General features: G+C 43.1%; 2 long non-coding RNA genes across 4 annotated transcripts; one reads left to right on the top strand and one right to left on the bottom strand.

The window, feature by feature from the left end:
- Positions 1-346: 346 nt before the first annotated feature.
- On the bottom strand, positions 347-1,838 carry LOC132665842 (uncharacterized). The gene is made up of 2 exons (XR_009604314.3): positions 1,280-1,838; positions 347-478 (listed from the first exon to the last, which is right to left on the bottom strand). It is a non-coding gene; the product is annotated as an uncharacterized LOC132665842 (long non-coding RNA).
- A 76-nt stretch (positions 1,839-1,914) lies between these two features.
- LOC132665841 (uncharacterized) lies at positions 1,915-58,756 on the top strand. Of its 3 annotated transcripts, XR_009604312.3 has the most exons (4): positions 1,915-2,120; positions 2,248-2,395; positions 5,224-5,381; positions 58,174-58,756. It is a non-coding gene; the product is annotated as an uncharacterized LOC132665841 (long non-coding RNA). The 3 variants fall into 3 exon arrangements; XR_009604313.3 differs by lacking the exon at positions 5,224-5,381 and having other exon boundaries at positions 1,926-2,120; XR_013551263.2 differs by lacking the exon at positions 5,224-5,381 and having other exon boundaries at positions 1,926-2,120; positions 58,367-58,756.
- Positions 58,757-72,089: the final 13,333 nt, after the last annotated feature.

Raw genomic sequence — 72,089 nt, forward strand, 5'->3', positions numbered from 1 at the left:
CAGGGGCCTTCTAATTTTTCTTTAAATAGCTTATTTATTGGTATGTTATTCACATTTATTTATGGGATTATTTGTTACTACCTGAGGATTTTGTTCACTGTTATATCCCCAGCATCACGTATGGATTATAACAACTCCCTACAGATTCATGAATGACAAATGAGCCCTCCAAGCCCCACATGGTCTGACCCCTGTTTCCTCTCTGACCTCATTTCTACCACTTTCCCTCTCTCTCACTCTGAGCCCCACTGATCATGTTGCTTTTCCACAAACTTAGTAGGTATGCTCCTGTGTGCAGGCCTGTCTTAATCGGCTTGGGCTGCATAACAAAATAGCAAAGCATGGATTCAACAACAGAAATTAAGTTTCTTTATTCCAGAGGCTGAAAGGGAAGATCAAGTTCCCAGCAGGATTTGGTTTTTGGTGACGCTTTCCTTCTTGGCTTGCAGATGGTAGCTTTGGCCTTACATGGCCTTTCCTTTGAGCATGGGGAGAAGGAGGGGAAGAAGTGGGGAAGGGGAGGACGAAACAGAAGGAGAGAGCACGCTGGCATTTCTTCTTATAAGGACACTAATCCTATCAGATGAAGACCTCACCCTTATGAACTCCTTTAACCTCAATTACCACCTAAAGGCCCATCTCCACATTTGGCTACGCTGAGGGTTAGGGCTTCAACATGAATTTGAGGAGAACACAGTTCAGGCCATGGCATTCCACCCCTGCCCCCCCTCCCAAATTCATGCCCTTATTATATGCAAAATACATTCTTTCCATCCCAACAACCCCCTAATTTTTAACTCATCCCAACGTCACCTATAAACCCCAAAGTCTCTATCAGGTAAATATCATGTCAATCAGGTATGGGTGTGACTGGAGATACAATTCATCCTGAGGCCAAATTCCTCTCCAGCTGTGCACCTGCAAAACCAGACAAGTTAAGTGCTTCCAAAATACAGTGGTGGGGCAGCACAGGATAGGTATTCCCTTTCCAAAAGGGAGGGATTTGAAAGAAAGAGGTGACAGATCCCAAGGAAGACCAAAACCCAGCAAGGCAAATTCCATTAGATTTTGAGACACAAAAATCCTCCTCTTTGGCTCATCACTGTGCCTTCCAGCCCATCCTGTGGCCCTAGAGAGGGGTCCCTGCTTGTGTCGCACTGCTGGGTGGGGGTCCCATCCCCATGGCTCTGGCTGGTGGCTGCTCAGCCTGTTGAAACCACGTTGGTGGCCCCACCCTTTGAAACTGAGATGGAGGTGGCCCTAATGATCTCTGAATCACCTTTGGGATCCTTGTTCCCTTTTCTTTAAGAATAGTGAGCATTTGCAGCCAAACAGCAGTTTTGTCCAGTTCTGTGGAATCCAAGAAGTCTGACAGTCTTCCTTCATTTATCTTTCATTTCTTTCCCTTGTCCTGGCAGTATTTCTGCTGGTATAATCCCATCTCTTTCTGTCTTCTTCCAAGGTGGCTGATTAAATTCATGGTTCACACCCATATTGATCTCCTTATCAAATGATGTTTCAACCACACCCTTGTGTTCTCTTCAGAACACTTTCTTCTCATTTTTTTTTTTTTTTTTTTTTTTTTTTTTGCAGTACGGATAGGCAGAGAATTTTCCAAATCTTCAAGTTCTGGTTCTTTTTTGCTTAAAAAAAAAAATTCCTTCAATTTATTTCTCTGTTCTCATTTTCTTTCAGTGGTAAGAGAAAACCACACCATACCTTCAGCACTTTGCTTAGAAATATCCTCAGCTAAATACCCAACTTCATTGTTGGCAAGTTCTACGTTCTATAGAATGCTAAATCACAATTCAGCCTGGCTCTTTCTCACCATATGGCAAAGATCTATTTTCCAATGACCTGTGCTTCACTTCTGCCTGAGACCTCACCAGAAAGGCTTGTGATGTCATTTCTACCAACATTCTGTTCCTGTATTCTCTAAGAAGATGGAGACTCTCTCTACAGCTCCCCTCTGTTCTTTCTGAGACCTCACCAGAACTGCCTTTAACATCCACATTTCCAACAACAGTCCTTTGGTGGCAATTTAGGCTTTCTCTGGCAAGCACCATCAAACTCTAACCTCTACCCATTACCCAGTTCCAAAGCTGCTTCTGCATTTTTAGGTATTCGTTAGAGTAGTATCCCCCTCCTTGAAGTCCAACTCCAGTCTGCTTGGGCTGTCATAACAAAATGCCACAAACTAGGTGCCTTAAGCAATAGAATTTTTTTTTTTTTTTTTTACAATTCTAGACTCTGGGATGTCCAAGCTGAGGGTTCCAGCAGGGTACGGTTGCTGGTGAAGGTTCTCTCCCACTTCTCTGTTTCATCTCCTCGGGAACACTGAGCACCGTCCAAAATTCCACAGGCTTCACTTGCTTGTTGTCTTTCTCCATGAGAGGTAAGTGCCAGGAGAGCAGCCATATATCCCTGGAGTTCATTGACGGATCCTCAACACTTAGAACATGGCCCGTGCCAACTAGATATTTGCTAAACGAGGGAACGAATCGCCTCCCATTGTGTATGTGTTCACAAGAGTGTGTGTAAAACAGGATAAAGAATATTATTTACTGTTTACTTTGTTCTCACTGATGAGGAAAGAAAGCCTTGTCACACCTACTTTAAACCTAAGGTTATATTCTTCTTCACGATTTTAAAAAATTCTTATTCATTTTTACCTCTTGAAGCCCAACAGGCATTTCCTCCGCATATGTGTTTGGTTTTATGTTCCTGAGATGTTCCTCTTGAGAAAAACACATATTCCTGTTTCTCTCATTAAATATCTTCAAGTGGTAACAACTGTGTCCCAGCACAGATAACGTTCAAATCCTAGAAAAGTTCCCCATTGCAGGTGGCAGATAGCATTCCTGCGGTGGGGATCCTTGTAGCTGTAAACATTTAGTTAAACAAAATACTAAATAAAGGTGGGGGGATGGGAACTTTTGTAGTCAGAACCAGCGCTGTGTTTGGGGCTCGTTTCTAACTGCCAGTGAAGCCGCTCTCAGTCCCAGCTTGTGAACAGAGTCTCACCCCCAGGCCTGCCTGCGACCTCCCCCCACCCCTCCCACTCTCCAGAGATGGCAACAGCCGCACACACTCCGGGCTTTGGCAGGTCCAGGTGGGAGAGTCTGTTTTCACAGGTGCCTCCCACAGCCCAGAGTTGAAATTTGGCTCATAATGTGTCCCTGCATAGAGAAGCTCCATTTTTATTCTGCCGTGAATGAAGATTCTTCCCCTGCAACACTGAAACAGGTCGCAGAGCCTTTGACATTTTTCGACCCAAGGATGTTCCTGCCTTTCATTGTCACAGGGAAAGTTTCTTTCTGCTCCAGATGCAGACTGACAATTATAATAATTTCTGAAATCTATTATGTAGCTTGAAATATTTGGGGATTGAGAAAAAAGACTCTTTTTCTCCCCTCCCCCGTCCAACTTATTTTTAGGAGAGTTCCCCAAACTACAGGCATTCTTTTGCCTTTTGATAGATAGGAAGGCTCTGAATAAATGACCTAAGCTCTATTGACAGGTCAGCCTCTACCATTGTTTTATTTACATTAAAAAAAAGTTTTTTTTAAGTTTATTTATTTATTTTGAGAGAGAGAGAGAGAGAGCATGAGCAGGGGAGGGACAGAGAGAGAGGGAGAGAGAGAGAGGATTCCTGTCAGCTCAGAGCCTGACCTGGGGCTTGATCTCACGAACTATGAGATCATGACCTGAGCTGAAATCAAGAGTTGACGCTTATTGGACTGAGCCACCCAGGTACCCCTATTTACATTAAAAATTTTTAAAAAATGTTTATTTATCTTTGAGAGAGAGAGTGAGAGAGCAGGGGAGGGGCAGAGAGATCAGGACAGAGGATCCAAAGCGGGCTCTAAGCTGACAGCAGCAAGCCCGATGTGGGGCTCGAACTCACAAACCGTGAGATTATGACTTGAGCCGAAGTTGGACGCTTAACCAACTGAGCCACTCAGGGGCCCCGCCCCTATTTACATTTTTAAAAAAACGTTTAAAAATCTGCATCACTCACTGTATTGTTAGTCCCCGGGGCTTAGAATAGTCGGTTCGTGAATAGATTTCTGATGCTAGGGCTTTATGCAGCAGTATGTGGTGGTTAGATGAAAATCCTTCTGGAGTCAGGATAGCAGTCTAACTTTTACATTTATGTTAAAACACATGTACTTTTAATGTGTCAGCCCTTTAAAAAAGGTTTAAAATGTTAACATTGACTCATTTTGTCCCTGTAACAATTCTACACACTAGATATTAACATTGACCTCTTTCTGCAGAGGCAGGACAGTTTGGGTGTCCTGCCCAAGGCCCGCTGTTAGCAAGTGGCAGAATTAGAATCCAAACCCAGGCAGCCCGAGCTTCGAGTTGGTTCTTAACCACTTCCAGCCTGTGGTTGGCGGTCTTGGGTCACACACGTTCTTCCCCCTTTGTGCGAGGCTGAGGTTGGACACTGCACCCTTACTTCTGGCACAGTGGCAAAAGGGCTTTGCCACTTTTCCCTCCCTTGATGGCACCTGTCATATGCTTCAGGGCAAAGGAGCTGCTCTCCTTGCCTGGGAATGAATCTCTGTCCTCCACCCTTTCAAGCCACTTGGGAGCCCTATGAGTTTCAGGGTTTCGGTCCCTTCTCCCACACAGCAAACCTGTCAACCTGGAATGTCTGTTCTCTTGATTGAATGTTTTCAAATCTCCTTCACTTGGGATCTAAGGGGAAACTCCTACCTTTCACCTGGTTGGTATTCCTGGCCTCAACTTATGCAGGAACCACTTAGTGAAGTAGGCATTGGGAGTCGGTCCTCTGAAGGCCAGAGAAGCATCCTTTTGCGATGGAAACAGATAACATGACATATTCCCCTGGCATTCGAAACAGAACAGGCTGTACTTTTTAGAAATAGCACCCACCTCTTAATCAGTTATTTTAGGGCCTGTGCATCCTGAGCTGTCACCAGGAACCTCCTGAACTTCGGGGGTGACGGAAGGTGTCCAGCGAGGCAGCGTCATCCTGTGCTCGGGACACACAGGGTCAGGGGGTGGGGAGGCTCTCAGAGGCCTGGGCGGCCTGTAGGGGGCTCTGAATAGCGCAGCCAGGTTCCCACTCTCTTCCCTGAATGTGCTTTGGCATTTCTAATGCATCCTCGAAAGAGGATAAAACATCTCCACAGAGGTGAACTCTAGGCCATTCTAGATACAAGCCCTTGGGAATGTTTATGATTCGTCCAGATGATTCAACAGGAGAATCCAGAGAGATGCCCTTCTGGCCACTGGTGCTTGTCCTGAGTGTCTGGAAACAGCCCTTCTGTCTCTAGCTCTAGACAGACCATCCTGCTGGCTTTCTGTGTGGACGTCAAGGAGGTGTGGTCTGCAGTGGCTTCCTGCAGGTAATGGTGCCCCACGTCCCTCAGGGGATGAAATATATGAGATTAGAATAATGTGGGTCTTGTTTGTTTTATTTTTTTTTTAAGTTTATTTATTTATTTATTTATTTAGAGAGCTTTAGTGGGGGAGGGGGACAGAGGGGGCGAGAGAGAATCCCAAGCGGGCTCCACGTTGTCAGTGTGGAGCCCAATGTGAGGCTCGAACTCACGAACGGTGAGATCGTGACCTGAGCTGAATTCAAGAGTTGGACACTTAACCAACTGAGCTACCGAGGTGCCCCAGAATCATGTGGGTCTTGAAACTGACGTGGGAGCTGGCATGACTGAAGGAGAGCGGTGGGTGTGGGGAGAGAAGATCTGGGATCCTGGCGGGCTTGGCTCCTTTCTGCTGCGTGACTTAGGGCAGGGCTCAGCATCCTCCACTGCAGGCAGGAGCAGCCTTGGTTTCCCAGAGGTCTGCTGCGGAGCGGGCACTGACCTCACTTCATTTTCATAGCCTCCTTTCCTGCCGGCCTCATGTCGTTACATGAGATGATCTTGTGAAAGACGAGGGAAGCCATATGCTCATGGAAGGTGCTGCTGAGGCCTCTTATTTAATATTAGTTCGGTTTAGGATTATTGTCTTCCTACCTTGCCACTGCCTTCCTGGCTTGTTGCCAAAACTCTTCTTTTCCTTACTTGAAAATACATGCAACCATACACACCCTACCTTACTTAGAAGGTTATCCACTGTAAAACCTAAAACTACTCTAAACAAGTGAAGTCTACTCAAAAGAGAATATCCCTTTGTTTTTTTTTTTTTAATGTTTATTTATTTTGAGAGAGAAAAAGAGAGAAAGAGAGAGGAGGAGGGGAAGGCAGGGAGAGAGAGAGAGGGAGAGAGAGAATCCCAAGCAGGCTCTATGCTGTCAGTGCAGAGCCCAATATGGGGGCTCAAAGCCAAGAGCCATGAGATCATGACCTGAACCGAAATCAAGTGTCAGACACTTAACTGACTGAGCCACCCAGGCACCCCACAGGCAGCTTTCCTTTTCCAAGGCCACCTTTGTGGAGCCGCACTGCCCACTACCAGCTTGTGAACTTCTGGAGGATGTTACTCTTATGGCCCAATAGGCTAGTGGCGCATAGAGAAAAGGTGCAAGCAGGGTTTGTGGAGTGAGTGGTGGTGCCATGACTTTAATGCTTGGGACGTGTGCTCTGCAGTTTGCTGAGATCCCCTGTGGCCTGCATTCTTAGTGGCTTTACTCCTCCGTTGCCCTGGGGCAAGTGACGCTGAGGCTATAGATCTCTGTAATACTCTTCCCAAAGTCCCAACTCAGGCAATTGTGTTTGAATTATTTGTGCCAAGATTCGATGCTGTGAGCGAATCCCATTAGTACCTGGGCTTAGCACAGGTAGGAGACCCTCAATAAATATTTGTTGGAGTGAAATGAAAGCTTGAATAAATGTGAAGAGTAAGGTAAGTCCTTGGCTGACCTCAGCAGGTAAAAGCCCTTAGATGAACTATAGGAAAGAGAATCTGAAATTCTAGATTTCATGAGGCTCTTGAAACCACCCATCCTCCTCCTTTGCTTTCATTTTACTTCAGATTGATTCTACATCAAGGAAAAGATGGGATTTGAATAGGAAGAGTGTACAATTCAGAAATGACTTTTCCGGGGCACCTCGGTGGCTCAGTCGTTTAGGTGTCTGACTCTTGATTTTGGTTCAGGTCATGATCTGACGGTAGGTGGGATCGAGCCCTGCGAGGGGCTCTGCACTGGCAGCGGGAGCCGGCTTGGGATTTTCTCCTTCTCTCTCTTTCCCTCCCCCCCGCCCCACCCCTGCTCTCAAAATAAAGAAATAAACTTAAAATAATGACCTTTCCCCCAAATAATATTTATTTTGTAACTATTGTGACTGCCTCTAAGAAAATAAATTGAATCTGGCCAAGATTGTGACAAGGAAGAAAGCTGATAGAAAAAGGAAGCATTTGTGGACTAAACTGAGAGGAGCTAGTGGCTGGAGGGACAGGGAGCCAGGGGAGAGGGTTTTGGAGGTGGGGGGCTCCTGTCTTTGCCCGGGGCACTCTATCTCTGCCCGAAAGGCCCGGCTGTGGGGGCATTTCCCTGCAGCCCTTCCTGTCTTCATGTAACACCTGGCAGAGCTTCCTGGCTGATAAAAATCTGGTACTCCTTGGTTAGGAGCAGAAAAAGTCACTGTTTGGAAAGAAAAAACCCTCTTCTTAGGGATCAGAAGAGACTTCTCTAGTTACCTGTTAGTCCTCTGAGGATCTGAGTTGACCAGATCAGAACTTGAAATGGCAGTAAGGGGCCGTTCAGAGAGTCCTAGCCTAAAATCTCATCTTTGCTCTTTCCTTTCCATAGTCCTGCCCTGATTTTTTTTCTTTTTCTTTGTTTCCACCCCGATCTTTGGGTGTTGTCATGATTCTTTGGTGCCAACTGCATAGGTTTTCTATTGCTGCCGTCACAATTTAACACAAACGTAATGGCTTAAAACAAAACCTATTTATTATGCCAAAGTCCTGTAGGTCAGGAGTGTAAGTGGGCTCCTTATAACTGGGCTTTGCTCATTGGCTCAGGTCGAGATGTCAGCTGGCTGGGCTCCTGCCTGCAGGCTCTGCAGAAGATTCTGCTTCTTTATTTCTTTAATGTTACTTTTATGTTTCTTTAATGTTCTTTAATGTTTACTTTTATTTTTGAGAGAGAGAAAGAGAGAGAGACAGACTGTGAGCAGGGGAGGGAGCAGAGAGAGAGGGAGACACAGAATCCGAAGTAGGCTTCGGGCTTTGAGCTGTCAGCTGAGAGCCTGACGTAGGGCTCCAACTCACAAACCAGGAGATCATAACCCGAGTCAAAGTCGCATGCTTAACCGACTAAGCCACCCAGGCACCCCAGAAGATTCTGCTTCTAAGCCCTTTCAGTTTGTTGGCAGGATCCAGTTCCCTATGGTTGTAGAACTGAGGTCCTGTTTCCTTGCTGACTGTCAGCCCAGCCACTCTCTGCAACTAGGGTCTCCCACTTTCCTTCTCATATGGTCTCCGGCATCTTCAAGCCAGCGACGGTGTATCGAGTCCCTCTTGGGCATCAGTCCCTCTGTGTCCTTTTACCTTCCCCTTTGCCTCTAGCTACAGAACATTCTCTGAGTTTATGGGCCCATGTGACCATGCTGACTAACTTGGATAATCTCCCCTTTTTAAGGTCAACTGTGCCACATAACATAACATGATACGATATTTCGTCATGTTTGCACGTTCTGGCATCAGGGGGAAGAATCTCAGGAGCCATTCTTAGAAATCCTGCCTACCACACCAGCTGTTGGTGTGATAGCCAATGCTGCCTGAGGGTGTGTCCATTTTATCGACAGCCATTGAGAAGGAAAACTGAGAATCACGCATCCATTTGGTGGCAGAGTGGAAGCCATCTGCCTTGTCACAAGACCTCTTTCAAGTGCTCGCTCAGTTTAGCAAGTTCAAGAAAACTTTGTCGTTCTCTTTCGAACTTTAAAAAAGGTGAATGACCTACGGTAGATTTTTCTTCTTTTTGGATCATTTATTTATTTGTTTGTTTTATGCGAAGCTCTCGGCTCTCATTTTAACCTTGCTGTTGCTAAACGAGAGCTCAGTGAAAGGCATATTGTGGAAAGTAAATTATTTTTAGTCAAACAATATGGAGCCAGGCAATAAAATTCAGGAAAGGGGCCTGTTTGGAAACTTGTGGCCTTGTGTAAATCACTGAGTGTCGATAAATTGCTTCCAAAGCAGGTGGGACTCCCCTCGCCTGGCTGTGGATTGAGCCAGTCTGGTGAACTTCGGGGGATGGAAGATATCTGGGCTCCACAGTCACATTCTATTAATGCTTCATTAGACCTAGTGATTCAAGCCCTGTCTTTACATGTTATGTGCTGGGTGATGGGAGAGACAGATGCCAGTTTCCCAAGAGGGAAAAAAAGCAACTGGAAAAAAGGAAATGGCAGATTGTCAGTGAGATAGCTTTTGTTTCAATTTTCCCTCCTTTGTTTTCTTTTTAAGCTCTCTGTGAATTACCGTACTTTCCCTTTTGGTATTTTGGGCCATAGATCTCTGCATTAACCCGAACTCTTTTTTTTTTTTTTTTCTTTTCTCCCTTTCCCCTAATATTCATCTAGAAAATACCCCTACACCTGACTGCCTGGTGTTAGTGAGATCCGCTGTCCACTTCCAGATTGTTTTATTGAGGGAGAGTGGCATGGTCCCCCTGGCAGGAGTCCCAGACTGGAAGCCAGGAAAGCTGGGCCCCTTTCCCAGGTCGGTGCACCACGCCTCTGTGCTGCCTCGAGGCCTCCCTTACCCTGCACTGGGCCTGGGGTGTGCTCATGTGATACCTGGAGATAAGCAAAGAGCTGCCTTTGTTGGGTCATAGTTCCCAGCTATGCCATGAACCAGCCGTGTGACCTTGGGCTCAATCAGTATTCCTGTCTCTGAGCCTCAGTTTGTTCTTTGGTCAACTGGGGAAAAAGATATTTGCTTCCTCATGTGAGAAGCTGGGCAGGAGCAGGAAGTGGCCAAGCTATGGTGTTGAGGATGAGCCATCCTCGAATTGGGGCAATACAACCTGCAGCCCTGTGGCCCCTGACACCAGTGGGTCTGTCGAGGACAGTGGCTGCCAGAGCAGAAAAAGGCAAAGGCCACAGCATCAGGCAGGGTGGGCAGGCTCAGTGAAGCAGATGGAAACAGCCATTTATAGGGTTGCTACTTGGGGTCTTTGAGTCTGTCTCGCTCTAGCACCCTGTCCTAGTACTTTCCCAAATTTTCTCTGGGAAGCTTTGCTTCTGGCACTGGTGGCTGTGGTAACAAAAATATCTAGATCTAGGGGCACCTTGGTGGCCTGGTTAAGTGTCCAACTTCGGCTCAGGTCATGAACTTGCAGTTGGTGAATTCAAGCCCCACGTCGGGCTCTGTGCTGACGGCTTAGAGGCTGGAGCCTGCTTCGGATTCTGTGTCTCCCTCTCTCTCTGCCCCTCTCCTGTTCATTCTCTGTCTTTCTTTCCATCAAAAATAAGTAAACATTTAAAAAATTTAACAAAATATCTGTATCTATATCTATATCTCTATATCCATCTATCTATCATCTATCTACTTATATATTTATTGATCGATAGATAAGTAGATAGATAAAGGAAAAAACACACTGGACTTGGGGTCAGACCAACTAGATCTTGGATTTGAGTTTTGATTTCACTAGTTCCATGACCCTGGCTAATTGACTTAACTCCTGTGCCTCAGTTTCCTCATCCGGAGTAATACCAGCTCTGTTGACCTCTCTGGTTTGCTATGAATCACAGTCCACGGGTGTATGTTGTAGGCCTTATATTGTGTGTTATCATAATGAGTCTTTTATTTTCCTGTAGGGCATTTTAAGGACAAGCTAAATGAAAGTGGCAGTTGGGTTTGGACATGGCCTACTCTGGCTGAGAACGAAGTGGGCATTATGAGGGGCCCACTCCTCTCTTGACTTCTCATACTAATAGACATCTATGTTTCCACTCAGAATTCCTACTCGTTTGTCAGGTACAAGCCAAGCTACCAAAATAGCACTTGTGTACGGCTGAAACTATTACTGCTCAATTGCTTCTGGGCTTTACTTCTTTCGCTCAACCCCACCTCGCCCAGAGTATCTGCAGACGTGTCAAGGATGTGGTGCAGGCCCGGTGACGGTGGTCAGGAATGGTCCAAACATTACACATGGAGGCAAGAATTTTGAGATGTTCCAGGGGACAGGCTCGGGCCCCGAGGCCCCCCAGCAAGCTGATCACCCAATGCCAGCAACAGTGGGGGGCTGAAATGTGCCCCACATGCTGCAGAGTCCTGGCTTATGCAGGTAAAGGAGGCCAACGTGACGGATGTTCAACTTTCAGGGAAGAATTTAAAATACGTTTCTGGACAGGGCAATGGATGTTGTAGGTTGGCATTTCGGAGCTCATCACTTACACCAACCAGCAAATTCCTTTTCATAAACACACAAGCGTTTTCTAACAGACAGAGCCGTTGAGTTTCACGTGTTTGATAGCAACTGCATCTAAATAATGTTGGAAACACTGGAGATGTCACTTTGAGAAGGTACAGTGACCCTGTAAGACAGGCACAGACCTTTGCGCCGACCCTCTTTTCTGTCATTTTGGGCCTTCAGCAAACCCAATAAGCCTCCCTTTGGTTTCTTCTTCTTCAAAGTGGGGGAAATTATGTTGAACTTGGGGCTTGTTGTGAGGAGGTAAGATAATGTGTGAAAAGAGCTGAACCCAGGTCCAACGCTGGTAGGAATTCAAAACCTATAATCTTTTGTTGTTAAAAAAATAAAACAGGGGGCACCTGGGTGGGTCAGTCAGTTGAGCATCTGACTTTGGCTCAGGTCATGATCTTGGGGTTCGTGAGTTCAAGTCTCACATCAGGCTCTCTGCTGTCAGCATAGAGTCTGCTTCGGATCCTCTGCCCTGCTCTCTCTGCCCCTCCCCTGTTTGCACTCTCTCAAAAATAAACATTAAAAAAAAAAAAGAAAGTAAAACAGTACCCATGGTGTTTGTGATGTACCATTTTAAAGTCCTGTCTGATTTTTCCCCCCTTCTTAAATGGAGTATGATGGACAGATTTAGTAGAACTTCTGTATTTTGTTTATGATCTTAGCTGATTTCCCTGTGGTGGGTTACTTTAGAAATTAAGTATAAAATCACAGCAATAAAATGAAACCAGTAAAACTTGTATCATGTGCCAGGTAGTGGGGCTGTCATTCTACATGTAGAAACAATACTCAAAAGACCTTAGGCAGTGGGTACCATTGCTGTCCCCACTTTGCAGCGGAGAGAGCAGCTGAGCTGAAGTTGGACGCTCAACTGACTGAGGCACCCAGGCGCCCCATGACTTCAGTTATTTTAAGGTCAAGCCCAAGAGTCTCAGTAAGGTGCCGACAGTGACCTTCCCTTCCCTCCTCATCTTTTATCTTCCCTCAGTCACTCTCAACCACGCCCCCCTGGGTGCCCTTCATGGACACAGCCCATCCCACCTCCTGCCTTCTCTAGGCGGCACCAGGCCAGCTCTGGGCTCTAGCCCCTAGACAGGCAAGTACCTAAGATGCAGCCCAGAGGCAGCACTGCACAATGGAAAAGCCAAACCCTTGTATTCACTCTTGTATTCATTCATCCATTCAGCCATTTTTTGTTAAACACCAGCTGTTAGAACACAACAGATAGATATTCAGGCACAAGACTTCCCTTACAGCTCAGTGGAGGGGACAGACTCAGAAACAAAGAATGATGGCTCAGTAGATAAGTCTGCGTGGTAACATCAACTAGACCCCATGAGTGTATAGAAGAGAATCGAGGAGGCTGAGATGGAACAAGGGGGTTTCAGGTGGAGGAAAAAGAATATGTAAAGATATAGGGGCGCCTGGGTGACTCAGGCTTAGGTTAAGCATCTGATTTCGGCTCAGGTCATGATCTCATGGTTCTGTTCGTGCGTTCAAGCCCCACATTGGGCTCTGAGCTGACAGTGCAAAGTCTGCTTGGGATTCTTTCTTTCTCTCTCTTGCCCCTCCCCACACTGTACTTTCCCTCTCTCTCTCGAAATAAATAAATAAACTTAAAAAAAAAAAAAGAATGTATAAAGATCCAGAGGTGAGGAGGAGCTGGGGATTTCACAGAAATACACAGAAATCAATGTGACTGGAACATACTGTGTGTGGAGAAATGCCAAGAACCCCAACTCATTCTGCTAGACTAGTTAGCCACCTTCCCAGCTCTCACTCAAATGGAGTAACTGAGGAGATTGCAGGGGCAGTACCCACATAGATATGGGAGTGTTCGAAGGAACCAGTGAGGAGTGGGGCACACCCTGGGGCCAGTAGAAGAAGAAAGGAGGAACTGTTACCACTCCTAGCACTGAAGCAGCAAGTGGAGGGACCAGTGATTAAAATCCCAAGAAAGCTACAGCTATGAGCATAGAAGAAGGCTGTCGGATAAGAGCGGGGGACTTTGGTAAAAGACATAGCCACTGCCAGTCCACAGCCTGGCAGAAAGATGCTGAATGGGCGCCTAGGTGGCTCAGTCTGTTAAGTGTCCGACTGCAGCTCAGGTCACGATGTCGTGGTTCACGAGTTCGAGCCCCGTGTCGGGCTCTGTGCTGATAGGTCAGGGCCTGGAGCCTGCTTTGGATTCTGTGTCTCCCTCTCTCTCTGTCCCCACTCTGCTTGCACTCTGTCTCTCTCTCTCTCTTAAAAATAAACATTAAAAAAAAAAAAAAGAGCAGGGTGAAGGGTGAGGAGTCTACCTGGAGGGAAGCAGAAAATAGCCAGCATGGCAGACATCAATCATGTCTCTTAGTTCTACCCCAGCTCCTATTTATTGCCTGTATCACAGACAACAAATCTCATTCAAAGCGCTGGGCCAGTGCACAGCAAAAACACACCACAAAGGAAGAAATATATATTTAAAAGTAGAATCCAGACCACAGAAAACGCAAATTCAAGGTCAAGTATGGGGAAAGAGAGAAAGCTGGATAACAAAACAAATGTGTGGCGATCGTTTGGATTTCCAGAGTTGCCATTGTGGAGACTGCCATAGGACTCTGAGTTTCCTGGTGGCCAAATTTTAAAGGATGATGAGATCAGTTATGTGGTTTTACTTGTGGAAGAAAGTGAAAACATGCTTATTTGTATCAGAACCTAGACTCTTTCTAGACCGTAGCATGGATAGGAGTTTCCTCCATTGGGGCAGCATGATTTTGAACAGACTGTGATTCTCTGAAATTTCCTCTAGCAAATTGAGGTCAGTACTGCACCCCCGGCTTCTGTGCTGTTCACGAGTGGTGCTGAGTTCAAGAATAGTGTTCACCAGTGGTGTTCAAGCTCTGCCTCTCTCACATGATTGAGTTCATGTTCCTTGAGATCAGGGACCATTCTTTGTATGCCTTTTCTACTTCCCATGTCACATTCGTTGGAAATTGAATCTAGTGAAAGTATTTTGAGTATTAAATTTTTCCTGTGATTGCAGAAATAATTTCTTACATACTCTCAAGAATAATTAGACCAAGCACAGCTGGCTGCACAAGCAGGTGCTCCAGGGGTTCAGGGTACAGTGGAGAGTTTCCATTGTTGGAGGTATTGGAGAAGACCACGCACCACCCTTGTGGACCTGTGCACCGAGATGGAAGGGACCATAACAATTCCTCCAGCTCTCAGTTTAATGGAATGCAGTTGAGACCAGTGATGCTTAGCATTTGGGGGTCAAATACCCCTTTGAAAAGAAAATGAAAACTACGGACTCTTTACCCAGAAAAAGAACAAAGACCTACAATTTTGGTTCAAGTTCCAGGAAGCTCACAAACTTCTTGTCCATCCCTGGATTCATTAAGGGTCTATGGACCCTAGTTTGGAATTCCTAGTCTAACATGGTCTCATAACATATTGGATGGGGGATTTTTTTCTGGATGTTCTGTGGCCCCATTAGTGATAGACACAAAGTGATATTCCTGGGATCAAGTTCATCATTCCCATGGCGGGTGAGAGGAGCAGGCAAATTACTAAGCAGGCTCTTACACCCCTTCCTCCACACAAATATTCTGCAATATGACACGTGGACTATTAACTAGCCATAAAAAGGAAGGAAATTCCAACACAGGCTACAACATGGATCAACCTTGAGGACATTATGCTAAGTGAAATAAGCCAGTCACGAAAGGACAGACACTATCTGGTTCTACTTCTAGGAGGTACCTAGAGAAGTCAGATCCATAGCATAGAAAGTAGAATGGTGGTTGCTGGGGGCTGCGGGGAGAGAATGGGGAATGAGCGTTTATGGTCATGGTTTCAGTTTTGCAACTTGAGAGCTCTGCAACTGCAGACAGATGGTGGTGATGGCTGCACAACGCTGTGAACGTAGTGAACACTATTGAACTCCACACTAAAAAAGGCTAGGATAGTAAATGTGATGTAAATGCATATTACCAAAATTAAAGCAAACAAATAAACAGGAGTTTAAAACTGTGGAGGCTGAAGAATGCAGCATGCAGCTGGAGGGTACGTGGGATGGGAGGTCGAGGCTTATCTGCTAGCTTTGGTGCCCTGTGGCCTGACGAAATGAGCCTCTGGGAGCCAGTTCTTTCTGCCACTGGGTAGGCTCCCTGAGCTGTGCTGAGCCATGGCATTGAAAACCAGCACCAGGAGCACCTCGATTTGCGCTGGGATGGCTCTGCTAGGAACTTTGGACTCGTTGCTGTTACTGGCATTCATTTTTCCTTCTTCTATTTCCTAGGGCTCTACACATAATTTTGTAAGGAATACTGTAGCTGCGTATATGATTCACCATGCAGGAACTCTTCACTTTATAGGACCCATTTTTTTTTTTTTTATAACAGGAAGTAAATATGTGTTGCTAAGCTACTATGTCTACCTCCCCCAAAATATCATAGAGTAGATTACATTGTAGTCTTTGTGTTCTGTGAGAGTTGATGATTCCTTTATGCTAATTCACCCCTTTTGTTTTTGACCTCCTTTAACTTTAGTTAGAGTTTGGCCATAGTTTATTGGGTGTAAACAGAAAAAAAAAAAAGGCTTGAATCATAATTTCCTATGAGAAAACAGAAGTCTTCCTTAAAATTTCTCAAAGGAATTTAAAAAGCATTTATTGGCCCATACTTTCAGTTCTGCCTCTATCTATCTACCACCTATCTATCTGTCTACTTATCTATCATCTATGGTTCAAGGAAACTGTAAACATCTGATCTGATTTAATCTGATTGCAAAGGAAAGAAATACAGACTGCACGAGTAAATTTTAGGAGTTGCAGGTACCTTTTTTGATCCTCTGGGGATGAGGTTTCAGTTCTCCACCTCTGAGAAGAATAAGGCAAGTAGAGACCATTTTAAGATGCATGCTTAAGAGATTTAGGCCAGAGGAAAGGAAAAACTGCAGGTCAGTTAGACTGAGATCTCAAAATAAAAGTGGATATCATTGGGGCACCTGGGTGGCTCAGCTGGTTAAGCATTTGACCTCGGCTCAGGTCATGATCTCATGGTTCATGAGTTCGAGCCCCACATTAGGCTCTGCAATGCCCCTCCCCCAGTTGTGCTCTCTGTCAAAATAGATAAATAAACTTCAAAAAGATGGATATCATTGCCCATATCAGATGCTCTGACCCTCAGGGTAATGGGAGGTTCCAGATGTAATGGAATCATTCCATCTGTGTATTTAATTTACATGAACTCAAATATGCACACATTTAAATAGAGCTGACAGTTTGGTCTATCATTCAACCCAAGGTCCCACAGGAAGACAGTATGGGGTTACAGGAATTTATACCTCACAACTGGATTTTCTTCCTTGCCGTCAGTGAAAACAACTCATCTTGCTGAGTGTGATTCTAGTGGTTTTTATTCCCATACAGCATGGCTTCCACACACAAGTCATTATCCTCATTGAATGCCTGGTGGTTGTTAGTTTCAACTCTAGGGCAAGAGCTGGCTATACTGAGCTTCCTGGGAGATGGGCTGTCCATCTCCAACATGGTTCACAATTATGGCCTTGCTCAGTATAGCAGGGATCATGAAGATTTGAGGGAGAAAAAAATCATCAAGCCGTGGCATCAAGTACTACAATGATCATCCAGGAGACAAGTCAAATATGTATAAGATTTTAGTGAAGACTGACCTGGCACCTGACTTGTTCCTGGAGGAACTGGATTATGAGCGTGTGCCTATGAATTTTAACACATGCTTGACCTTCCTGCCAAAGAGGTATAGACTTCTAATGAAAAGGAATTTCCAGGAATAATTTCAACTCTACATGTTTTTCACCAATATATGGTCTTCTGACCCTAGCTCCTGTAGAAATTACAGTAGTGGAGAGCATGAACTTTGGGGTCAGATTCCAAATCCCAGTTCTTCCAATATCAACCAGCTAACATGTTAATTTTACTAAGCCTCAATTTCCTCAGATGTAACAGTAGTTCTTACCTTATAAGATAGTTCTGCAGATTAAAGGCAAAGCATTCAGCACCTGCATTTAACAAGTAATGCAATAGATGTTTACTCTGATTATTCAGGAAGCAAAAGCAATCCAATGCATTGGCCGAATGCCACTGATTTGTGGGAAGAACAAAGGACTGGTTCTGTGCTCTGGATCCAAAGCAATGCAAAAGCTTCAAAAACATATTTGTTTTTATTCTTTCATATGTTATGTTTTATATACCTAACTTCTAAAGTATTTAAATATACCTGTTAGCTATGCACCTATCCATCCAATGTATCCAGTCAATATTTGTTGAGTACCTGCTATGTGCCAAGCTAGGTGTTGGTGATGCAGAGGCAAGACAGTCCCTGAAGAGTGGGAAGCCACAGCCACATAAACTGGTAGTTATAAGCTAGCATAGAGAAGGGAGTTCCTGGGGTACCTGAAAGGACTTAGGTACAAACAGCAGAGAATGGGTCAAGGAGGACTTCTGATGTGAGAAAGGTGTGGAGATGAGAAACAGAAGGGGCACAGGGGCAACTACAAAGAAAGTACAAATCTGGGAAGGTAGGCAAAGAGCCTGGAGAGAGGGGCTTTTCTGGAGCCCTTCCATGCTCCACTAGGGCCTTTGACCTTCATCCTTAAGGCTGTCCGAGCTGTTGATTGAATATATATTCTCATTTGAGATAGATGATTCTGTGCAGAAGACAGATTGGAGGGGGAGACCACAGGCAAGGGTTAGGGTACCAGACTATAGCAGCCATTGGGTGAAGACTGGTGAGGGGGATGTGGGTGGGTCCTCTAAAGAAGGAGGGGAGGCAGGGACACCCAGAAATGAACAGCAAGTGAATGTAACAGGACTTGTAATGGCTGGGGTGGAAGGGGGGGGGAAGGGACAAGTTAAGGGTGATTCCCAGTTGTCTAGTTTAGGCAACTGAGGGCCTGGTGCTACCAATGGAGACATTTTTAGAATAAAAGAGGAAGAACATGTTTGGAGGGTAGAAGATGATTTTGCTCCTTTTGAAAGAAGTTTTAGTCGTATAGATCTCACAGTCTAGGAACATAATGGTTCAAATGTGCTTTTCTTTCATTACATCTGGAATTCAGCAATCAAAGAAATTATCTGCAATAACAAATTCTCACAAAGCATGTCTAACCGGGATGTTGCATAGTCCATTATTCTCATCCAGGACCAAGCAACATCTGAGCCCAAATGACCTTCATGGTTTAAGATAGGCAGGAGGAAAACTTAAAGAAAGATGGGGAAAGAGAGAGGCTGGATAAAGGACAACCACATATAATATAATACTAATTAAAAAAAGTAAAAATCCTGACTTCAGATATTTTCTACCTTCTCCCTGACATTTAATTAATTGCATTTCAATCTGCCATTCCCCCCCCCCCCAATTATCCTCTAATGGATATTCTAGAATAAGTGGTGAAGAGCAAAAAATGAAAACAAGAGAAGGAGAGAGAGATGGGGCTTGGATAATCCACAACCTGATACTTGAACTGCTTAAATCAGGTAGAGGTCAGAATACCAAGCAGGCAAGCCTGGGAGAAGTTAAGAATGAATGTGGGGTTGTGTTCCCAAGGTTAGCCAGAGTGTGGACTCAAAATTCTTTTCTTTTTGATTTAGTCATCTTATTTTGGAGGGTTCTGGATAGTAGCGAGAAGCAGCATTTGGTTTCACCCCCAAAGTTGGTTAAATAAGAAGCTAGGAGTGGGAAGAAGAAGATGCATACATTTTTATTTGCTGAAAATGGATCAGCAGTGCCATAGCAGTATACAAAGGGCTTCTTAGAGTTATCATTTGACAAAGTGCCCTGGGAGAGGGCTGATGTCAGTGGGGAGAGGGCCGTGGGTGGGTGTCCCCAGGATGACTTCCTCTCTCCTCTCCCTGCCAGAGCTCCCTTGTCCAAACCTGTAATCCCTGCCTGAGCAATTCCAGGTCTGGGTGTTTCTTAAGCAAATAGAATAGAGCAAATCATGCCAGTATTAGGGGTTGTCACCTTTTATAGATTGTATTCCAGGGCAACTATTCATGACTGTTTTTCATGACTCAGTGTCACTGCCTCATCTGTGACTCTGATTTCTCCCTCCCCCAACTCCTCACTGCATTCACATCTGTATGTGTAGTTAACACCAATAACATGCTGTCATGTTTCCTAATCTACTTTGTGAAGTCGAGCACTTCCTCATTTATGTGCTGTCACATTCTCCAGTAGTTTCTCAGGCTTATATCTTCCTGCCCCAATACATGGGAAGCTTTCTGCAACTGGGAAGAAATGTGTCAGCTGCTTCCTGCATAAGCATCTTCCCCACCTTCCTCCTCCTGCCCCAACCTGATTCTAGTACACAGCAGGCAGGTGTTCAGCAAATGCCTGTGGATTGTGAAGCAGTGCCACCAAAATGTTATCTCCAAGTGAAGTTGTGTATCAGAGTGCTGAACATAAGGTTTCTACACAAAATAAAAACAAGTACCTGCCCCTCAGAGGAGGTCCTCTTAGTATTCATGTAAAGGATAAAAATAGTAACTCTTGTTACGCACTTGCTATGTGTCAGGCGCTGTTCTAGGGCAATTTACATGTATCACTGTATTTGATCTTCACACGAGTCTTCTGCCTATTGCTATCCTCATTTTAAAAATGAGGAAACCAAGGCACGGAAAGGCTAAAAGTTTGCCCAAGAGTCAAAACTATGCAATGGGAAAAGGATAGTTTCTTGAACAAATGGTACTGGGAAAATTGGACAGCTACATGCAAAAGAATGAAACCGGACTTTCTTATACCTTACACTCAAATAAACTCAAAGTGGATTAAAGACATAAATGTGAGGCCTGAAACCATAAAACTCCTACAAGAAAACATAGGCAGTAATTTTTTTGACATCAGCTGTAGAAACATTTTTCTAGATGTCTCCTTTGGCAAGAGAAACAAAGCCAAAATTAAACTATTGGGACTACAACAAAATAAAAAGGTTTTGTACAGCAAAGGAAGCCATCCACTAAAAGGAAAGATAGCCCACAAATGGGAGAAGACATTTGCAAATGGTATATCTGATAAGGGTTAATATCCAAAACATATAATGAACTTCTACAACTCAACACCAAAAAACCAATTCAATTAAAAATGGGCAAAAGACATGAACAGACATTTCGCCAAGGAAGACATACAGATGATCAACAGACACATGAAAAGATGCTCAACATAACTAATCATCAGAGAAATGCAAATCAAAACCACAATGAGATATCACCTCACACCTGTCAGAATGGCTAAAATCAACAACACAAGAAACAACAGGTGTTGGCAAGGATGTGGAGAAAGGGGAATCCTTATGCACTGTTGATGGAAATGCAAACTGGAACAGCTACTGTGGAAAACAGTATGGAAAAAAAATTAAAAATAGAATTACCATATGACCCAGTAATTCCACTACTGGGTAGTTGCCCCCTCAAAATGAAAACACTAAGTAAAAAAGATATATGCACCCCTATGTTTATTGCAGCATTATTTACAATAGCCAAGATATGGAAGCAGCCCAAGCATCCATCCATAGATGAATGAATAAAGAAAATGTGGTATGTATGTGTATATGTATGTGTGTGTTTTATATATATATATATATATATATATATATATATATATATATAGAGAGAGAGAGAGAGAGAGAGAGAGAGAGAGAGAGACTATATATATAGACATATATATATATAGACATATATATATAGACATATATATATGTCTACATACACACACACACACACACACATAACGAAATATTACTCAGCCGTAAAAAGAATGAAATTTTGCCATTTGCAACAGCATGGGTAGATCTAGAGGGTATAATGCTAAATGAAATATGTCAATCAGAGAAAGACAAATACCATATGATTTCATTCATGTGGAACTTAAGAAACAAAATAAGTGAACAAAGAAAATAAAGAGACAAAGCAAAAAATAGACTCTTAACTATAGAGAACAAGCTGGTGGTTACCAGAGGGGAGGTGGGTGGGGGGATGGAGAAAATAGGTGAAAGGGATTAAGAGTACACTTATCATGATGAGCACTGAATAATATATAGAATTGTTGGATCACTATATTGTATACCTGAAACTAATATAATGCTGTATGTTAATTATACTGGAATTAAAAAATAAATAAACAAAAAACTTGTCCAAGGGTAGAATCAGATTTCAAACTTAAGCGGTTTGAGTCTGGAATATACACTCTTACCTCTAGACTACATTGCTCTTTGTGTCCCATTTAAGCTTGTTTCTACCTACAAGGTTATTCTCCCATGCTTTCTTCTAGAAGCCCTACTGTTTTATTGTACATTTAAATCTACAACTACTAGGAATAGCATTTTGTGTCTGGTATGGGGTCAAAATTGATTTTCACCTTTTGGGTTCCCAATTGAAAGTACATCATTTATGGAAAAAGACCACTCTTTTTCTAGTATGTGGTAGTATCACCTTTGTCATAAGTCTGGTCACCTTACAGATGTGAGTAGGTTTGGGAGTCTCTATGCTCTTCTATTGCTCTATTTATCTTTGTGCCAAAATGACATTGTCTTAATTTCTATAGCCTGATATGTCATGATCTAGAAAGGCAAGTCTTTTAACTTTTTCCTTCAGTTTTTAACATTGCCTTGACTGTTCTTGGCCCTTTGTATTTCCATAAAAATTTTAGAATCATTTTGCCAACACACACACACACACACACACACACACACACACACACACACACACATTCATGCTAGGATTTTTATTGAGATATCATTGAGTCTATAGATGGATTTGGGAAGAATTAACATCTATGTCGGGTCCATGTACATGGTATATACCTCAGTTTACTTAGGTTTTTGTTAATTTCTCTCAATAATGTTATATAGTTTTCTGTGTACAGGTCTCATTCACATTTTGTTAAATTTATTTTTAGGTATTCAGTTTTTTAAATCATATTATAAATGCTATCACCTAAAAACTTTCATTTGCTAATTGTTTGTGGTGGTATATAGGATTTTTGTATATTCATCTTGTAAGTAGAGACCTTGCGGTTCACTTAGTAATTTCAATTATAGAATGTTTCTAGATTTCCTATGCATATTATCATGTTATCTAAAATAATGACAAGTTTATCTCTCTTTTCTAATTTCTAAAACTTTTATTTCCTTTTCTTGATTTATAGGCATTCCAGAATAATGTTGACTTGAAGTAGTGATAGTGAACATTCTTATTTTATTCTCAATCTTAGGGGGAGGCTTTCAATATTTGCTAGGTATTACATTTGTTGTAGTTTTAGATAATTAAGATATTTAGTTAAGTACCCTTTCATCCCTTGTAAGCTAAAACTTTTTAAAAAATCACAAATGGGTGTTGAATTTTATCAAGTGGTTTTTCTTCATCTATTGAAATGATTATGAATTCTCTTCTTTATTCTGTAAATATAGTGAATTATTTTGATTGAATTTTTTTGTATAACTTTTAAAAAACTGCAGTATCATATGTCTCACATGAAGCTAATCATTTAAACAATTTTTAGGTATACATTCTGTGACATTAAGTATAGTCCCTATCTTGTGCAACCATTAGCATTATTCAATTCCAGATCATTTTTATTATGTCAAACAGAAATTTCTGTAGCCATTAAATAATAAATTATCTTTCCCGTCTCCCCTCAGCCCCTGGTAACCTCTATTCCATTGTCTTTTATGAATTTGACTATTGTAGGTATCTCATGTAAATGAAATAATCCAATATTTGTCCTTTTGTATTGTGCTTATTTCACTTAGCATAATGTCCTCAAAGTTATCTACGTTGTAGTGTATCCCAGAATTTCATTCCTTCTTCAGGTTGAATAATATTCCTTTGTATGTATATATTACATTTCGTTTATCCACTCATCTGTTGATGGACACTGGGGTTGTTTACATGTTTTGACTATTGTGAATAATGCTGCTATGAACATGGGTTTACAAGAACCTGTTTGAGTCCCCACTTTCAATTCTTTGGGGTATGTACCTAGAAATAGAATTGCTGAATCATATGGTAATTCTATATTCAACTTTCCAAAGAACCTCCAAATAGTTTTGTATGGTGGCTGCACCATTTTACATTCCCATCAGCAACGTACAAGAGTCTCAATTTCGCCACATCCTGTCAACACTTGTTCTTTTATTTTTTTTTAAATATTTATTTTTGAGAGAGAGAGAGAGAGAGAGAGAGAGAGAGAATGAGTGGGGAAGGGGCAGAGAGAGAGGGAGAGAGAGAATCCCAACCAGGCTCTGCATAGTCAGCACAGAGCCCAATGTGGGGTTCGAACTCACAAGCTGTGAGATCATGATGTGAGCTGAAACCAAGAGTCAGATGCTTAACTGACTGAGACACCCAGGCACCCCAACACTTGTTATCATCTGTTTCTTTTTTATAATAGTTATCTTAATAAGTATGAAGTTGATATCTCATGGGTTTGATCAACATTAGTGATGTTGAGCATCTTTTATGTGCCTATCGACTGCTTGTACATTTTTTTTTTTTTTTGAGAAATGTCTATTCAAGCCCTTTGCCCATTTTTGAATTTGGTTATTTGTTTTCTTGTTGAATTGTAGGCATTCTTTATGCATTCTGGATATTAACCCATTGTCAGAAATATGATTTGCAAATATTTTCTCTCATTCTGTGGATTGTTTTCTCATTCTCTTGATAGTGTCTTTTAAAGCACAGAACTTTTAAACTTTGATGAAGTACAAATGATCTATTTTGTCTTTTGTTGCCTGTTCTTTTGGTGTCATATCTAGGAAGTCATTACCAAATCCAGTGTCATGTAGCTTTTCCCTCTGTTTTCTTCTAAGAGTTTTATAGTTTTAACTATTATGTGTAGGTCTTTGATTGATTTGGGGTTCATTTTTGTATATGGTTTATGTAAGAGTTCAACTTTATTCTTTTGTATGTGGATATCCAATTTTCCAAGCATCATTTGTTTAAAAGTCTGTCCTTTGAATCATCTTGGCATCCTCTATTATCATTATTATTATTATTATTATTAAGCTTAAACAATGTAACAAGTTTTTGTGTTTTTGTTTTTTTTTTCTTTTCCATAGTTCTGGTGGCTGAAAGTCCAAGATCAAAGTGTGGACAAATTTGGTTTCTCCTCCTGAGGCTTCTCTCTTTGGCTTGAAGAATTGCATCCTGTTCTGCTTCTTGTCAGGGTTGTTACTCTGCAAGCATACATTCCTGTGTTTCTTCCTCTTCTTATAAGGACATCATTTATATAGAATTAGAGCTCACTTTAAAGGCTTCATTTTAACTTCATCACCTCTTCAAATACCTTACTTCTAAATACAGTTACATTTTGGGGTACATGTACTTCTACATACAAATTTTAGGAGGACACAATTCAGGCCATTAAACCCACCCCAGTTGATGGAGCTCTCATCCTTTCAGCTGCTGGGATCAAAATCTCTGAGGTCATTTCTGACTCCTCCCTTCATCTCTGTCTCCTACATCCAAAAATCTGCTGTCTTTTCTTTAAAAAATGGAGTCAGAATCCAAGCACTTCTCTTAGTTCCAAGGCCATTCTGGTCCAACATTCACTTGGACTATTCCAGTAGCCTCTTCCTGGACTCCAGGCCTCTTCTCTTCCCCCCACGGTCTATTCCCAGCCCTGCAGCCAGATGGAGCTTGTTTGTACTTGAGCAAGGCTTCCTCCTTCCTCTGATCCAAACCTCCCATTATCTCTATAATAGATGCCCAACTTCTCAGGCAGCTATTACAGCCCTCACTCTTGCCATATTCTCTTTATTGAAAGAAAGGGGACCTACGGTTTCCTGAGCAGACCTAGCTCAGGTTTACCTCTCAGAATGTGCACATCTGGCTACCAGTTCCTGGGATAAACATCCACACCTCTTAGCACTGGTTGCCAAAAATGGGAAGCCTTCCCCTGGACTCAGGACCCTGGACTTGGGCTCTCTCTGGAGTCTCCAGACCCAAGGCTTGGGAAAAGAGCAGGTGGAGAGTCTCAGGACACCATAATCTCAGAGACCGTATGAATGCGGTTGGGATCAGGGAAGGACTGGGAAACCCTCTGTTTCCCTGTGCACATTCCACAAGTGCTTCCTCAGCCATCTGAACTTGGGGGAAGTGGCAGGTGACCATGGCTGGGCTCCATGGGCTCGAGCCTCCCTTGTACCCCTGCCCAACCTGGAGCCAGATGACCTCAAGCTATCTGACTGACCTAGGTGCTTCAGTCCTCAGTGCCACCCCTTACCAGCTCTGTGACCTCTCACAAGCGATCAACCTTCCTGTGCCTCAGTGTCTCCACCATTCCCATTCTAGCTGTTCTTCCTCTGCGCAGCTTTTGGAAAACTCTTACAACTCTAACTCATTGAATCCCCTTTCTGTTCACAACCTGCCAGGGCCCTGAGAATGAAGTACAACTCCCCAGCCCACCATTCTCAATGTGACTGTGCCTTGTTCCCTGCAGACACAGGAAGGCCCCCAGCTTTCCTGAATCTTTCTGGCTCAGTCTCACCTCTAAGGCTTTTTACACATGGTGGTCCCTCCGCCTGTAACATTCCCATACCCCATCACACACAGACATAGGGAACCCACCCAGGAGCATCTCACTGGCCTGGACATAGGGGCCCAGGCTGCAGGGACGTGAACAAGTGTCCCTCAGTGGGGACTTTAGGATGTGGGGCGAGCGAAGGCCTGGAGAAGGAGATTCCTGAGCTGGTCTGTTAACAAGGCCACCGAGTCTGTGGGCAAAGGGGGGCCAGCTGGCAGTCCTTACCCAGGCCCTGGTGATGGTGAGTGCGCCCTGCAGACCTGCCTCTATGCTGCAGGGACAGTGACGTCTTTCGCACCTGTCACCGTGGGCCCCACCCAGCCACCTGGAGCCTCTGATCGGATCCCTTAAATCCAAGGATCTGCCATGATGTTTCTTTTACATTCCATTTGGATTTGGACAATATTTGCATTCTTTTTTCTTGATTAGTCTTGCTAGGTGTTTATAAATATTATCTTTTTAAGGAACCAACTTTATTGATTTTCTCTCTCGTACGTTTGTTTTCTATTTCCTTCATTCATGTTATTTTTTATTTTTCTTACTTATTTGTATTTAATTTGCCACTTTTTGCACTAACTTCTTGTTTGATTTTCAGCTCTTTCTTTTGGCTAGCATATGCACTTAATACTACATATTTTCCTTAACCAGAATTTTAGCCACATTCCACAGGTCGAGGTCATATTTTCATTATAGTATATAGTTCAACATGTTTTCTTTTTTTTTTTTTTATTTTTTTAATGTTTATTCATTTTTGAAAGAGAGAGACAGAGCACAAGCAGGGGTGGGACAGAGAGAGAGAGGGGGACACAGAATCTGAAGTAGGCTCCAGGCTCTGAGCTGTCAGCACAGAGCCCGATGCGGGGCTCGAACCCACGAACCGTGAAATCATGACCTGAGTCGAAGTCGGACGCTCAACCAACTGAGCCACCCAGGCGCCCCAGTTCAACATGTTTTCCAGTTTTTATTGTGACTTACTCTTTGACTCAGGGTGAGTTTTTTTAAATATTAATTTATTTTTAAAGGTGAGTTGCTTAATTTCCAAACATTTGGGCATTTCACTGTGGTCAGCAAATACACTCTGAAAGATTTTTAAAACTTGAAATTTGTTAAGAATTTATTTATCGACAGCATAAGGCCACTTTTGTAGATGTTCCATGTGTACTTGGAATGATTGAGGACTTTTTACTGTTGGGTGGAGTATTCTGCATTTGTCAAATGAATCAGATTTGTTGATTTTGTCATTCATATCTCCTGTGTTCTTACCAATTTATTGATTTATTTTTGCCTGTTTTTACCTCATCTGCTACAAGAGGCTTGTTAAAGTCTCCTTCTCTCACAGTGCATTTCTTCCTTCAGTTCTTCAATTTTTGAAGCTATGTTATTTAGAATTAGATGGATTTACATTTTTATCATTATGAATGTCTTTTATCTTTAGTAATGTTTCTTGCCTTGAAGTTTTCTTTGCTTGGTATTAATGTAGTTATAGTACTTTTTTGTTAACATTCTCATGGCTAATCTTTTTCCCTGTTTTACTTTCAATCTCTCCGTGATTGAGGACTTGGAGTCACGCCCTCATATTTAGGATGTGTATCTTCTAAGCTGCAGAGTTGTCTGGGTTCTGCTGTTGTTTTTGTGGTTGTTACACAGACTGACTATGAACTTTTCAGTTGGAGCTTTTATTCTGCTTACATTTAATGTAATTACTGAGATAATTGGTGTATATCTATCTTATGTTTGCTTTCTTTATGTTCACGCGTTTTATGATTCCTTTTTTCTCCTTTTCTGCCTTATTTTCTTTTAATCAAGTTTTTTTTTTATTATTCCACATTTCCTTTTATGAGCTTGTTATGTATGCTTTTAGTTATTGGTGTAGAGATTAAAATATCATTCCTTGATTTATTTGCATATCAGATAATCTGTAGTCTCACCATTGCCTGTTAAACAATGCTTCTTGAGTAATAATTTAACTAATTTCCCCTTCTTGCCTCTTTTTGTTATTGTTGGCACACATTTTAATTCTACATACATTGCAGACTCTACAAGACATTTTGACTGCTCCTTGATGCAATCAAGATTAAATGTTACAAATTCACCTTTTTTATTCCTGCACTTCTATGTTTCTATCTGGTATTGTCTTCCTTATATAAGAATTTTCATCAGTATTTTCTCCCCTCCGCCACTTTTTTTCCTGAGATGTAATTGACATATAACCTTATATTAGTCTCAGGTGTACAACATAATGATTTGGTATTTGTATAAATTATGCAGTGATCAGCACAATAAGCCTTGTTAACATCCACCACCACGTAATATTTCCTTTAACGGAAGTCTGCTGACAAGGAATTATCTGATTGTTTTTTATATGCCTGAAAATTTGTTTCTAATTTATCTTCATTTTTGAAGGCTCTTTTCAGTTGGTGATACAGAATTTTAGGTGGGCATTTATTTTCTTGCACTTTAAAGATGGCATTTCTTTGTTTCTTTGTTCGTTTGGGGTCTTATTCTGTCTCCTCTGAAAGTAATGTGTCTGTTTTCCCTGGCTGTTTTTAAGACTTTTGTCTTTGTCTCTGTTTTTAGGCAGTTTTAGGAAGCTGTACCAGGTGTGGTTTTCTTTGTTTATCCTCCTTAGGTTCTAGAACAGTTTAGATTTTTCCTTGATGACTTTTGTGAGTTTTTGAAACATCTAAGATGTTATTTCTTCATATACTGCTTCTGCCCTATTTTGTGTCCTCTTTCTTCCCTTTTGGTGTTAATTTCCACCTTGCTATCTATTTTTCTGAACATGCAAATTCCAGTCTCTGATAATGCCAACGTCTGGGTTACTTGTCTGTTTCTATGGCCGATTTTTTTAGTCTTGTTTCTTCTCATGACTGGTAACTATTGATTAAAGGCCAGACATTTTGTATAAAAAAATGTAAGAAACTCTGGATGAAATGATCTTCTTCCAGAAAGGATTCACACTCTCTTCTAATTGGCAGTTAAAGCAGGGCTGTCTTGAGACTGAGCTGTGGCCTCTGTGAGGATTGTCTGTCTTTGGTTTGTTCTTCATCTCTGTGGCGGACACTTGCAGATGTCCCGACTAAGACCTGCAGCATTTACAACGGCAGTTCCTTCCTGGCGGGCCTTAAACTTCAGTTTTTGTTTTGTTTTTTCTTTAATTTTCAGCACAGTGAAACTACTGTCTCTTTCTCTGTGTAGCTTAAGAATTTGGAAAGTGCCTCAAAATGTCATTGTCAAATGTTGGGCTCATTTTTCTGTGCCTCCATTCTCTCAGGGACACTGTTGTTTCCGTCCTAGCTGCCTGAGAACCATACCTCCCCAATTTTATTGTATTTTAAAATATTTATTTACTTATTAAAAACAATTAGTGTTTATTTATTTTTGAGAGAGAGAGAGAGAGAAAGAGAGAATGTGAACAGGGGAAGGGCAGCGAGGGAGACACAGAATCCAGAGTAGGCTCCAGGCTCTGAGCTGTCAGCGCAGAGACAGACATGGGGCTTGAACTCACGAATCGTGAGATCATGACCTAAACTGAAGTCGGAGGCTTAACTAACTGAGCCACCCAGGCACCCCATATTTTAAAATTTTTATTATTTTTTTAATGTGTCCCCTCCCTCCCCCACCTCCCATGCCAAATTCATATGAAGCCTAATGTGCTGGTGTTTGGAGGTGGGGCCTTTGAGAGGTAATTAGGTCATGATGGAGGAGGCCTCGTGGATGGGATTAGCGTCCTTATAGCAGAGAACCCAGAGAGATCCCTCATGCCAGGTCACAGTGATAAGATGGCTGTCAGTGAGGAGTAGGCTCCCACCAGACATCAGATCTGCTGGTTCTTGAACTTGGACTTCCCAGCCTTTGGAACCTTCAGAAATCAGTGTCGGTTGTTTATAGGCCACCCCGTCTATGGTATTCAGTTATAGCAGCCCCAGTGACTTAAGAGAGGGGGGATCTTTGTTTTGTTTTAACTGAGGTATAATTGCCATATAACATTATATGGGTTTCAGGGCCACAATATAATGATTTGATATTTGTATATATTTACTGTGAAATAATCTCCATGATACGTCCAGTTTCCACCCATCACCATGCATGTGATAATTTTTTTCTGGTGATGAGAACTTTCAAAAAATATATAATACAGTGCTGTTCAGCATGGTCACCGTGCTGCACATTACATCCCTGGAACTTCTTTATTTTATAACTGGAAGCTTCTCCCTTTTGCATACTCCTCCAGTTTTAATTTGTCTCCCCAATCCCCTGGGATTGCTTGAAAGATTGGTTGAGTTCCTGCTTCTTAGTAGTGGTCCTTTATCTAGTTTTTCAGCCCCTTCTACCCCTGCACCCGGGATGAACAAATGTCACTGGGAAACAGAGGTTGCATGCAAAATGTTGGGATTACCTCAGAGACCTCTTCTTTCTAGAATCTTGAGTCCTCATGTCCTGGCAGCCCAAGCAGCTCTTTCACCACCTCAAACACTTACACTTTTATATTATATTCAGCTTTTCTGGCTGTTTTCTGTGGGAGTACCAGTCTGCTACAATCTACTACATCATAGCCACAAAGTTAAGTTACCAGAAGTGACCATTTAATGTCAAATAATACGGACTTCTGTATTAGTCACTGTTCCCCAGAGAAACAGAGTCAGTATAGATATATAAGAGGAGATTTATTATGGGAATTGGCTTATGCAATTATACAGGCTGAGATGTGTCTGCATCTGCTGTCTGTAAGCTGGAGAATGAGGAGAGTGGGTGGCGTTGCATCCGAAACCCTGAGACCAGAGTAGCTGATGGTGTGAATCCCAGTCTGAGGCCAAGGGCCTGAGAGTGGGGAGGGTGGTGGTGGGGACGCTGGTGTAAGTCCCAGGGCTCAGTGCCCGAAGAGCAAGAGCTCTGATGCAGAAAGGCAGAAGATGGATATCCCACGTCCTAGCTCAAGAAGTGAAAGAGATAAAATCGCCCTTCTTCTCCCTGTTCAGGCCCCTCGGTGGCTGGGTGATGCCAGATGAGGGCTGGTATTTTAGTCTATGGATTCAAATGCTAATCTCTCCCAGAAATACCTTCACAGACACACCCAAAATAATGTTTTACCTGTTCTCTGGGTATCGCTTAGTCCAGTCAAGTTGACACATAAAACAAACCATTACAACTTCTAAAGACCTTGGATGTATATTACCAAGGTGCTCCCCAGAGGGCTATTCTAATCATGTTTCTGTCCAGAGTATATTATGTAATTACCACGTACCCATTCCTAATATAGTTACCTGTGTGCATGTAATATGCACTATTCAGGAGTAAGTGATTGGATAGAAGAGATTTTCTCCTACTCCCCTCTTGCTCACAGCACAGTGCCTTACTTATAATAATGCAGTAGAATGAGAACACCACAGCCTCACCACTTTTTAGTTGTGCAATCTTGAGCGGATTAATTTGATTCTGTGAATTTTGATTTTTTTTTTTATCTTCAGGTGGTATAAATCTCCCAGAGTTATTTAGGCAATTAGTTGAGCTAAAATGTATAAAGCTGCAGGCATGTGGCCTGTGTTCATTAAATGGGAACTATTTATAAGTAGCATGTCTTTTTTATTTGTTGAGGGAGTGAATAAATAAGCTAATGATTTAGGGAAAATGAAGCTGCCCATTTCTGCTTTGGATGGGACAGGAGACAGCATCAGGAAGCTGGGCATCTGCAGCAGGGGACAGCACAGTGCAGCAGATAAACTCCCAAGGGAGCGTGTGCCAGTGATATTTCACAAACTTGCCAAAAGATGAAAAAGTAATTGTCAGAATATAGGGGTGCAAGTCTCCATTGTTCATGAGCCATTTGGAATTGTGGGAGACTTCAGAATCATTTGTGCTTTCTATTATGTTAACCCTCAGGTGAATGCTGAGAAAAGGGATCTATTTCCCTGGTCACTTCCAACACGGGTAAATTTGACTTTCCATAAAGCAAAATCAATGACAATAAATTCTTTCACAAAAACCTTTCTTCACATCAGTTGCAAAATCATAGTAACCAAGCATTGGAGAAATCTCTGAATCTGAGAGCTGAAGAGACCTCAGGGATCATTGGTGGTAGTTTTCATCCTCATTGGAATCACTGCAGCAGAATTCCTCACCGTTGATCAGACACCTGCTGCCGGTTTGCTCAGTGCTCCATGATTTCTCTGCTTCATGGGGAGGTCTATTCCATGTTAGCCCATCAGGTCCAATATTCTCCCAAGAAGAGGGCTGAACTTGGCCTTTGATAGCATTCCTCTGTTAATCTGGTGTTGGTTGTTCCTCTAAGGATAAAAGAATGATTCAATTCTTTTTTCTAAAACATCTTTTTGAACTATTTGAAAGTAGCCCTCCATGGAAAAACAGCAGAGGAATCAGAAGACTTGAATTATGATCCAAGTTCTATTACTAGCAGTGTGACATTGTATAATACTCATTTTATAGAATAGGAAGCTGAGGCTTTAAAATTAAGGAAAGGTCACACAGATATTAAGTGGTGCACTTGACTGTGAGCCCAGCTTTGTTGATGCTCAAGCTCAAGCTCTTATTCATTACGTCGTAGGGCATCTGTGTGCTATTGGCATGTACTGAACTTGTGTCTTTTACTAAACTTCAGTCTTCTCTCTCTAACAAATTTTGATCAAGTCAGATTTTCACCATTTGGAATTTATGTGATTCCCTATCTATCTATCTATCTATCATCTATCGTCTGTCTATCATCTGTCATGTACCCATCTATTTATTTAAAATTTTTTTCTAACGTTTATTCATTTTTGAGAGACACAGAGAGAGATGGAGTATGAGCTGAGGAGGGGCAGAGAGAGACAGAGACACAGAATCCAAAGCAGGTTCCAGGCTCTGAGCTGTCAGCACAGAGCTTGATGTGGGGCTCGAACCCATGAACCATGAGATCGTGACCTGAACCAAAGTTGGACACTTAACTGACTGAGCCACCCAGATGCCCCTATTTGTTTTTACTTCAATGTATAGCTATACTTTTCCTATTAAATCTGAAATGGAGGGGTTGACCATTTCAGTCTGTCCAAATGATTATTGGTGTTTATCATATGACATCTGCCTTCAAACTTCAAATTATCCACAAATCTGAGGATTTTCAAAGTTGAAAAAAAAATTGCTAAAATTTTTAATAGAATTATATCAGGCAGGGTTATATGACAGGTCACTGGCAACTTTAACCAATTGTGAATATATCCAACTGCCCTGTTATCTTAATCTCATATTTTCACTTTGACCACAGTGACATCCCAATAGACTTAACCTTAATTCCTAGTGGATATGTTTGATGTTTTGGCATCCTGATTTAGTGAATCCATGTTGGCTCCCTGTGATCACAGCATTCTTTTCTAAGTGGTTCACAAACCATATATTTAGTAATTTCATTCTCGATTTTTGCCAAAGGTTGACAGGTTGACATCAGGAATTTGCTTTGACCGAATTGTAGTTCCCAGAATCTAGGTTTTCTCAAATTTCACAATCAAAAGCTATTTTCTAGTTTTCTGGCCTCTTTTGTTCATGTCTTCCCCTACCTCACACCCCACCAAGATTGCCAACAGTAGTTGCACAATAACATCTTTGAGTCTTTTATTGCTTCAGGTTATGATCTGTCTGGGCTGGAAGATGTGACCTAGCTTGAAATGTTATATAATGGAAAGAGAAGTGTACCCAGCGTTGTAGACCTAAATTCTCGTCTAGTTGCTTTTGACCTGGGGTAAATTACTTAGCCTCTGTGTCCTCATTTGTAAAAGGGAATAAAACCTGACAGAGACTTGAAAGAATTTTGTGAGTTAACAGCTGGGAAAGTGTGTAGTGTATCATAAGCTTTAACAATCTGAATTTTCTCTTAATGCCTTATGTGTCTTGGATTTCAACTTATTCTTTACATTTTTAACTGTCCGTTAGAATTTGAAGATTTTTCTTTTTCTTTCTTTCTTTCTTTCTTTCTTTCTTTCTTTCTTTCTTTCCCTTTCTTTCTTTCTTTCTTTCTTTCTTTCTTTCTTTCTTTCTTTCTTTCTTTCTCTCTTTCTTTCTTTTGCAGAAGAATGCAAAGATGCCGAAGAATTGCATCTTGGGGATGCAAGATGGTGTAGCACACTGGCCTGGGAGTGATGTAAGACGTCATTCGTTACGTGAGACGTCGTCATTCGTTGGGAGGACGTTTCACTAATTTTTCGTGTGACTCAGAGCAAGTTATGCAATCTCTCTGGATTTTATATTCATGTGTAAAATGAGGGAGAAGGACTGGGCAATTTCTCAGTTCTAGTTCTTAGTTCTAAATTCTGAGTCCAATTTTGCCTTTGCTATGTTTTTGAATTGTATAACCTTCTGTTTATGGGGGGCTCTATCCTTTCCGTCAGTTCTTGATCCGCTTGGTGAATCAGTCTCATTAATGAAAAACGTCCTAAGCAGATCGCTCACCACACAGAGTGCTTCTGAGCTGAAACTCTGTCATCTGTGTGTTGACATGGGCTATTTGCCCAAATGAGCCCAAATTGGGATGACAAACTTGCTGTCCCTACTCTATTTATTATTCACTGTTTTGGGTCCTCCAGAATTTGATTCTGTCACTAATCTAATGATTGAGAATTGATGACATAATAATACTAAGTCAACATATAGAGATGTTATAGAAATAATGGAAATAATTATATAGCACTTACCAAACTGAAGTGTTTTTTGATAAATGAGATTGGATTTCAGATGTAAAATATGGCAATTCTCTTTGCCCTAGAATGCTGAAAGAAGCCTTTGGATCTACACAGGAAGTAGCTATTCATCAGTTGTGATTAATTTGGGGGAAAAAAACCACATTGCATGTCTCTAAAAAATTAGTAAGAATTTTGTTTTTATTGTGCTTATTTTCCACTCTGGGAACACTAACCAGAATCTACAGAAAGTATCTTCTTTTTTAAATTTTTTTTAATTAAAAATTTTTTTAATCTTTATTTATTTTTGAAAGAGAGAGAGACAGAGCACAAGCGGGGGGTGGGGGGGGGGCAGGTGGAGGGAGACAGAGAGAGAGGGAGACACAGAGTCCGAAGCAGGCTCCAGGCTCTGAGCTGTCAGCACAGACCCCGACACGGGGCTCAAACTCACAAACTGCGAGATCATGACCTGAGCTAAAGTTGGATGCTTAACTGACTGAGCTACCCAGGGGCCCCTACAGAAAGTATTTTCTGATCTTGAGGTAATTAAATACATAGATATCTTTGCTTCACTTTTCAGGGCAGATTTTACCAGATAAACTTCCTTCATCCGTTTGTGTATGCACTTCCAACTGTGTATACATTAATTCAGTGAAGAAATATTTCAAACACTTGTTATATGCCATGCCACACATGGGCTCAGAAAAGAATTGAGGACGTGATCCCTGTATTTAGAGAGGTCTCAACTGGTTGGGGGGGGGGTGGTGATCTGTTAGAAAAGGCTGACGGAGAGACTGTGGTAAGGACCATTAGGAAGTGAGTTCTAGGGGTGCCTGGGAGGCTCAGTTGGTTGAGTGTCTGCCTCTTGATTTCAGCTCAGGTCATGATCCCAGGGTCGTGGGATCAAGTCCCATGTGGCCACATGTTGGGCTCTGCACTGAGGGTGGAGCCTGTTTAAGGTTTTCTCTCTCTCTTTCTCCCTCTACCCCTCTGCCCTGCTGTGTGTGCTCGCATGTGCTCTCTCTCTCTCTCTCTCTCTCTCTCTCTCATATAATAATAATAAAAAGAAAGTGAGCTCTGGATCCTGGACTTTTCAGGAGCTTTTTCAGGAGCCTTGCTCTTTGGTTAATCCCTCTCTCTGCATTCTTAACCTCTTGGTTTTATCATCCCAATATGCTCTGTGTCTTAAAAATAAACAACTAACCTCTGCTAACTCATCAGTCCCTCCAGGCTTACCCCACTTTCCCATTCTCCATGGAAGAGCGGTTTGCATATGCTACCTGCTCTTTACCTCCCATTCATTCTTCATTGGAGTCTGGTCCACCTTCCCCTCTATGATCCCACTGAAACTGCTCTTGATAAGCTCACAAATGACTTCCAAATTAATCCAATGGATCTTTCCAAATTCTTATCTTACTTGACTCTTAGCAGCATTTGAACCAATTGATATTCCCTCTTGAAATACTCTTCTCCTTTGAAAATCCAGTGTCTGGTTTCCTTCTTCAATGGCCAGTCCCTTCTGTTATCCTCTGATGGTTTCTCTTATGCTGTGCTGCCTTTAATGACTGGTATTCCCCATGACTTGTTCTTGGGCCTTTTCATCTTCTCTTTTCTCTTCTGCTCTGTTCTTTCTTCCCCTTTTCTCTTCTCCCTCTCTTCTCTCCCCTTTTTGGGGTAACCTTGTCCTTATGATTTAAATGATACCTATATGCTGAAGAGCCCCACATTTATAACTGCAGCCCAGCTCTGTTTTCTGAGTGCCAGATGCCAATACTGAACTGACTAATTGGTACTGTTATTTGAATGTCTCATAGACATTTCAAATGGCATCAGAAAATCTGAGTGCAGATGGCCCTCCACAAATCTGCTCCTGCCACCAGATTCTTCCCGGGGAACTGTATCTCTGTGTACCCAGCTTCTACAGGGCGTCTCTGGTCTATTTCTGCTCTTTGAACTCTGGTATCACATGTCTTACAGGCATTGCAGACTCAACATGCCCCAAACTAGCTTCTTGATTTCCATCTTTTCTGCTATTGTTCTGTTCTCAAGCATCTTCAAAACAAAACATATTTTTAAACAGACATACCCAGGAAGGAAGGATAGAAGGAAAGAAGGAAGGAAGGAAGGAAGGAAGGAAGGAAGGAAGAAAAGGAGGGAAGGAGGGAGGGAGGGAGGAAGGGAAACTGGAAGAAAGGAAGTGCAAAAATAAATCCAGAGCCTTCTGTTTCTGCTTCATGACCATCCACTGAACCATTAAAGTCAGAACCTGGTGGTGAGTTTTGACTCCTCCCTTTCCTTTATCCCTTATATCAAATTCATGCAAGAAAAAGTAACTTCCACTTCTGGCCATGATGGAGTAACGGGGAGTAGATTCACCCTTTTATCTTACAGGCTAAAAAACTGGGCAAAATATTTGAAATGATTTTCAAGGGATTGGACAGCTGGTTGATTGGACAAGAGGTGGTGCAGGACAATAGTCCCTAGGAGGAGGTAAACAATGTGAGCCCTACAATTGATTTATCAAGCATGTTAATATTTTACCTATTTGTGTGCCCATGGATTGTTTGTCTCCCTCTGCTAGAATATGAACTCCAGGAAGGGCAGGGCATTGGCTGTCTAGCTGAGCACCTAGCCCAATTCCTAACCCATTGTAAGCACTCAATAAACTTTCTGGACGGGATAGATAAATGAGTGAATCCTTGGTAACATCTGCTCCCTCACTAGCCAAGTTCTGTCTATTCTCCTCTTTTTTTTTTTTTTTTTAATGTTTATTTACTTTTGAGAGACAGAGAGAGACAGAGCACAAGCAACAGAGGAGCAGAGAGAGATGGAGACACAGAATCCGAAGTAGGCTCCAGGCTCTGAGCTGTCAGCACAGAGCCCCATGTGGGGCTGGAACTCGTGAACTGCGAGATCATGACCTGAGCTGAAGTTGGACGATGCTTAACTGACTGAGCCGCCCAAGCACCCCTCTATCTGTTCTACTTTTAAACTACATCTCAAATCCATCCTCTTCTCTCTGGCTCTACTGCTATTACCCTGATCTGCAACACCATCAGCTCTCCCCCGGACAAAGGCTCTACCTTCTCAGGTGGTCTCCTGACTTCTACTCTTGCCTTCCTCCAATCACTTTCTTATTTAAAAAGCAAACGTCAGGGGCACCTGGGTGACTCAGTCGGTTAGTCATCCGACTTCAGCTCAGGTTATGATCTCACAGTTCATGGGTTCGAGCCCCACGTTGCGCTCTGTGCTGACAGCTCAGAGCCTGGAGCCTGCTTCAGATTCTGTGTCTCCCTCTTTCTCTGTCCCTCCCCTGATTGTGCTCTGTCTCTCTCAAAAATAAATAAATAAACATTTTAAAAAATAAATAAAAAACAAACTTCATCCTGTCACTTTATATTAAAACATATAATGATTTCTGCACTTGGAATAATCCAAACTCCTTACAAAGGGGTGGTCAGCTGCCACCTGTCTCTTTGCCCTACTCCTCATACCTCCAGCTGTCCAATTCAGCAGCCCCTTGAATCCGTGAGACACAATTGGAAAACCAGAGACCTAGATGATGGCTGGTGTCCTTTCAGCTCTAGGTGCTATGCTATGATACTTACTTAGACTTATTTGCCCCAATTTAAGTTACTCATTAAAACATAATTGATAAACATTACCTGTAAGTTTAACAATTCTAAGCACAGTGACAAGTACAAATAGGACGAGAGTAAGTCTCATTGACAATGGGAAAATGAAGGTTGGGCCATAAGAATTTATCAGTGATATTCTGGCACCCTCGACGGAAAGGGACATCTCAGTCTAAATACTCATCTTGGTTTTTCAAGCATAGCTATGATGGAAGACGAATTTCTCAGTCTACCAGGACTTTCTATAACTATCGTGTGACACAATACAAACACCTTTGCTTTGATCTTATATTCTTTGCTTTGTTGTTTGGCTTCTGGGGTGGATTTATCTCAAACACAGTGTCCAGTCTAAATGTATGTTCTTGCTTTTTGGGTCAGTTTTATCTTTCTGAGTAATTTGCCACGTTGTTCTCCAAGTGTACAAATCAGCCTCTTGTGGGTTTAATTAGTGTGAATCGGTTTCCCAACCACCAGACTGTACAGAGTGAATAGATAAAATGCTTTTTGTGGTTCTGCAAATTTAAGGACCTGACTGGACCATGAACATCTCGGCTCCCTTTAATGAAGAAATGATGTCATGGCAGAATAGGGTCACAGTGATATACAGTGTTGACTCATGAAAGTTCGAAGGAGTCCCCAGTCTCAAGCCATGGTCACACAGAAGGAATGGGGAGAAGAGGGAAATAATTGTCATAGTAGCCAGTATAATTGCTGGGACCCATTTCATGTACACAGAGGGACCAATAAGATCACATTTCATCTTTTTTTGAAGATAAGACCTTCCCTACTCTCCACATGCCTAGATAAACAGGAAGTCCTCTCTCTCTCTCTCTCTCTCTTTCTCTAAGCTCCCCTCTCTCCCTTATGTGGCCAGTAATCTACAGGGTCTTGTCTGTATCTCTCATCTTAAGCTGGACACAGAACGCAGGTGACCTTTCAGGCTGGAGGAACCACCTTGCTGAGTTCCAAGAACACTTCATTGATGCTGGTTTTATTCCAAAACACAAGCCGTGTCTGGGTCTCTGTTTTGGGTCACTGCTGCGGCACATGGTTACTGTTTGAAGGGTAAAGAGGCTCAACTCCTGTCAGACCCGCCCTTCCCCTGACACAAACAGAGACCCCCCCACCCCTAACACACGTGCAAACTCCCACGCCGAACTGGCCTACTCCCAACATTCTACTTTTAAAATCCACTATTTTCACTGCCAGTTTCCTGGGTGCTAGTGATCTTGACAGGGGTGGCTTGGGACAGGCTCCAGCAACCACTACCACGTGGACCCTGAGTGGCCACTACTCTGAGGTCATTAACTTGTTCCCTCCCAGAGCCAAGAACAGCCTGCTCAGGAGACACATTCTTACTTCCACTTTTAGAGCCGCAGGAAGCAAGTTTCTGGAAGATTTCCAATACCTTTTGTCCCTAATTTCACCCTCAGGCATTCAGAAATGTTGAGATCTAGTTTCATAACACCCCACAACACATTCAACATTTTTGTTTTAATAATTTAAAAAGTAGATCTATGTGCTCCTTGTTTTTGGTTTGGGGGCTGTTTTTGTTTTTGTTTGTTTTTGTTTTTGTTTTTGCTGTGTGTGTATGTGTGTGTTTAATCTTGTTAGCTAAAGTGCTGGACACCCCCCACTCTGGCTACATGTGCTGAAAATATGGTGTGTGTGTGTGTGTGTGTGTGTGAGCGTGAATGTACCTGCTTGTGCAGACACACAGGCAGGGAGAGGCTGCTGCAGAGATTCATGCAGGCCCAGGCACCTAGCGGATGGGACTGAGGGCAAGGGGGTTAGGGCATATGTAGGGGTGCCGTCCACAGAGACAGGAAACTCAGCAAGAGAATCTTACTGGGGAGAGAGGCGAGTGAGTCCGTATGGTGTGGTGGTTAAGAATGTGGGTTCTGGAGCCAGACTAAAGAGCAAGGTTCAGACACCTGTCTTGCTAATTAAGTTGTGTGACCTCAGTTTCTTCACATGTAAAAAGGGAATGGTGATGATGATGGTGGTGGTGATGAGGATGATAGAGAGATGAAAGGAGTTAAGCAACATAAAGCATTAGTAAACGCTATAAAGGTGTTACCTGTTGTTATCATTTTTGCCACGTGTGTAAAGATAGAATTTTTTTATCTGACACATTTTCTATCTCTTATGACTGCGTGAATTGAGTATTCCCAAGAGCATAAAGAATTAGAAGCAGAAGAATTGGAAGAACAGGGACTTTTCTCATGCTAATGCCATTGAGATAGCTTTGGCCTTCCGGGGGGGCGTGTGGGTGGCTGGTGGGGGTGAGGTGGGGAGTGTACAATGGCCCAGATTGTGGGGAGGGCGAGAGGGTGAAAGGTCTGCAAAGGGGCAGCCCTCAGAGGGAAGTGGGGTGTGGAGAAGGAGGGAGAAGGCCTGTCTCAGGGAGAAGGTTCACGGAGAAGAGAGAGACTGAAAGAAAATCACATCTTCCCGCAGATCCTCGAGAAACCATCAAGAAAAATGACATTACAGTAAAACCTTGGTTTGTGAGCATAACTTGTTCCAAACATGTTTGTAATCCAAAACACTTGTATATCAAGGTAAATTTCAAGAACCATTGGCTCAGTTATGATCATGTGACATTCGCATCACATACTACTCATATTGCAAGACATTGCTCATTTATCAAGTTAAAATTTATTAGAAATGTTTGCTTGTCTTGTGGAACACTCACAGAACAAGTTACAATCCAAGGTTTTACTGTATTTTGGAAGGCCTGAGTGAGGTCTGACTTTTGTTTTCTTTTGTTTTTTAAAACAAGCCCCATTATAGTTCAGGTATCCATGTAAAGAATTTTGAGGCTCTAAATTATGAATTATGTCCATCAATTCCCTTTTTTTGTTATGTCTGTCTTCCTTTTTTTTTTTTTTTTTGTAAGTTTATTTATTTTTGAGAGAGAGAGGGAGAGAGAGAGCAGGGGAGGGGCAGAGGGAGAGAGAGAATCCCAAGCAGACTCCACGCTGTGAGTGTGGAGCCCAGTGGGGGGCTTGAACCCACGTATTGTGAGATCCTGACCTGAGCCAAAATCAAGAGTCTGACGCACAGCTGACTGAGCAACCCAGGCACCCCTACGTATATTTCCCTTCTAAAATTATAGATTAATTTAGTGAGATTCCTGCTACCCCCCCCCTCATTTTGCCACATTTAAAAAATATATAGGGTTTCTGCTTGATTTTATCTTCTACTAGTTCACCTGTACTGTAAGTCAGTCTACCATTTCGTGTGCACATGTGGACGAGACTCTTGCTGGCAGTCTGACAGTCACGAATCGATGCTGGCTTCTTACACGTTTTGGGTAACAGTTCCTTCAGCACTCTGGAGTAGCTGCTCTCTGGCTCTGATGACTTTTGTTCTGTCAACCTTGTCTAGAACATTCTGGGCATTTAATATGTCCCATTAGCGTACTTCCAAACTGAATTTGGGAGACAGAGTTTCCCTAAAAACTCCATTTAGTCTCTTTTTACTTTCAGCTTCAATCAAATCTTTTGCACCATGATCAAAAGGGCAGGCTTCCAGCCGAACTTCCCTCATCTCTTACCCCTGTGTTTGAAGCTTCCTGGCAGACCTTTCTGCTGCCCAATTTCTGGTTTACACCTGTCCTTCAAACTCTGTTTTCTTATTCCTCTTACTGAGTCAATCTTTACATTAAAGAGAGAGAGAGAGAGAGAGAGAGAGACTCCTCCTAAAATAGAGGTGGTTTTTGTTTGTTATTAACAATCAGTTGTTATATAATTTTTTTTAAGAAACATCTTTTTTATTCGTGGCAAATAATTTTTTTGGATTTCTAGTAATGTTTTAGCAATAAACTAGCTTTCTCAATTAATTTCCCTTTATGTGACTCCTTTTAACATCCCTCCCCCTGCTCCGCCCCGGCCCAATGTACTGCTTGTGGGTTGGTTACAGTTCCCTTTTTAGAGTTGGGTAACTGCATGATGGATTTTTAAAGTTTTCTTCCAGAATGTGGAACTAAATTGTGTTGTAACAACTGTTAATGTAGTGATTCCTGTGAAAGCACTCAAAGCCATGACCACGATGGTTCCTTTGTGAATTCTAAGGAGCAATCTTTTGTTTGGTCCCCAGACTGTGCCTCCCCTTGTGTGATAAAATGAGGTCTGCCATTTTTCTGCCTTACTTGATCTTGTGGTTTCTTCACTTTCACTTAACATTTTTAGTTTCATCTCACAGATTTTTGGCTGATAGTAAAGCCCCATAGCAACATAGTCATGACTTAACCATGAAATTCCTGCCTAGAAAAATCCGACTGTACTTTCTTTCTGCAAGAATTTTCCAGGGTTGCTGTTGATTTTGTGCCACATATACAGTGTCTTTTGGGCAACGCGTTCCCTCCTCTTCCATGCTTGTTACTGGGCAGCGCTCGGTGCATTGCTGACCTTCTTTCTCCTAAAAATTGCTTTGGAAAGTCCTCCAACTTTCAGCGGAAAGGGCCGAATCCTCCTTTTCTGTTTCGTGTGTTGTAAAGCAGAAGGTGCTATGTATGTTCGCTTCACTTTCCCCAAGCCCCACTGGGTCAGTTGTCTACCGAGGTGCTTGCATTACTTTATTTTCTTCTTTTTCCCCTCAATGTCAAGCTAAAACTCATGTTTATTCACACTGATCAGAAGTACCCTAATATTTACTTTGCAAAGACCTGGTCGGCTTCTAGTGCTAGAAGCCTCATACCAGTTTGGTTTGAATTCAGCCTGTCCTGCCTTTATAAGTTCTAGTTATCCTAAAGATAACTTTTATTAGGTAATTATCAGGGACGTACCAAGATAGAAGTTTATCTTGCTTTTAAGTAAACATTATCTATGGCTGGTATGGCGGCTCCATTATCATCAGAGACCCAGGCTCCTACACTTTTGTGTCACTATCCTCAACATGTGGCTTTCACACTGAGGTCTGAGTTGGCTTCTCTAATCTCAGCCATCACACTTACATGTCAGTGACCAGGAATAGAAAAGACAGAAGAATAGGGCAAGCTCCCTTCTCCTTCTTTCTCCTTCTTCTCATTCTTTTGAGAGAGAGAGAGAGAGAGAAAGAGAGAGAATCTCAAGCAGGCTCCACACTCAGCACAGAGCCTGACATGGGGCCCGATCTCACAACCCTGAGATCATGATCTGAATTGAAATCAAGAGTTGGATGTTTAACCAACTGAGCCACCCAGGCGCCCCTGGACTCCCTCCTTTTAAAGACATATTCTGAAGTTATGCATACCATTTCCTCTTTTAATCCATTGACCAAAACTTAGTCAGATGGATATGACTCTGTAGCAATGGATGCTAAGAAATATAGTTTTTATTTTAGGCAACCATGTGTCCTGCTAACATTTGGAAGTTCTGTTACTGTGCAAGAAGGGGAGATTAGATAATAGAGCCCGGTTAGAAATCCGTGACATGTACCATAACTCCAAAGAAATTCCCAGCTTCTTCCTTCTATAATGTCCTTTAAGCAACCAAATTTTAGAAATTATTTAATTCAGTTTATTTACCAGGCTTATTGAGATGTAACTGACGTATAATATTGCCTAAGGTTGGGGTGCCTGGGTGGCTCAGTCAGTTGAGCATCTGCCTCTTGATTTCAGCTCAGGTCATGATCCCAGAGTGGTGGGATTGAGCCCCAGGGCGGGCTCTGCTCTGAGCGTGGAGCCTGCTGAAGATTCTCTCTCTCTGTCTCTCTGTCTCTCTTCCTCTGGCTCTTTCCCCTGCTCGTTCTCTCTCTCTTTCAAATTAAAAATATATATATTGTGCAAGCTTAAGGTGTACTGTGTATTGATCTGATACACTTATATGTTGCAAAATGATTACTACCATAGTGTTGGCTAGCACCTCCATCACATCCCAGGACCAGTGTTTTCTTTTTGGGTGTGGTGGGAACATTTGAGATTTACTCTCTCAGCAACTTTAAAGCATAAAATACAGTTCTATTAATTATAATCACCATGGATCCTAAGAACTTACTCATCTTTTAAAAAAAATTTTTTTTTTTACGTGTATTTATTTTTTTAGAGACCGAAGAGAGACAGAGCACAAACAGGGAAGGGGCAGACAGAGAGGGAGACACAGAATCCGAAGCAGTCTCCAGGCTCTGAGCTGTCAGCACAGAGCCTGACGCGGGGCTCGAACTCATGAACTGTGAGATCATGACCTGAGCCGAAGTCGGACACTTAACCGACTGAGCCCCAGAACTTACTCATCTTATAACTGGAAGTTTCTACCCTCTCCATTTCCCCCACTCCCCACTCCACCTCTGGTTAAAAACCACTCTACTTCTGTTTCTATGAGTTTGGCGTTTTTAGATTCCACATATAAATGATCTGTTACAGTATTTGTCTTTTTCTGTCTGATTTATTTCACTTATCTTTATGTCCTTAAGGTCCATCCATGTTGTTGCAAATGGCAGGATTTCCTTCTTTCTCATGGTTGAATGATACTCTTATCTCTATCTGTCTGTCTATCTATCTATCATCTACCTATCAGTCATCTCATTTCTTCTTTATGCATTCATCTTTGACAGACACTTATGTTGTTTCCATGTCTTGGCTGTTGTGAATAATGATGCAGTGACCATAGGAAGGCAGATACTCCTCAAGGTCCTGTCTTTATCTCCTTTGGATATATACCCAGAAGCGGGATTGCTGGTTCGGAACTACTTGCTTGTAAGTCTTGCCTTTGGGAACATAATTCTTTTAGTGAGGAACTTACCTGTTTTCCCACTGGCTCTCTCCCACCCTCCACAGCACCGTGAGTCGTGCCACCTTTGTTCAGACACGGAAGATAACACTTTTCTAGTAAACTGGAGGTTCATGAATCTGAGAAAAGATTCTACTTTTGATGGTGTCAAAGGTTAACATCCCTCTGCTAAATATTTTATTTCATTTCATGTTAATGCATACATTTCTAATTTTTGTATCTCCAATTCACTTCTGTTTACCACAGCGGTCTCCTAACTCCTCCGCTCACGGTTGGGGAGGGCTTGCTCGTTCTTTTGCCTTTCCCTCCCATTTGCTCCTGGCAGATCTTCGTGCTTACCTTCATTTCACATACGGACATTTCTTTTTTCTGATATTTGCATGCCTTGCTTTTCACCAAGTTTGTTAACATCTTTCCTGGTGTCTACCTTCTTCTGGGTGGAGTGTCTCTTTCTGTGGATTTTGGCATCAGTTTGCACCTCTTTCTACTTTCTATGGAAGTAACTACAGAGCAGAAAATGTCAGGTAAAAGTTTACATGGTATCTAAAAGAGCAGTGAGCTATCTTAGACCAGCTACACATATTCAAGAACCATTGTGATTTTAAGCCCTGATTGCCTCCCTTAGCAAAATATGTTTTGATTCCATGTAGTGCTGTTCTGCTCTTCTGTTATAAATGAAAACATGATCTGGCAACTCTATACTATTTTGATGCGTATGCTCAAAATCCCCCCAACTTGGTGAATTCAAAGTTATATGAAACTTAAGCCAACAAGAATATTAACCTTAATTTTAACCATGTGTCTTAGAATAAGAAATTAAAAAGAAATTTCCACGATGACTAAGTCGGTAATAAATATTGCAAAATTTATTCTGCAGGATGCTTCGTATACTTCATCAATTCCTCTTGTCTGATGCCACCGCCATGCCCTGGGTTCCAGCTTTTCATTCCATCCCTCTCCGTCACTCCTTGTATCCAGTCATTTGAAAGCATCTTTCCTTCCTCTGCAGAGTCTCTTGGATCTGTACCCAGGTCTCAGTTTCAGTGCCACCTCTCAGAGCCAAGTCCCTATCAAGTCCCATATAAATTACTACAGCCGTCTCTTCACTGGTCTCTTCCCTTTCAATTTATCCTACAGACTGTTGCCAGATTCATCATTGCTTTCATCATCTCCCCCCTGATTAAGACCCTACGCTATTGCCTTATTTCTGATTATTTCAAGTCTGGACTCCTTAGCTTGTTAACAATGAATCTTGCTCAATAAATCATATTTTTCCATTTTCTCCCACAGAGCAACCCACTACACATGCCCTACTTCAGCAAGCTGCTTTTCTTCATGTCCTCGTCTCTCTTTTACCCACATGTCTCCACCTTCAGGTCTTTGCCTATGCTCTACCCTCCCTGGAGAGCCTCTTCTCACCTCCACATGATGTCTTTCCTTCAATATCCCAAAGACTGCCCACCACCACTCCATTCTACAGTGACCTGTCCTTTATATGTAATATTTCTGATTATGCTCTGTATTTATCCAATTGCTTCAAACGAATTGAAGATTGCTTTAAGGTTGTTCTATATTTGTTTTACTTACATACCTCATCTCTCCTCAACTGGTCTGTTTTATTTGTTTTCTCTTCCTACATGGTCTAGCTGGATGCAATTTGGTATTTAATGTGATTAGATCAACAAATTCAGACATAGAAGACTCAACACATTTATTTCACATGTTTTGCTGTAATGCCCTCCTACTTGTTCTTGGAGTGGGTTTAAGGTTTAAATCTTTTCATTTCAGTCACAAAATATGACAATTGTTCTTAAATATACCTTCGTTTCTTATCTTTATGGACTTGTAATTTCCATACGTAAGTGAAACAATTATGACATGCAGATCACAGACTAAGCCCAAGGGGAATGATATTAAATGAAAGGAACATAGAAAGTAAAAATGTCCTTACTGAGATCTACTCTCATGAGATTTGAATATTTTCAAATATACTCCTTTCGAAGCTACAAAGGGTAGCTATCTATTGGAATTTGTTCTCACCCTGGCTGAGCTATTTAGAATTGATTCATGCAGTCTGTTTCCCATGATATTGGATAAAATATCATCTATCTTAAAGATCTATGATAAAATATTGTGTATAACCAAACAAAAATAGTTAGGGTAGGTCTAAGACAAGCTAAAAGGGAGAAACTACATAAAGATGAGTTACCTTAAAATTGTGGCTCTCAAAATCTATTTGTCTTAGCAAGAAACTAGGCCTTGAAATTCAGAGACTCAAGTTAGCTGTTGAAGACTGTAAGTTTGGGCTGATTTGATGGCTGGTGTTGAGCCCCAAATATGGTCCTCCCAAGAACGAATGCTAAAAACGTGAAGTCACATGCTGCAGGGGTTAGCTTTGTTTTGGCAGAGTTTCATGTTCCTCTGCTCTGATAGGGCCAAGAAGCACACTACCTTTTGGTCTCCCTTGTCTGCTGAAGATGATGATTTGTCAGCCCTGTGAACCCCAAGTGCCTAAAAGGTGATAGCCAAAGTCATTCATGTGATAGACAACTAAGTCATGGTGCTCTCTGCAGAACATAAAAATGTGGAGCAGGGACTGGGTAGATGCTTGCCAATCCTGAATCGTCTTCCTAGGCAGGCCTAGCCTTCCTCGCAGTTAAGTCAGAGCAGTATGATTAGTTCTGGTCAATGGAATTTGGGTAAAAGTGATGTCTTCCATTCCCGGGCCTGGCCTCCAACACCTGAGGAGATCTTGGCTTGCTCATTCTCTTTGCATGCTGGCTGGTCAGATGAAGAAAACCCAGTAGAAGATTTGAAGGTAGAGTATGGTAGAGCCACAAGATAGAAGAGACCTGGGGCCTGGAGTAATTGTCTAGATTGCTGCCCACATAACACCTTTATTAAGCAGTGAAATGAATGCAAAATCTACTTTGATTGATTTAAGCCCCTGAGGTTTTAGTGTTGTTTGTTAATATTATTAGCTTGACTAAATAATGATGTCTTTAATCATCTCAAGATTTAGAACAATTATACTTAAAAAAAATTCCTGTTTAAGAAAAAATTCTTTTTAAAAAAATTTTATTTAAAAAATTATTTTTATTTATTTTGACAGTGAGAGAGTGAGGGAAAAGCCGAAGGGGGAGAGAGAGACAATCCCAGCCAGGCTCTGCACTGTCAGCACAGAGCCCAATGTGGGACTTGAACTCACAAACCCATGACCTGAGCCAAAATCAAGAGTCGGAGGCTTAACTGACTGAGCCACCCAGGTGCCCCTGTTTAAGAAAAAAAATATTTTTTTTCTTTAAAGTTTTTCAGGTAATTAAAAAAATTTTTAATGTTTTTTTATTTTTGAGAGGAAGAGGGGGCGGGGAGAGAGAGAATGAGACAGAGGATCTGAAGAGAGCTCTGTGCTGACAGCAGAGAGCCTGATGAGGGGCTCAAAGTCACAAATCATGAGATCATGACCTGAGCCAAAGTTGGATGTAACTGACTGAGCCACCCAGATGCCCCAAGAAAAAATTCGTAAATTTTTAAAAATGTTTTTATTTACTTTTGAGAGACAGAGAAAGACAGAATGTGTGTATGGGGGGGCGGGGGGCGTTGCAGAGAGAGAGAGAGACAGAATATAGGGCAGGCTCCAGACTCTGAGCTGTCAGCACAGAGCCCGACATGGGGCTTGAACTCAAGGACCGTGAGATCATGACCAGAGCTGAAGTTGGATGCTTAACCAACTGAGCCACCTAGGCGCCCCTCCAAGAAAAAATTCTTAGAGCTACCAAATTTAATCCAGTTTAACAAATAGTTGATGAATAACTACCTATGTGCAAATAACAATAATAATAATACTGAGATGTATATAGCATACGGGGAATAAATGCTGGACAGGGCAGAATATTTTGCTGGGGAAGGCAGATAAAAATATACAAGTGAATAAACAATATGTTTATGAGTGCTAGGAAGAAAATAAAGCACAATAGCAAACTGAAAGAGAGTGGGTGGAGCCTTGCTTTGAGAAGGTGACACTTGAGACTTGGATAGAGAGAAGGCACCAGTCATGTGGCTATCCAGGGAAGAGCTATCTGCACAGAAGGCATAGCATGTGCAAAATCCCTGAGGCAGGAACACACTTGGTGTGTTCGAGGCAATGATTAGTGTGATGGAGGCTTAGTGAGCAAGGAAGGGGTCATGGTGCCAGGTCATGCGTGGCCTTTTGCCCTGGGTTAAAGGTTTATACTTTATTCCAAGAACATTAATGGGGTTTTAACATTAATGGGCCTGATTTGTGTGTTTTTTGTTTCTGGTTTTTTTTTAAATCACTGGCTGCAGTTTGGAGAATGGATTCTAGAGAAAAAACAGGGATGCCTCTCAGGCCATGAAGCAGGAGCCCCAGTGAGATATGATGGTGGTTTAAACTAGGATAGAATTGGATGTATTTGGGATTGAGATGAAAGGATGACTTTTCAGATGGATTGAACACGAGGAGGCCGGGAAAAGAGAAATGAAGATTTATTAGAGAATTCAACAAATATTGATTTAACACCAGCTATGTGCCAGGTGCTCCTCTAGGCTCTGGGGACAGAGTAGTGCACAAAATAGATCAAGTCCCTGCTCTCCCAGATCTTACACTCTAGTGGAGAGAAACAGATAGTAATAAACCACATATTTATTTAGGTGGGGATAGTGAAGAAAAGCAAAGCATTGTGAAGGGATAAAGAGGGACTTGGATGGCTAGTTTTAGATAAGATAATCAGGGAGTTTTCTTTGATGGGATGACATTTGAGCAAAGAAGTGAGGAAGTAAGCCACGCAGATATCTGAGGCAAGGGTGCCCCAGGAAGAGAAAACAGTGAGTGTAGAGGCCGTGGGGTGGAACGCACAAACCATGTGAGGGGCATGCTGGAGGGGCAGCTCTTAGGCACTGTGGTGGGAGGGGTGTGGACAGGGAGGAAGTGGGAGGAGATGAGGTCATGGAGAAGTCGGTGGGTGGGCAAATCATAGGCTAAGATCAGGGCTTTGACACGATGATTTTGAGGCGGAAAGCCATCGGAGAATTTTGAATAGAGGAAGAGAAGTAGGAAGACCAGCTAGAAGGCAATAGCCTTAGCAAGATATGGTGGTTTTATTTTAGCCACTGATTGGATGTTGGTGCCATTATTGAGAAGGAGAAGACAGAGGAAGAAATATGGGAGGGGAAATTAAAGTGCTGTTGAGGATGGGTTAACTTTGAAATGCCTCTCAGACATAAAATTAGAGATATCAAGTAAATAGGTGGATATTGAGTCCAGAACTCAGGAGAAGGGTCAGGATCTGAGATAGAAATTTGGAGCTGTCAGCCTCGGCATGGTGTCTGGTGTCTCGGGACTAGAGGCACTCACCCAGTTGGAGAAAAGAGCCGAGGTGTGGCCCTGGGGCTCTCCTCCTTGTAGAAAGTAGCAGATGGGAAGGAGATTGAGAAGGAGTGGCCTGTGAGGTTGGATGAGAATCAGAAGAGTTTAGTATTACAGAAGCCGAGATAAGAAAATGTTTCAAATTAGAGAATTTAACCGTGTCAGATACTGCCAAGAGTCGAGGAGGAAGACCGAAATGTGGCCCTTGGATTTGACCATGTGACATCACTGGTGACTTAGCCAGGTAGGAATGAGCTCAGGAGATGAGGTGGACACGGGATAATGAACAACTCTTAAGACAAATTTTGCAGGAAGGAAAACATAGAAAGGTGAGAGTAACTGGAGGGAAATGCAATTTCTATGGGTCAAGATCTGATTTTTCCTCTGATCTCTCAAAGGTGCTAGGAGAAGGCATCACCTAGACTAATTTGTACCGGACTGATGGCTTCATGTGCTATTTCTTTTGTATAATTTGCATTTTAAAAGGAGGAACTTTACATTTCATGCAGTAGATAGTCTGATATATTTTGGGTAGCTAGAAAGAATATTCTAGCTACGACTAGCTCTGGACTGTGTGTGTGTGTGTGTGTGTGTGCGTGTACATGCATTGTCTTCAAATCTGGTGAGCTGGAAATCTTCCTGACAATCTGTTAGGCATCAGGGATTTTTATCTCCAGATGGGTGCTCCATTTTTCTTTTCGATAACCCTTTACTAATGAAGAGCCAGGGATGGGAGTTCCATTTACAAATGGTGAATCATTAGAAACAGATTTGTAGGTGGAGAAGGCTCTTCCAGCAGCAGAGCCTCACTTCTGAGGCATGCCGTCAGTTCCCTGCACAAATGGGCCCTGGGAGCAGATCTATGGGAGGGGAGACAACTCTTTACACATGTGCCCTCCCACACCGCTGCTCCAACCACAAGCCTTCATCAGAAAGCCCGAGGCCAAAAGGACAAGCGCTCCATTTAGGGATCACCTTCCAAGTCTCTGCCCCACCTCTCCTCTCTCCCTCCTTCCTTTGCAGCGCTCTGGGAGGCTGAACATTTCCTTGCACGGCACCGTGCAGCGGTGAAGCAGTGGCCTCCTCTTTCAGCTCCCTTGGCCCGCCTCTGAGCTTCTTTTCATCTTGGCCTTTATGGAGAGAGTGTGCTGCCCTTCCTTCTCTGCCCAGTCTGTAAGTGGATGTGCCCCTGCTCTGAGAAGGGGTATTTTTCTGTAACTCGGAGAGTGGAGATACCTCTAGGACCCCCGGTGGAAGGCAAGCCGGGCCAGTGGACTTTCACCAGGAAAGAAGAGTCACATTCTAGAATTGACCATTAGAGTCCTTCCCAAGTCCTAGCCCCTCATTCCTGTGACATTTTGACGAATTATTTCAGTCTGCTCAGCCTTCTCCTTCTAAACGCCCATGACCAGGTCCTCCTTCCTTGTCACTTTCCATCTGACCTCCAGAGGGTGGTTCTAGAACTTCAGCCATTCATGTACCTCCTTTGTGATTTTTTTGGCCATATGTATGTGCCACCGATGCTATTATTTACCTAAAAGTTTTCTTTAAATCAACTCATCATTTTATTTAAATATTTTTTGATAAGGAAATTTTGTTACTACATAGGTAGAAATTCAGGGTAAATAAAAAATAAATGCAAATGAAACACCAAATCTATGTTATCAAATTCTAGTTGTATGCTTATTTACTAAGGGCTATGAGCTTGCTTTGTCTTTTTCCCTGGAAGGGAGATTATCAAATATTAGAGCTATTAGAGACATAACAGCACCAAGCTGAGACTTTCTCCTTGACACAGTCTGACATATTGAAAGAGAAATGCTGTTTGCACAGCACTGCGAATGTACTAGAAGCCACCAAACTGTACATATTAAAATGGTTAAAATATTAGACACTTCTCTAAAGAAGACATCCAGATGGCCAACAGGCACATGAAAAGATGCTCATCACTCCTCATCAGGGAAATACAAATCAAAACCACACTGAGATACCACCTCACGCCAGAGTGGCTAAAATGAACAAATCAGGAGACTATAGATGCTGGAGAGGATGTGGAGAAACGGGAACCCTCTTGCATTGTTGGTGGGGATGCAAACTGGTGCAGCCGCTCTGGAAAACAGTGTGGAGGTTCCTCAAAAAATTAAAAATAGATCTACCCTATGACCCAGCAATAGCACTGCTAGGAATTTACCCAAGGGATACAGGAGTGCTGATGCATAGGGGCACTTGTACCCCAATGTTTATAGCCGCACTCTCAACAATAGCCAAATTATGGAAAAAGCCTAAATGTCCATCTACTGATGAATGGATAAAGAAGTTGTTTATATATACAATGGAATACTACTAGGCAATGAGAAAGAATGAAATCTGGCCTTTTGTAGCAACGTGGATGGAACTGGAGAGTGTGATGCTAAGTGAAATAAGTCATACAGAGAAAGATACCATATGTTTTCACTCTTATGTGGATCCTGAGAAACTTAACAGAAGACCATGGGGGAGGGGAAGGGGGAAAAAAAAAGAGAGGGAGAGAGCCAAACCATAAGAGACTCTTAAAAACTGAGAATAAACTGAGGGTTGATGGGGAGTGGGGCGGGGGGGTAGGAGGGAGGGGAGGGTGGGTGATGGGTATTGAGGAGGGCACCTGTTGGGAGCAGCACTGGGTGTTGTATGGAAACCAATTTGACAATAAATTTCATATTAAAAACAACAAAATAAAATGGTTAAAATAGTCTATGTCAGGTGAATTTTACCTCAACTGAGAAAACAGAAGAGAAATAGAATAATTTTAATTCAGTGATATAATATCTTATTATAGTACCGCTTAAAATCGTTTGTCCCTCATTTTGGTGAAACACTGCACCAGGAAAGCCGTAATGCTGAGAGCCTCATGGTTCAGTCTCAGAGTAGTTCTGCTGTCTGAGGAGCACAGCTTGGGAGTCTGAAGTCTAAAGCAGTTTTAAAATAAGCCAGTACCTTCACTTGAATTTCTTGAATAATGGAAAGTAACACATAGAGAAATACTCTTTTATTTATTTATTTCCTTTCCACTTCTGAACACTATAGTATGTTTGAACTTGAATAATTTACTTTTCGGAACTTAAATTTCTTTATCTGTGAAATAGAGATAATGCTATCCATCTTACAGTGTTGCTGTGAAGAGAACCTGGGAAATTCATGGAAGAGCCTAGAAAAGTCCCTGGGACAAATCTTCATTCTTTTCCCTACTCCCAACTCAGTTGAAGAATAGTAGGGAGGCAAATTTATATGGATGCTCTATGAGTGATTTGATACTGATGTGTTGATGATTTGCTAGAAATCCTTATAATCCAAACCTGGAGTAACGTAGAGAGTCTGGAAAATAGTCACTATTAAGTATTTAGCCAGTGCCAAAAAAAAAAAAAAAAAAAAATCAGACTATTCTAATTTCATTTTCAGAACCATTGATTGTTGAAATATATCTCATCATTTGCATTAAGAAGTATTAAATCACTATTTGTATCCCTGTTGAGTTTCTATAGAATTCTCTTCTAGTACAGTTTTATATGTTGGGACTTCGCCAACCTGGTTTAATTAATTAATCTTCAAATCAATCCAAAGCATATTAAGAACATTTATGGGATTTCCTTATGAAATATCATCACTTCTGATTCACCCGCATTTTGCTGTTTTTGGTCATCGTTATTTGTATTGTTGCGTTTGGCAGGAATCCTGGAAATACAATTTACTTTATGCTAAAACCATGTCTAAGGAAAGACTGTGAGTCCACTGTGGAGTGAAATATGCCTACACTCCCTGCATTGTGTTCTCGGTCTTGGCCATACATCAAACTAGCAATGATGTATTCTTTCAAACTTTAGAACTTGAGTGTGGGAGGTAGGGAACTTTCAGATGCCACAAAACACACTCTAAAAAGCATTTCAGAACCAATCTTCTCTAGGAAGAGAAAGACAATTAAATTCTCCAATCTTTTTAACCAAATAAATAAATAAATACGGTAAAAAAAAAAAAGGCACTAGCATGGAAAAAAAAGGAGGGAGTACTGTTGATATAGGCTTCTCATGGCATTTGAAAAGATGAGCAAGGTCTCATTTTGTATGCTGGAGGCATAGTTTGGTTCGTGGAGTAACTAAAGCCATATGAAGTGTTTTGTGATGGGTGTTGCAGTTCATTAAATATTCACTTACAAGGAGGATCTTTTAACACTGTAATTCTTAAGGTAGGCATTTTCCTCCTCAAAGTCCAGAAGGCTGCAGGCTCTAGAATGAGAATCAGATGCCAGGCAAATTAAAGAGAGCTGGAGTTTCCTCTTGCAGGTTCTTTGTGTTTTTGGTGGGTGAAATTACTTGGGGAGCATCCTGTGTAAATCCTTCACTCTCAGTGCTCGTCCCAATAAGTGCCCTCCTCAATGCCCATCACCCATTTTCCCCTTCCCCCTGCCTCCTTCCCCATCAACCCTCAGTTTGTTCTCTGTATTTAAGAGTCTGGGTGTTGTATGTAAGTGATGAATCATGGGAATCTACTCCCGAAGCCAAGAGTACACTGTATACTCTGTATGTTAGCTAACTTGACAATAAATTATATTTAAACCCTTAAAAAAAAAAAAAGAATGCTTATCTAATTAATCAATGTCAAAAGAGCAAAAATTATGTGAAAAATTGTTCGTAAAACATTTTGTAATTTTGATTAAATGAAAGTAAGAGAATAAATTTTTTTAAGTAAAATAAAATCCTTCACCCCCATGCACTGAGCATAGCCCTTCACATCTTTTTTGAAAAGAACCATCTAAACATCTAAATCTTAAAAATTAAGGTGTGGTTGGGGCGACTGGGTGGTTCAGTCAGTTAAGTGTCTGACTTCAGCTCAGGTCATGATCTCACGGCTGGTGAGTTCGAGCCCCGCGTCGGGCTCTGTGCTGACAGCTCGGAGCCTGGAGCCTGCTTCGGATTCTGTGTCTCCCTGTCTCTCTGCCCCTAACCCACTCGCATTCTGTCTCTGTCTCTCTCAAAAATAAATATTAAAAAAAATTAAAAAAAGATTAAGGTGTGGATATATACATATTTAGGGCTGATAGTAAATGTCCCCCTTGACTCACCATGGTTTTCTTTTTAATTTATTTTGAGAGAGAGAGAGAGAGAGAGACAGAGTACGGGTGGAGGAGGGGCAGAGGGAGGGAGAGAGAGAGAATCCCAAGTGGGCTCTGTGCTGTCAGCACAGAGCCTGATGCAGGGCTTGAACCCATGAACCGTGAGATCACGACCTGAGCAGAAACCAAGAGTGAGATGCTTAACCGTCTGAGCCACCCAGGTGCCCCTGATTCACCTTTATTGATCAATACCCCAGGTTTGGTCTACATGCACACACAGTCCAACTATGCTTGACTTTGTCACCAGTCACCTAAACTGACTATACCTTTGGGAAATTTGAGCTTTTCAGAGAGGCCTGGCTAAGGATTGTGGTTCTCTGGACTAATACCAGCTATGGGAAGCCAAGAGGATTTTTTCTGAATGCAGTTAATTAATTCTGAAACGACTTCTCACAGAGTTCCCTGACGTCCAGTGGAATTGGACAGCTCTGAGTTTTAATCTCTTGTGAGTGTTGTGAAATCATCGTGTTATATAAGCAAGCAATCATCTCGCCAGGTTTGGGGCTCACCTTGTTGACAGGTCTGAGACAGTAGCTCAGTGTGAGTGCTGGGGCAGGGCTCCCCACCCCCACAGGGTGCAAGATCACATTCTTTTAGACAAACACTACTCACTTTCTTTCGGTGCAAAAAGTCTGTGTGTAATTAAGCAGATTCGAGGCTCTTGGCGGTGTAGTAAAGCGGAACAAAGCACTATCCATGATGGGTGAGACAGGTGTGGGCTTCCTCCTCCCTTGTTTGGGCATTGCTGCTCCTCATGAGAGTGTCCCTCTGAGAGAAGACAAGCACAACAGAAAAGTCAGGGGCCAGGCCCTAATCCCTACTTTTACAGCCAGAGGCTCAGTGTTGAGTCTCAGCAATTCCTGTGCACCACTCTTCCCCCATTCGATCCCAACAAGTCTGGGTAAGCTGTCAATCCTCTCAGGAAGCCCTCCCAGGAAGAACCTAGGTTTATTTGCCTTTGGTGCAACCTTGTGGTCCTTTTCTGTCTTCTTGCGACTTTCGATTACTTTCTCTTCATCCTCAGGCATTTTTTGTTCTTAGGTCCTTTTGCGTCCTCTCCTCTAAAACAGACTTTTTGGCAAAGGCTCTGATAAACACATTTGCACTGAGGTGTAAATGGCTGATAAAAGATGTGTTTCTTCTCCCAGGAGTATTTGCATTGGAGCAAAGACATAAATTTTGAAGGGTGGAATTTCAGATCAGCAAGCCAGGTGGAAGAGGGCTTTAGGAGTGAGGAATCTTCCTGCGGCCACCCTAGGCCTGCTCCTGAAGACAGCCCTGCTCCAAGGTAGCCAGCAGCTGGTGATGGGAGGCCCAGGCTGCTGGCCGTGGGAGGGACTGGTCCCATCGCTGAGACTCTGGCCTTGCTCCATGATTGGAGTTTGAAGTCGTGGGGCCCTGTCTGCAAATCTTGAGCAACAGCCTTGCTTATCCCAGAGGAATGTTTGGAAACACTAATAATATTACATTGGTGGTAAGTGTTTCACCATCTTACTGTTCTCTTCAGCTGATGCCATAGACACCTCTCAGTTTTAAGGATTCTTGCTTGAACTTGCCTTTTTGTGAAATATCCAAAGTTCCCACGTAGAGGTTCGCTCCTGCTGATAGAAACTGGTTAGTTTCATCACTCCTCAGCTTGTCTAAATCAGAAGTGTTTTTGATATTCACATGCTGACCTTTGGGCAAAAGAAAAATCGTTACATTGCAGGGAAATTCCTCCAGGCTTGGAGCATATGCTGATGAGCGCATGGCTGCAGAATGGGATCCCTGGGGCTGATGTCAAGACAGGGAACACCAGCCTGGGGCACAGTCCTGCCCCTCCCGCGGAGTTCTCCTAATAGACTCATGAGCCAGTCTGTTCCCTTGTGCTTGACCTGAGATTGCTCTCAGAACACCCCCTGGCCCATTTTTAAAAATCATTCAGCTCCATGTAACTAAAAGCAAGGAATACTGGTTAACATTTTTTTCCCCTTAAAAAACAATTCATATGTTTGAGAGACTAGTTTTAGCTTCTGTTTTGTCCCAGTGAGTTGAAATTTCACTGTGCATTTCCCCTCCTTGATGCTTAGGAATAAATCAGAACTATGCCTTTTGTCTTTACAGCCCAAGTTCCTTAAGGACAGTGGCTGAATCTTACGTACCTTTTCTTCCCTCCAGGGCCCTATGTAGAGTAAATGCCTATCAAAACTTGTGAGGTGGAAAATGAATAAAGATACTTATTCCTCACCCTACTTTTGGGAGTAAACATCCTTCATTTCCTCGCTGTTTTGTCTATAGCACTCTAAACATCCTATATGGCCATCATAATACTGTTTATGCTACAACACAGATGAGCCTCAGAAACTTACAAACTGATGCTCACTGAAAGCAGCCAGTCCTAGAAGACCACATATTGGATAATTCCATTTGTATGAAATGTCCAGAACAGGAAAATCTATAGAGACAGAAAATAGATTAGCTGTTACACAGGGCTGAGACGGGAGGGGAAGGGGTGTCGTGATTGGAAGTTTCCTTTTGGGGTGATGACAAATGTTCTAACATTGATATTACGATGATGATTCATTAAGTCTATAAATATACACTGGGTGGTACACTTTAATGTTATGGTATGTAAGTTACATGCCAATAAAGGTTTTGGAAAGGAAGAGACTATGGTTTTGGGTGAAATGGAGAGAAAAGGAGAGATCTTGACTTGGGCTCTACCTTTTTACAGGTGAGGAAAAAAGAAAGAGCAGATCTTAGAATTTTACAGACACAGAAAGTATTTTTGTGTGGAGGTGAAAATGAAGACAAAATAATCCTCTTTGGGAATAAAAAGGGAACTGAGGCAAGCAGGCAAGGAACTTGTGGTGGACACACCCTAAGGTGATCCTTAATGACCTGACTTGTAGAATTCTCTTCTCCAGAATGTGGGTGACACCTGTGACCTTCCTCTAACCAGTAGAATATGGTAAAGGTGATGGCACACCATTATGTTCCGTTCTCTAAGACTCCACGTTCGCAGACCAGGGTGAGAGGCGCTCCTGCCAGCCTTGAAGAAGCAAGCTGCTGGGACATGGGCTTCCCGTGTAGAAAGCCGCAAAGCGGGGAACCGCAGGGAGAGCCTCTAACCAGGAAGAAACCAGGAGCCCTCTGTCCCGTCTCCATGATGACCTGAATTCCCCCCACAACCACCTGAGCTCCGAAGAAGACCCTGAGATCCAGAAGGGACACCGCTCTGCTAACAGCTTGGCTGCAGCCTAGCGGGATCCTGAGCACAGGACCCAGAAACTGTGAGATAATAAACATGTGTTGTTTCAAGCTACTAAATTTGGTGTAATTTTTTTGTTTTTGTTTTTGTTTTGTTTTGTTTTACAGCAATGAAAAATTAATGCAAAGCTGTGGCAGAAAGAAAAGTGATTTTCAGAATCAGTTTAGTAGAAGGACTTCTGGAAAAGAAAACTCAGGGTGATATCACACCTGGGTTAGGAAGGGGGTCTTGCTGTTGACATGTGCAGAAGGCAGTTAAGGTGACCAAAGATCAAATGAATCAGAAAATATGGGCTCCCGTCCACTCAGATTCATGTTGGACATTCACATCTCACAGATGAGTGGAGATGCCTGGAAAAGCAGAAGAATATTAAATATTGACTATCATTTTACTAGTGATAACAATGACAAAAATATATGCGCGCGCGCGTGTGTGTGTGTGTGTGTGTGTGTATGCATGTGTGCATACCAGGCACTGGGCTAAGCCCTTTTATGCATATTTAATTTTTTTTTTTTTTTGAGAGAGCGTGAGATGGGGAGGGGTAGAGGCAGAGGGAGAGAGAGAATCTTAAGCAGACTCCATGCTCAGTGCAGAGCCCAATGTGGGGCTCGATCTCATGATGAAGAGATCATGACCTGAGCCAAAATCAAGAGTCGAACGCTTAACCGACTAAGCCACCCAGGTGCCCCAATTATTTCATTTTTAAAGATACAACGTAGGAGAGGTTCTAGTGCTGAATTTGGAACACCAGTTCCAAGTCTGGCTCTGTCAACTTACCAACCACATGACCTTCAGCAAGTCACTGAACACTCTTTCCCCTCAATCTACACATTTGTAAAACAAGCTTAGTAAGACTATCTACCTCACAGAGTTGGTATGAGGACTAAATGAAATAATCCACACGCAGCTCCTAGTAACTGTGCCTGGCACATGGTAAGTGCTCAATAACCACTAACTGTTATTGCTGTTACTGCCGCTGTTCAGTATCGTTATATCACATGGTGATTATGTGTACCCCCTCTGCCACTTATCCATTGGGTGACCTTGGGCAAGTGACTTTCTTACCTTCTGTTCCTCTTTTGTGAAACGGGGAAAGGAACAATAGCTTCTTTGTAGGGTTTTGTGGACGATGCTGTGTGCAGAGGTCTGACTGAGGAGATGGTCTTTGTTCCATCCTATCAGGGTAGACATGCCTGATGCTTCTTGGTGCCAAATAGAACATTATAATCTCTTTCTTTTTTTTTTTTTTTTTTAATTTCTTTAATGTTTATTTATTTATGTGTGTGTGTGTGAGAGAGAGAGAGAGAGAGAGAGAGAGAGACAGAGCGTGAGCAGGGGAGGGGCAGAGAGAGAGAGGGAGACACAGAATCCGAAGCAGGCTCCAGGCTCTGAGCTGTCAGCACGGAGCCCAACACGGGGCTTGAACCCACTAACTGTGAGATCATGACCTGAGCCAAAGTCAGACAGCCGACTGAGCCACCCAGGTGCTCCTATAATCTCTTTACTCAGTAGTTTTGTCTGCAAGCTTGGGAAAAGGCACCTAGCATGGCAATCAACATGTGTTAACTTTCAGTGAGTGTCAGTTACTGTTCATGATTGCGTGTAATCCTCACAACCACTCTATCAAATTGGGTTCTTTATTATACCCATTTTACATATGTAAAACTTAGGCTTCAAGAAGGCAACTTGCCTAATGCAAAGCAGGGTCAGAAATGAAAGGCAGACTTACCTGACTCCCAAAGTAAAAATATTTCCGGAAAGCATGTGTTACACAGATAACAGAGGACAAAGACCCTTAATAGGGCCAAGACCAAAATCATACTTTGCAATGGAGTTGGGGGAAAATGAGGTAGAAAAGGACAAGGGAGAAAAGAAAACACAGGCTAAATGAAACTTCTGGTAAACAAGCCAATGACATCAAGATACATTTAAGTCCACTTGCATATTTTACAAATAGATGTGATTTCTACAGCAACACAGTGACACTGGGTTAGAAGTTCTCATTTCCTGGCTCAGGGGTGGAATGTGTGGACAACCCAAGCGAGCGCTTCCACGTCTGACTTCTGTGGGCCGTCATCCGAGACAGACACGATTACAAAATCCCAGTCTGGCTGGGGTTGGTTGGGAGGCAGGAATCCATTGGGCTCTTTCTCCAGCTAAGAGAGGGAAGACTTCAGGCAAATGGGAGGAAGCTGTTCCAGGGCCACACACTCTGACTTTGGGCCAGCTCGTATCCTGGCTTCACTCTTTCAGAATCCCAAGGCCTCCCTTGACAGTACTTTTTACCACCCAAGTATTAGAGTTGCCTGGAATAGACCTTCGGGGCAGCCTCAGAGGCTGCAAGATGAATATCGTTTTGCTTGTGCAACCAAGTTACCGCCCGAGAGCTGTCTGAGTAGCCGGCCTCGCCAGAGCACTTTTGTAGTATGGCATAGACAGGGTGGCATCCATGACGAAGACGATGATGATGGTGATGATGATAGTGGGCATTTACTGACTTGATGGCAACATGAGGCCTTTCAATGGGTGTTAGGAGCATGGACTTTGGTTACAGATTGATTGTCTAGGTTGCAATTCCAGGTCTGCTGCTTACTAGCTGTGTGACTTGGGGCAAGTTACCTAACTTGTCTCCGTTTCTTCACCTGTAAAGTGGAGACAATCATAGTTCCTACATCATAGGGTTGTTGTAGGATTATATGTTGTCATAGCCAATATGTGTATAAATATACTATATTTATAAATATACAAATATAAATATATAGATATATACGCACATATTATATATATTTACATATTTCTGTGTGTGTGTGTGTGTGTGTAGTTACAAAGTATATAAAGCACTTACGGTGCTAATGGTCAGGGCAATCATTAGCACTCAGGTGCCTACTAGCAGTGATTGAGGGTTTCTTCTGGGATAAATGTTTAAAGACGTGATCTCATTTAATTTTTACAGCAGCCCTGTGAGGTATCACCTTTACCACGTTACAGATGAAGAAACTGAGGCAGAGAGATGGAGTGATGTGCCGCAGGTCACGTTCTGATGGAGCTAGGACTTAACCCTGGTCTCTGTCTTCAAAGCCTGACACGTACAAGGTTAAGCCATCTCCCCATGGATGTAAGCAAACTACCCACAAATATCCCAGTGCCTGTGTTTCCCTAAGACATCCTTAATTCATATGCCAGAACAGAGGCTTAACTACAGAGCTCTCTATGAACCATACGAATATCTGCATGGTTTTAGCATAAAACGATTTACATCCACTCTGGTAGAAACCAGAATGTTACCCATGATAACTAAAATGCGTGCCACTGCATAAGTGGATTTTACAGCCCACAGAAGAAGGTATGTGAGTCTGCTGGGGAGAGAGGAGTCATTTAAATGAGAATTTTTCTCTTTTCTCTCTAATAGTTCACACTCCCCATTTAAGAATAGTGAAAATTATAGCAGGTTGCAACCAGAGAGGACAAAGAATCCAGATTGGAGACTGTGCTTTCCCATACTGAGTGTACTTAGTTCTCCAGAGGATGTCACTCGCTGCCACAAGATTTAATTCCTTCAGAAAAGAGATTGGCACCAGTGCCAGACCCTATGTTAGGTGCTGAGGGATCAGAGATTAGCAGTCTGGAGTCACACAGGTAAGACAAGCATGACCAATGGAGGGGCTGTGTGTGTAGAACACGGTGGTCTAGAAGTGAGGGAGGGGGAGTATCTCCCTACTGATAGGAATTGTGGGGGGCTTCATGGTGGAGGTGAGCTAGGTCCAATGGATGAATGGGGTCTCACCAGGTAGCAAGTAGGAGAAGGCCTCCCAGATAGGAGATATCTGTATTTGTAAAGGTACGGAGGCATGAACAAGGCTGCATGCTCAGGGAAACAAGGAAGGTAGATCTGGCTGAAGCAGAGAGTGGAGAGAGAGTAGGAGGAGGGTTGCAGCAGAATATGTAGCTGATAAGGCCAAGGGGCGTCTGACAGGGAAGGGGCTTGTGTTTCCAGGGCTGCAGCTCTGAGAAAGGGTACCATCCACAGGCAGCAACGTGACTGTTCCATGTTTGTAAAGATTGGAAGCAGGAAAGGCCAGAGAAGAGCAACCAGAGAGGAGGCCATTGTGATGTTATGACAGGAGGTGATGACAGATCGAATTAAGAAGTGGCAGTGGGATGGAGGAGAAGGAGAGGATGGCTGTAAGGTCATTGGGGTTGTTCTCCGTCAGGTGGGAAAGTCGAGGGGGGAAGACATTAGGGGCGACAGAGGTTTCTACTCTGCACAACCAGGTACTTGACTAAAGAGGACACACAAAAGGAGCATCGGCAGAAAGAAAACATAATATCAATTTTCCATTGGATGGATTTCCAATGGATTTCTCATTGGATGGATTTTCCATCGGATTTTCTAATGGTTGTGGGAAAGCGGGCTGTTCTGCAGGGTGAGTATCTTACTGGTTTCTATCTTAGATGGCTGCCTATCTATCATGGTTGTTGACTTTGCGGGATTCTTGTGTGTGGAGGCAGTGGGGAGATGGAAAGGGGGTGCGGGGCCCACGAGAGAGCTGAGGAGTACTCACCCGGGTGTGGGGCCACTAGGAGAGGGGTTGCAGCTCATGCCCCAGGGAAAGGAGCTTGCTGGGGGCAGCAGCGGAGGAGAGAGTGCTGGCTGCGAATGTGCCATGCGGAGCACCCCACGCTGAAGGGAGAGCGGCTGGAGGAGGAGCACACAAGATAAGAGAACAGAAAGATTCAAGAAGAGAGTTCTGGCTCGTGTCAGATGCCACCAGAGGCCACGTGGGAGAGTCCTGAAGACCCATGGTGCGTTTTCTCATAAGGAGCCGTGAGTGGCCAGCAGAGCTCCTAGGTCTGAAGACTCAGGTGAAGTCGTGGATGGGAGGACGTTAGGATGAAAGGAGGCGATTTATGCGAAAACATGCTCCTCAGTGTCCAGCGGTGGAGACCAGCGTTGGGAGTCCAGTGTTACTACGTTCATGTCACGGACTCATCTTACAACATCCTGTCACCAAATCCTGGAAACAGGAAAAGATTTTGATTATGCTGAGCTGGTCCTGGCACTGGTGCTAATGTCTTGTGGAACCATAAGGAAGAGCAGAATGCTGAAGAAATTGTAAAGAAGGGTTTAGTGAAAAGGAGAGAGCAACCTTTCTCAGCTGTGGACAGCAGCAGACAGAAAGTACCAGAAGTGCCACCAGAGGTGGCACCGAGCAAGGCAGGTGGGGACAGGAGGGCGGGTTGCTTGTCTGCCGCGAGTATCTGATGTGAGGCGTAATGGCACTGAAATTTCATGACTAAGTCCTTGGATCTGACCTGAAAGGCCAGGGGGAGCCACGGAAGGTTTCTGAGAAACGGAGTGATGTTATCAAACAACATAGTATATGCAGCATCAGGGGCCAAGGCCAGATTATCAGACATGACCTCCATGTTGTGTGCTTGCTTGGTCAAACACAGTCTTCAGTGGAAACGACCGTGTTTGTTCTTGTCCCAATAAACTCCGAAAAGTGCTTTGGCGTGGGTGGCTGACACCACACTCAATTGCACATGCAAATACAGTAATTATGCCTGAAAAATTAGAGGTCAGCTGGAGGCCAGCGGAAGATTTGGCCTCTCTGCTTCCAGATTTTGAAATAGCAGATTATGTACAACTCACTGTCTTCCGCCAAGACCTCATTACACACTTTTGCCAGGATCTCATTTTACAATTTCCATTCTTTTAAAGAGAAATCCCCACACAATGGTGATTCTGGCCAACTAAGTGCTTTTCCCCCAAGTGCAGATGTCAGAACCCCCACCCCTCCTCGGGCCGGCTCCCTGTACCTGCTGGCCTCCAGGACCCCGGGGCCTCGGGGCCACAAAGGAAAATGCCTGAAGCCAACGGCGCCTGGATTTTCTTAGGAGAAACATTTTGGGAGAGAAGGATATAATAGAGTCCTGAATATTATATGGCACAACAATCTTAAATATTCCAGACAGGAAAAGTTTTTTGTCAAAGCCTCTGACAGTTTAAACTTTAAAGCTTTAGCAAAACTTTTAAACTTTTAAACTTTGAACCTGTTTGAACCTCTCGTGATTTATGAATTATTAAATGTACCACTGAAAATCACGGACTTTCTCTTTAACTAGGAAAGCTTTCTGCTTAAAAGCAGCCAAGAAGAAAGTGGCTGTGGGGAAGGAAGAGGGAAGAGAGGGCCGTGGTTTTTTTTCCTGGAGTTGTACTCTTTTTGGTTCTGTAAAACCCAAACCCAGAAAATATTCAGGAGATTAAAGGCCCCAACCAAAGAACACAATATGAAGAGGGGGGGAGAGATCAAAAGTAAAATGTAAACTGTCTGAAATTAGTTACATATCTAGAGAAGAGTTGAGCCTATGCATATATTTAACATACATTTTATATATTGGTGGTAAAATACACATAATGTGGAAGTTACCATTTTAACCGGTTTTTAAAGAATGTTTATTTTTGAGAGAGTGCAAACAGGGGAGGGGCAGAGAGGGGGCACAGAGGATCCGAAGTGAGCTCTCCGCTGACAGGCTGACAGCAGCAAGCCCGACGTGAGGCCCAAACTCGCAAACGCGAGATTACCTGAATCGGAGTCGGACGCTCAATCAACTGAACCGCCATTTTAATCATTTTTAAGTGTTCAGTGGCATTAAGTATATTCCCATTGTCGTACAACCATAACCCATATCCATCTCCAGAGTTTTTCATCTTAAACTGAAACTCGGTTCCCATTAAACACTGTACCTCCCCGTTCCCCCTCCCAGCCCCTAGCAACCTCCCTTCTATGCATCTGAGTATTGTAGGCACCTCATATAAGTGGAACACAAATATTGCACAATCCCCCTTAAGTGGGGAACTTGGAATGGAGAAATAATATATACGAATTTTTTTTTACTGCTTTCATAATATAGCAACACACATGAGGAGGGTATTAGGCAAGGAAGAATCTGAGGTTTTCCATGCATTTCAGACAGAAGTGAACGGCAAGCCAAGTGAGTACAGATAGGAAAAAAAAATTGGTTATAATTTATGCTTCCCAGAGGGTACAATTCATTTCAATCCTTAGGAGCCTCGGATCTCTGTTAAAATGTATGGGCTGAGTTGAGCCCTGTCACTGACGGCCCAGTCTTTTTTTTTTTAAATTGAAGTATAGTTGACATACAATATATTAGTTTCGGGTGTACAGCAGAATGAGCCGACAACTCTACGCATTACAAAATGCTCACCACGCTGTCACCACACAAACTTACTATAGTATCGTTGACATCCTCGTGTCTTATTTTATAACTGGAACTTTGTACCTCTCCATCCCCTTCAACCATTTCACGCTAACAGCCCAGTCCTGAGGGCTGCGCAGGGGATGGCTGGGGTCAGGGCCGGGCAGAGGAGGGACTGGGAGAGTTATTTGCAGGGGGCACATGTCGGGGAGCTCGTGAAGGGTGAGTGATCTAAGTCGTGACCTCTCCCTGGAGCTTGGGCACGCGTGGGATGCAATTGCGTGTCCGACTTCCCCCTGGCTCCCAGCACAAAGATTCGATCACTTCTGTTAGCGTGTTTTCGTGGGCTTAGTAACCAGTTCATAGAAACGGCGCCCCCACCCTCACTTCCCAGCATCAAGTGCAAACTCTGTATACATCTTAGCAGCCCACAGGTGAGCAGCAGAGAACTTAGGAATTACCTGAAGACATTCCACCAGCTGCATCTTTTGTGCATTTCACTCGGGTGAAGGCATAATGGCACCTGGGAGGTGCAGTCAGCTAGCCGGTTGGCAAATTAGCTGGGATTTGTTCCTTTAATAATGTCCACTACTACCAAAATGACAGGAGCCCCCAGAAGGCTGGGGGCGAGTCACGAAACGTATGCCTCGGGAGAAAGAGAGGAGGGAAGGGAGGGCTGCTTCAGCGGGTAGACGCCTCCACATGGCACAAGGGCACGAGGTCCCCAGGATGGAGGTGGGAGGGACCCCAAAAGGGGAAGCGGCTTGCTTCACAGTTTGCCAACTGTCGTCCCTCACTTTAGCTCTCGGAGAAAGCCTGTCCTCGTATGGTTGGTTTGGGGAAGGTGAACACATTGGCCCAGAAATTGCTCAATCTATAACTGGATCTACCTAGTTCTCTTGTCCTAGGTATGGAGGTACACACTTTCTTAATGGTGGATTTTCTGTGACAGGTGCCATGTCCATGGGGGGTGGGGGTGGATTCTGGCAATAGCCAGAAAGGCAGGACGAGAACCCGGCTGGGGTAGGGTTCTACGCCTCCTGTTGCACCTGTTAGCAGCAGGTGGCAGTTGATGTCAAGTCCCAGAAAACTGGACTAGCCGTGTGTGAATGCCTCTGAGTAGGCAGGGCAGGGTGATAGGAGGGGCACCTGGCTGGGAACCCACTTCACCCAAGGGTGGAGGCTCAGGAGTTAGCTCACTCCACCTGCCTCTGACACCATCATGGATTCACAATCTCCATGGGAGAATTTTCCATGTTCTCCCCTAATAGTGACTTTCCACAATGGATCTGCCCAGGAACTTTACGCCAAGGACGGCACACAAGTTCTTGGGCTAATGAGTGGATATCCCTTAGGTAGAGGTCCCCGAGCTATGTCTTACAGTCTGTTGCTTAATGCTGTCCCCACCCCAGCAAAGAAGAGCCACAGTTTACCAGTCGCCAGAGAGAGCCACAGCATCCTCCCGTTCCGTGACCCTTCCAGCCACCATGGCCACAGGACGCTGGAGAGAGGAAGAACAAGATAAAAAAGGGGACAAGATACCCCAGGAGGCTGAATGGAACTTGAGCAGTCTGAACATTTAAACATGGAAACTTGGCTCTGGTTTAATGTCAACAGGGTATCTGAACTGAGAGAAGGAGGAGAGGACATCCTGAGGTCAGCAAAGGGGAAAGGTTTGGGAGAAGGAGCATAGTTACTATGCCACCATTTACTGACTGCTTCATGTATCCTAAGAACTGACTGACCATTTTATTTAAAACTTCTATTTTAGTACTGGAGGAATTCTGGAGCCGGACAGCCAGGGTTTGAATTCTGGCTCCACCACTTATTTCCTATGTAACCTTTGGCAACTGTCTTAAATACCTGCTGATTTAATTTCCTTGATTGTCAAACAGAGATAATAGAAATACCTAACTCACAAGGTTGTTCTGATGACTGACGAAGATAGTATTTGTAAATCTCTTAGCACGGTGCCTGGCATATAGTAAATGCCAGTGTTAAGTGTTGGACACGTATGTGTACATAAATGTGTGTGTGTGCATCCCCTAATCCAGTAGTGTGAATAAAGTAGCTGAGGCTCAGAGACGTTAGGTAATTTGCCAGAGGTTGGCCAGCCAAGGTTTGAACCTAGGCCTGTTTGACAATTTCACTTCCGGTTACCTTAACTAGCAGGGTGGAGTGTTTTCAGAAATAGAATCTTTTCTCTGAGATGGTGGATGATGATGAACACTGCTTTATATACATTATTTAATTTAATTCTTCTAATAATCCTTTTGTTATATATATATCCTCCTCATCTCCACGTATTGGGTTGAATAGTATGCCTCTGAAATTCATGTCTATCCAAAACCTCAAAGTGTCACCTTATTTGGAAAAAAGGGTCTTTGCAGATGTAATTAGTTAGGTTGAGGTTCTACTGGATCAGGGTGGCCCCTAAATCCAATGACTGGTTTTCTTATAAGAAGGCCATGAGGGGGCACCTCGGTGGCTCAGTTGGTTAAGCTTCTGATTTGGGCTCAGGTCATGATCTCATGGTTGGTGAGTTCAAGCCCCACATCATGCATGCTGCTGTCAGCCTGTGAGCCTATCAGTGTAGAGCCCACTTGGGATCCTCTGCCCCCTCTGTCTGCCCCTGCCCCGATTGTGCTTTTTGAAAGATAACTGTTTTTTGAAAAGGCCATGAAAATATATAGAGAAACACAGGGAAGATGCCAGGTGACAATGAAGACGGAGATGACAGAGGTATTGCCACAGCCAAAGAATGCCAGGGAATGTTAGAGGCCACCAGGGGCTAGACAAGGCAAGGGCAGTCCTTCCTTAGAGCCTTCAGAGGGAATATGGTCCTGCCAGAACTGGGAGGGGATAGGTTTCTGCTGTTTCAAGGCACCTCATTTGTAGTCCTTTGTTATAGCAGCCCTAGGGAGCTAAAACTCCTCAGTTGACGTTTCAGAAACTGAGGCTCAGTCAGGCTAAAGGATTTGCCTCAAGCCAGCTCATTGGTGGCAGCAGACCTGGGACTTGAACTTGGGTCTGACTCCCAACACTGCTCTGACATCTGCCAGTAAGTGCCAGGGTCGCCAAGGCATCTGGGTCATGTTTGGGCTAGCTGTCACGGGCGCCCCGCCCAGCATCTTCCAGTCCAGTCTCTCCTGAACTTGACCCTGTTGTCCAGACACCATGAACCACGTGCTGCTCAGTGTGTCGTGTGGAAGGGACAAAACACAGCAGCCATGCCTCCCTTACTGCTGGGGAACAAATCCACCAAAAGCTTTGGAGAAAATTTCTCAGTTAAGCAGGTGTTAACTTAGATTTTCTTTAAGTAAAGTGATAGAGACAATTATTCCAGAAAAAGAAAAGTTTTAGCTCCTGGGGAATTACTTTATATCTTTTCAGTGCACAGGATCAGATTAATGACCATTCTGGGCTCATGACACATTACCACCTTCAGTTCATGCATGGCTTTGCTATTTATTCCCTCTCTAGCGAACGACCATGAAGGTACCAATGAACACCAGAAGTAGAATATTGACAATAACTCACAAAAACCTATATTATCCGCTCCATCCCCATCCCTCTCTCCTTGTATAGAACAACCCTCTTGAATTTTGTCTTTGTTATTTCCTTATAAATAAATACTTTTGTCAGATGTGCATGTGTGTCCATAATTCCTGTGTGGTCTGGCCATTTCTTCGATCTTGACTCCAGTTTTATTCATCTCGGTAACTGACGGGTCATGCCTTAGTAGCCTGAATGGCTTACTGAGTAACATTTTCTGGGTCCTTGTAAGTGCCAGGCACTGTGCACCCACTGACTCCTTTCCTGCATGGTCCCACTCCCTGGCTTATCTTTCTTGGCTCTGCCAGAAGACCTGGCTGCAGACCCCTTTCCTGGAGACAAAGGCACGACACGCAGAGAAATGAGGGCCAGTCGTGTAACATAACTGAGCAGGGAACTGTGGGAATGGAGGCCGTGTGCCAGATTTGGTTTCTTTTGCCAAGTCTATTAGGTCATTTGATAGCTCATTAGCTCTCAGGTGGCCTTGCTATTTGTATGATCACACTTCTTTTCAGAAGGGATCCAAATAAAACCTTAATCCTGTGGCATTTTTACACACACAGACCTTTTGTTCCAAGGTCTTCTGCATGCAAATAATAATTTGGAAGCAGTTAAACAAATCTCCTTGTAACCCACTGAGGCCCATGCCTGTCCATATTTTGCAAAGGGAGCGGGCATGCAGGTGAAACCCAAAGGGAAATGTTTCTTTGTGGGGAGATTCTAGTCAGGCTTCTCTTGGTAGGTGGATAACACCCGATTTAAATGTCAGCGCTTCTCCCACACAAGGATGATGCTGGGGATTAGGAAGGAGAGGCAATGGGAAATGGAGGTCATTAAGGAAAAAGAGACTTCGTTCAATATCCTGGCTTTTTATGGGAGGGGAGGAAGCAGAAAATGCATCCTCCACTGATTCACGGAGAAAACAGGCTTCTGGTGCCTTTCCTCCAGATCACTGACATTCTCCCTCGTGAATAAACACAGAGAAGGAAACAAAAGTGGAGAGGAGACTTCTAAGTAATTCCAGTAAGTTGTTTCTCTGGCCAGGGGCTAGCCTAGAGCCAGCACACTTCAAAGACAATATAGTCGCCTGTCAGCTGCAGAATTTCTCTTTGTCCTAGGTAAAATATTTCACGGAGGGATGAGGCAAAAGTTTTGGAAGGAGAAGGTGATAACACAAAGCCAAGGAAATAGAGAAGGAATGATACTCCAGCAGGGAGACATGCTTGGGGAGATGGGGGACAATTCTGGCCTGAACCTAGAAGGTAAAAATGTCATAACAGGCGAGCAGATGTCTTCTGGCTGAGAGATCAAAGCTGTTGCATTTGGAATGTTGTCATGATCCCTTTTTAAAAGGTGGCCATCTTCCAAATGGATGCGCAGTAACCAGTGAGTGTGGTCACGAGAAGTACTTGAGTGGAAATCATCAAAATCCATGAATTATCACAGCTTTTATTCCTTTCCCTGGGAGATTAATAATGGGTGGGGCAAGGACCAAAGCCAGAGGGATCTAAGGATCACAGGAAGAGTCCCTCAGGGCTTCCAGATGGAACCTGGGAGGTTATATTTTGGACGTGGCTAGTGGCGTTTGGAAGGGTAATGCTCACTCAGTATTAGTTCTGTCCACGCAGAGCCCACAGATCAAAGGATGGCGGACGGCAACTTCCTGCCAAAAAAGTAGCCCATAAAATGCTTTATTAAGCACAGAGAAATGAGTTTGGCAAGAACACACTCTTACACGTGCGGGAAAAGTGATCAAGGTAAAGAAGCCAGTAAAAACCTTTAAAAGCCAGAACTGTGGACATTTTTCAACTTAGGTAAAAACCTAATTGTGACAACCATAATCGAGTGACATTTCCAGCGATGAGGGATGATGACGTTAGGCCATTTCCTCAGGGAAAGCTGGTTATGGTTTGGGAAGTTTGGGCTTTTCTGGGGCCTCTTTCTGAACGGTGGAGCCGATGATAGATTTGGATCGACGGAGGCCTAGAGGCAGCACCATGACTCGGAACAGCTCAGACACTGGAGGGAAGGGCTGAGCCCCCAGGAGGCGTTCCAGTCCTTGCCTGACCTACTCCCTCTCCTCCCCTCATCCATTCTAGTTTTTCAGACCGCCAGGAATAACTTTTGCCAAAGTCTCGGTGATGGATATGGGATTGTCACCTGTTTGGGGCCTGGGGATTTAACAGATGTCATCTGCATCTGTTTGAGTCTTAGGTATGTCTAAATGACGGATGTGCCACTACCATCAGAGGGTGGGCACATGGGAAGGGGATGGAACCTGACAGTGTACATGGGGATTTTGGGGAACTAAAGAAGCTGAAGTGATTTTGAGAATCCAAAAGATGCATTATAACAAGAGAAGGAATCCCACCTTTTCCATGACAGTGGCCTAGCTCTCAGCATGGTTTCTGAAGCCCCTTGGGGTCTGTACCCATCAACCTCCACCTCTGGTGGTGCTGCACCACAGCCCTAGAGTGAGACTGCCTGCAGTTCCCCAAGTGGGCTGTGGGGGGCAGACTCTCAGGGGTCCCCAAGGATCTCCACCTTCTGGTAGTCACCTATGTATAGAATCCCCTCCCCTTGAGTGTGGGCTGATCTAGCGA

The sequence above is a fragment of the Panthera onca genome, chromosome D3 (genome assembly GCF_046562875.1).
Source record: "Panthera onca isolate mPanOnc1 chromosome D3, mPanOnc1 haplotype 2, whole genome shotgun sequence".
NCBI lineage: Eukaryota > Metazoa > Chordata > Mammalia > Carnivora > Felidae > Panthera > Panthera onca.